The sequence below is a fragment of the Schistocerca serialis genome, chromosome 2 (assembly GCF_023864345.2).
Source record: "Schistocerca serialis cubense isolate TAMUIC-IGC-003099 chromosome 2, iqSchSeri2.2, whole genome shotgun sequence".
NCBI classification, from domain to species: domain Eukaryota; kingdom Metazoa; phylum Arthropoda; class Insecta; order Orthoptera; family Acrididae; genus Schistocerca; species Schistocerca serialis.
Window position 1 is genome coordinate 1,083,214,872 of NC_064639.1, and position 72,089 is coordinate 1,083,286,960.

Consider the following 72,089-nt stretch of genomic DNA (forward strand, 5'->3'; position numbering starts at 1 on the left):
AGTATTAGTGGCAGAGGCTCAGGTGTCTCTGGCATTAAGACTCGGTACAAAAGGTGGCCGCCCTCTCCCACAACGCGGCGACCTTGCGGGAGAAAACGGCTGACGGAGGCGTCTCGTCTTGTCTCTCCGGAAGGATGCGACCTAACAGGGGAAGAGGAAGTGTGCTGCCACTCGTCTGCAGCCAACTGTCGTCGAGGTCTACCATTATAGACGTGGTAGAGGCCGCCATACACAAAATGACGGAAAGAACCGCAAGAAGCGCTTGTGGGACATAAACGAACGTTAGCAGGGATGTTTCTACATCTTGTAATGTTCCCTCTCTCGTCCGAGGAACAAATATTAAATATCATCAATTATTTTACATCAAATTATGACACGTGTTTAAAAAAATGCGTGGTCTTCCTGGTTTCAATAGTGGACCACAGGTCCCCGTCAGTCTGTTCACTCTATTAACAGAGCATAAGAGAAGGTAACTTTACAGTACGAACACGGAATAATGTAATTACCTTACCTTGAATATTCGTTGTTGCTTGCTCGTTGTCTAGGGGTAACTTCTGGATTTGCTGTAATTGTTAATGAAATGAAATGTCGTGTGGCTAGGGCCTCCCGTCGGGTAGACAGTTCGCCTGGTGCAGGTCTTTCGATTTGACGCCACTTCGGCGACCTGCGCGTCGATGGGGATGAAATGATGATGATTAGGACAACACAACACCCAGTCCCTGAGCGGAGAAAATCTCCGACCCAGCCGGGAATCGAACCCGGGCCCTTAGGATTGACAGTCTGTCACGCTGACCACTCAGCTACCGGGGGCGGACTGTAATTGTTAGTACAATGGGTCCTTAGGTTTGTAATATGCTTCGTAAGAACTGATACTGTTTAAACCTTTCCATATTATATGTTGTTGTTGTTTTTGTTGTGGTCTTCAGTCCTGAGACTGGTTTGATGCAGCTCTCCATGCTATCTATCCTGTGCAAGCTTCTTGATCTCCCAGTACCTACTGGAACCTACATCCTTCTGAATCTGTTTAGTGTGTTCATCTCTTGGTCTCCCTCTACGATTTTTACCCTCCAGTACTAAATTGGTGATCCCTTGATGCCTCAGAACATGTCCTACTAACCGATCATTCTTCTAGTCAAGTTGTGCCACAAACTTCTCTTCTCCCCAATTCTATTCCATACCTCCTCATTAGTTATATGGTCTACCCATCTCATCTTCAGCATTCTTCTGTAACACCACATTTCGATAGCTTCTATTCTCTTCTTGTCCAAACTAGTTATTGTCCATGTTTCACTTCCATACATGGCTACGCTCCATACAAATACTTTCAGAAACGACTTCCTGACACTTAAATCTATACTCGATGTTAACAAATTTCTCTTCTTCAGAAACGCTTTTCTTGCCATTACCAGTCTACATTTGATATCCTCTCTACTTCGAGCATCATGAGTTGTTTTGCTCCCCAAATAGCAAAACTTCTTTACTACTTTAAGCGTCTCATTTCCTAATCTAATGCCCTCAGCACCACCCGATTTAATTCGATTACATTCCACTATCCTCGTTTTGCTTTTGTTGAAGTTCATCTTGTATCCTCCTTTCAAGACACTGTCCATTCCGTTCAACTGCTCTTCCAAGTCCTTTGTTGTCTCTGACAGAATTACAATGTCATCGGCGAACCTCAAAGTTTTTATTTCTTCTCCATGGATTTTAATACCTACTCCGAATATTTCTTTTGCTTCCTTCACTGCTTGCTCAATATACAGATTGAATAACATCGGGGATAGGCTACAACCTTGTTTCACTCCCTTCCCAATCACTGCTTCCCTTTCATGCCTCTCGACTCTTACAACTGCCATCTGCTTTCTGTACAAATGGTAAATAGCCTTTCGCTCCCTGTGTTTTACCCCTGCCACCTTCAGAATTTGAAAGAGAGTATTCCAGTCAACATTGTCAAAAGCTCTCTCTAAGTCTAGAAATTCTAGAAACGTAGGTTTGCCTTTCCTGAATCTAGCTTCTAAGATGAGTCGTAGGGTTAGTATTGCCTCACGTGTTCCAATATTTCTATATTATTTTCGTAATATTATCTTCATAACAATCAGTATTTCACCAACATGAGCTTTTCCAACTTAAGTCGTTGTCTCAAAACCGACAGTTTCTCACGACTTCTCAAGACTCACTGTCTCTTAGATTCACCAGAACGCGACTGTCCCTTAGCCTCGCCCGGCAAAACTGTTTCTGCATTAACAATCGAAGACCTTACAAAGTACACAGGTTTGCCAACATGAATTCAGCATAGATATTTTATACATCACAAGTATACACTTATTAAAACAGTACGAAAATTGAATAGAGTTCTCAAATAGTTCTGCAGCAATACATAATACGATTGTCCTGCAAATTATTCGTTTTCATAATAAAATGATAATGGTCCAGTTTATGTTAAGTTCACTGTAATTTTATATTAATATAATTGTTGTTACATGTCGATTCACGACACCGCATAGCTCGCCGGCCGATGGTATCGATAGTTTCAGTAATCCGGTACATCACAATCTGAAAGATGGTTTCTGCTAACATATGGCACCAGACGCGTAACAGCGGCGCTAGTAGCGGCACTATGAGGATGGAAATCAAGCTTCATCTAAACACACACTGTAACGGTGACGAGCGTTAGTTACCTTGGAAAGATTGCACGTGGTCTACTTCTACATCTACATGACTACTCTGCAATTCACATTTAAGTGCTTGGCAGAGGGTTCATCGAACCACAATCATACTATCTCTCTACCATTCCACTCCCGAACAGCGCGCGGGAAAAACGAACACCTAAACCTTTCTGTTCGAGCTCTGATTTCTCTTATTTTACTTTGATGATCATTCCTACCTATGTAGGTTGGGCTCAACAAAATATTTTCGCATTCGGAAGAGAAAGTTGGTGACTGAAATTTCGTAAATAGATCTCGCTGCGACGAAAAAGTCTTTGCTTTGATGACTTCCATCCCATCTCGCGTATCATATCTGCCACACTCTCTCCCGTATTACGTGATAATACAAAACGGGCTGCCCTTTTTTGCACCCTTTCGATGTCCTCCGTCAATCCCACCTGGTAAGGGTCCCACACCGCGCAGCAATATTCTAACAGAGGACGAACGAGTGTAGTGTAAGCTGTCTCTTTAGTGGACCTGTTGCATCTTCAAAGTGTCCTGCCAATGAAACGCAATCTTGGGCTCGCCTTCCCCACGATATTACCTATGTGGTCTTTCCAACTGAAGTTGTCCCTAATTTTAACAACCAGGTACTTAGTTGAATTGACAGCCTTGAGAATTATGCTATTTATCGAGTAATCGAATTCCAACGGATTTCTTTTGGAACTCATGTGGATCACCCCACACTTTTCGTTATTTAGCGTCAACTGCCACCTGCCACACCATACAGCAATCTTTTCCAAATCACTTTGGAACTGATACTGGTCTTCGGATGACCTTACTAGACGGTAAATTACAGCATCATCTGCGAACAACCTAAGAGAACTGCTCAGATTGTCACCCGGGTCATTTATATAGATCAGGAACAGCAGAGGTCCCAGGACGCTTCCCTGGGGAACACCTGATATCACTTCAGTTTCACTCGATGATTTGCCGTCTATTACTACGAACTGCGATCTTCCTGACAGGAAATCACGAATTCAGTCGCACAACTGAGACGATATCTCATAGGCCCGCAGCTTGATTAGAAGTCGCTTGTGAGGAACTGTGTCAAAAGCTTTCCGGAAATCCAGAAATACGGAATCAACCTGAGATCCCCTGTCGATAGCGGCCATTACTTCATGCGAATAAAGAGCTAGCTGCGTTGCACAAGATCGATGTTTTCTGAAACCATGCTGATTACGTATCAATAGATCGTTCCCTTCGAGGTGATTCATAATGTCTGAATACAGTATATGCTCCAAAACCCTACTGCAAATCGACGTCAATGATATACGTCTGTAGTTCGGTGGATTACTCCTACTACCCTTCTTAAACAGTGGTGCGACCTCCGCTAAGCAGGGAGCTAGTGTATCAGCGTAATCTGAAAGGAACCTAATCGGTAAACAATCTGGACCTGAAGACTTGCCCGTATCAAGCGATTTGAGCTGCTTCGCAACCCCTAAGGTATCTACTTCTAAGAAACTCGTGCTATCAGCTGTTCGTGTTTCAAATTCTGGAATGTTGACGTAAGTCAACAATGCTTCAAAAATGCCATTATTAACAGCGCACTTAGTTTGAAAGAGGTCGTGTAATAGTGCTACGAAAAGCTGGAAGTTTCTTCTTCAACACTGCAGAAAGACTGGGAACGAATGCGGCCAGTGTACATGACTCCTGGCAGTGGTGGTCACGAGAACGTACGGTCACAGGAAGACCGCGGTCCGAACGGCCGCACGGCACCGCCGAGAGGAAAGACCGTTCATTGTGTTCTGCGTCCGGCCCTGTAGCATACCGCATCTGCAGCAGTACTTCAGCAGCAGTTGGCAGCACAGCGACTCAATGAACCGTTATAAATCGGTCACTTCAAGGACAGCTCGCAGCCAGATGCCCTATAGCGTACGTTCCAATGATCCCAAACGACCACCATTTGCGACTTCAGTGGTTTCAAGCGAGTGGTTGTTGGAGGGCAGGTCTGTTGTGTTTTCTGATAAAAGCTGGTTTTTTCTTCGGGGCCAGTGATGGCCATGTCTGCTTGGAAGACATACAGGACCCCAGCATGGAGTCTGAGGTTCGATCTCTTATGGCAGCAGGAGCACTCCCGTGCTTATCCCACGCATCCTGACTGCAAATTTGTAAGTCACCTGGTGTTTCCATGTATTGTGTTCTACCATTCATGAACAGCTTTCCAGGGAGCGTTTTCCAACAGGATAACGATCGCCCACCTACCGCTGTTGTAAACCGACATGTTCTACAGAGTGTCGACATTTTGCTTTGGCCTGCTCTGTCTCCAATCGAGAATATGCGGGAAATCATTGGACGACAACTCCAGCGTCATCCATAAACAGCGTTAACCGTCCCTGTATTGACCGACCAAGTGCAGCAGGCTTGGAAGTCCACCCCACAAACTGATATCCGGCACTGGTACAGCACAGTGTGTGTTTGCATGCTTGCATTCAACATTCTGTGGGTAGCTTATGCCGCTCTTACATTAATCTGTGATCTTGCAGTCGCTTAATTATATTACCTAGACAAAAGTATTTCATTTTTCTACAGTAATTAGTTTTTGGAGCTGTGATTTTTTTACGTCAGTCTATCTGTAGAGTGTAACCTTGATTGAGCACAAAGTCGTATGGCGTTGTTCCGGAAAGCATAAATTCCTCAGTCGCTTTGTGTGGTGCGTGAGAAATAAGTTTGGGGCATTCTAAAACCATCCCAATTGTAGCTAATCGTTTTTAGAGGAAAGTTTTGTGACTTAATTGGAAGAATATTTGGCTAATAGAAGGCACTGCCGGCACATTATACTCGAGGGCGATTATTCCACAGAATGGAAAGTAACATCGGGTCAGCCCCAAGGAAGTCTAATAGGATCTGTAATATTCTCAGTATACATAAATGTGCAACAAGATTAGTGCATTCTCACAAAAGAGTACATGTTCAGAGTTTCTTACAGATATAGTTCTGTTGCAGTACAAAAAATTGTTCAAATGGCTCTGAGCACTATGGGACTTAACGTCTGAGGTCATCAGTCCCCTAGAATTTAGAACGACTTAAACTTATCTAACCTAAGGACATCACACCCATACCCGAGGCATGATTCGAACCTGCGACCGTAGCAGTCGCGCGGTTCCGGACTGAAGCGCACAGAACCGCTCGGCCACGGCGGCCGGTTGCTGCGGTACAGATAACGGTACATTATAGTGCGCTATTGAAAAGGCATGGTAGCTTGAACCGTTCTCCAAAATTGAGGTACTCGGGACAGTAAAACTCTTGCAGCGAAACGTGTAAATTGGAGACAAATTCGCAATGAAATGCTGTCGGTGCACGCAATGTCGCGTCTAGCCGTGGTAAACCGGTGCCACCTGTTTCACTAGGGCCACAGAGACGGGGGTCATGCTGATCTGCTATACAGTACAGGCGGTAAAGCTGAAATGGCATCTTGGGCAGGGTTTCCCAAACTGTGTTCCCCGCAACATTTGTATTGCGCGGGAAGTGGATCAGTTCTTCGCAAAAAACTATTAAGAATATGGCGATCTTGTCGGCATTTTGGTGATAGTAATTACTTTTTAAATTTTTTTCATGATTTCTACGTCATTATTCATGATTTGAAACACTATTTTTCTTTTTACTAAAGAAGTCTGTTCTCCAAGATCACATAAAAATACACAACGATTTCTAATTTTTTGAAAGACATCATGTTTACTCCACTGACTGTTAAAGTTTTTATTTCCACTGTTGCAATTAGACCCATACCAAGTGCAGATGAAACACAAAGTGTTTATACACATACATTCTGTTGTCTTTAGTAGTTTTATCTTCGTTCGTTGGTAAATCAGCAAAATCTCGTATGCCTTGCTAGGCAAGCAATTAATTAACTTTTTATAACTGGGATTCACACTCATGTAAAATTTTTTCAAAGACATCATGTTTACGCCAGTGATTGTTAAGCTTTTTACTTCCACTATTGCAATTTCGGCAATCTTACTTATGAAAAATTAAAGAACGATTACTAGTTTTAGCGAAATCAAATCACCATCTACAGATCATTTCTATGGAAAAATTTTTACAGGATCAATCTGTTTCGCCGACTGTTCACATTAATTGGATGACATTCCATAGCACCGTCTCTTGTCATACAGTAAGAGAATAGCTGTACGAACAGCACGCAGTAACTACATATAAAATACATAAGACGTCTTATGAATTTTATTTGTAACTATTGTGTACTGTTTCCACAGCTGTTCTCTTACTGTATTACGAGAGACGAGACAGTGGACTGTCGTCTCTATAATTTGTGTCTATTTTATGCTATCTGGGCGAAGAAACTTCTGTAATAAGAATGACCGTGTTTAGATTCTGAGATCGCATCTAATACAACTGACAATCTGAGGTAATAATGATAATGAAAGTGAAGTAATCACTGAATAAAATAAGTTTTTCCAATTTTCTAAAATTTAATTAACCTTCAAAACGAATGAAGTGTTCATTCAAAGTAAAGTACCAGGACTCACAAAGTATTCTGTCCTAGGAAAAGTTTGGGAAGCACTGATTTAGACGGAAAAGATTTTCCAGCAATGTAGCGGCTCCTGAATGGCCCCGTGACCAACGTGCGGATTTCTAACGTCGAGGAATTTAAAAATTGATAAAACATTGTGACTGTTGTTCACAGACACCTGGTAACAATGCTGAAAAATAACTTGATGTATCTGTGTGACTTTGAAGTGTAATACAGATTTCAATAAAATATACTTTGCCTTCCATAATAACTTATAATTTATTTTTTGAAGTCCTTTCGTATATTCGTTTGACTCTGCGTACTGTATTCTAACCTTGGTCTCTGTTGTGAATTCGCAAGAGCCAATTCACGGGGTTTAAGGTCACGCAGGCTGGCGTGAGGTCTGGAACATTACAAGGAAATGAGAACTTAGAAAAACGGACGCAGTTGCTGTAATACTTAACTTTAATCCATAATTGTAGAACATCTCTCTTGACTGTACATGCTTCAGAAGATAAATATCAATTGAATACGGCGCCTTGCTAGGTCGTAGCAAATGACGTAGCTGAAGGCTATGCTAACTATCGTCTCGGCAAATGAGAGCGTATTGGTCAGTGTAGCATCGCTAGCAAAGTCGGCTGTACAACTGGGGCGAGTGCTAGGACGTCTCTCTAAACCCGCCGTGTGGTGGCGCTCGGTCTGCAATCACTGACAGTGGCGACACGCGGGTCCGACGTATACTACCGGACCGCGGCCGATTTAAAGGCTACCACCTAGCAAGTGTCGTGTCTGGCGGCGACACCACAGTCTCTGTCTTCAGTGCTTTGATTGCTTAGCGGTCCTACTGTCATAGGTTACTTTCATTAGACTTTGTATACTGTCAGCACATTCCTGTCAGCCCAGTGTTTATTTTCACGCTTTATAAATATTATCGTCTTTGGTTACAAGACTCTGTTCACTAGGGGATATTTTTGTAAGCACAATAACGGTTCCCCGCATTGCTAAGTCGAAATATAATGTTAATAATTTTGCGTTTTCCTTCTTCAGTAAGAAATTAGCCTATCAAGAAAAGAATGGTGAATAATTTGATTTCTTAGAAGAATAAGAACTACTTAGCTGAGATCGCTATAAAAACTTTATTTTTGGAAACTGGTTTCGACAAAACTAAGTTTTCATCTTCAGATCTCAATGGGTTATTATAATCATCTTGTGCCAGTTAAACACAAAAATTTTCATTGAATTTCCAAGTACATAAAATATGAAACTGTCTATGCGTTGGCACGTTAAAATTAAATTACTATGCACATCAAAATTCGCCTAAACATGTTTCCAAAACATACATGTCTACCAGGGCGCCACAAGACTGATGTGGCGAATTGGATTTGGTGTGTATCTGGCACAAGATGTTTGTAATAACCTTTAGGGAGATCGGAAGATTGCAACTCAGTTTTGCCGAAATAAAGGTTTTACAGACATCTCGGCTAAGAAATTCTTCTTCTCCTAAGTAATCACTACGGATCTTCCCTTCAAGCTCAATAAGAGTAAGCTTATTTGATTTCTGCAGCGAATACACTGAGATTTGTCGCTTATTTTGGCTTAGCCATTCTAAGAGACCAAGATACTTATGAAAGGGCATATGACTGATGTTAAGCTATTATTCGTAAATTCTAAATAATTTCGGTCTTGCGAGTGCGCTATCTATCGATCAACTAAGTATGACGTCTGAGTTAGGGAATGTTTCATACATCATCTGATATTGTTAGGGTGAAGTGGTTCCCAAAGAACAGTCCAACTAACTCAATTAGATTTTATGTGGTTCCGCAGACTCACTAAGTCTAAAGCTCCCAATTTCTTAGCCGAGATGTCTGTAAAACGTTTATTTCGGCAAAACTGAGTTGCAATCTTGCAGTCTAACGTAAGATACAAGACGTTTTGTGAAATATGAATAGCTGTAACAGTCGTTAGTATTAACGCATTTCTGAGGAGTAATCTAGAACTAAGACTTTGAATGTCACGTTGAAACTGCTTTTTAGTTATAACAATTCATACAGAAAACACATGGAGCGAGAAACGTATGCAACCTTAGCATACTGCAGGAAAAATGTGACCTTTGCCATACAGCTTGCACCGACTTTGTGACTAACCAGTATTTTTCGTCATATGAGTGTGGCAACCACTGGTGACATTCAGGCAGTCTCGGATTTCTTTGCCAACTGCAAAAGAGCTGCACATTTTCCTTCTATTTTTTATTTATGTATTTACCTAGTTAAGATAGTATCACAGTTCCGATAGGAGAAGGAATTATTCGTGGGAGTGTTGCAAATATCGCCTCAAATATTTCACCAGTGATTTGGAGATGTAGCGAAACACCGCACTGCGTGTATCTTGCTTAAATAGTCTTAGTGTGGCGTGACCTCGATCGACATACTTCATTAATTAAGTACATTGTCTTGGTGAATGAGGAATTGCTAGATGAAGTGTTTTAATTCAATATACTTGTCCTAAAGATGTTTTCGTGTATCTTGATGCTAACGAATAGTGGGAAATTTGAAACTTTGTGCACGGTGTTATTAGTTGATTATGAATGAATTGTTTATGAATATTATTTCGTGTTGTGTGAAGCAACATAGTTCGTACAAACGTAATTCGACTTATCGCAACGAAAATGTGATTCTTCTAAGCTGACTATATGGACCGGAAAAGTTTTGAAAGTACGTGTGCATCCCAGATTTAAATGAAAGTCTTTGCGTTCAGGAACGTCTGAGGGTCATTGCCGAAACCTAATAGGTGATGAAGTTCTTATAATGTCCTGGTGTAATAACGATTATTACAACAACCGATTTTTTTTTTTTTTTTTTTTTTTTTTTTTTTTTTTTTTTTGCATCCGCTGTTTTACATGTTTTCGGTCGCCGTTTTACGTGGATCTTCAACATTTCAGCTGAAGCTGAAGTTGAAGCAAATGAAAATGGGGAAAAAATTAAAAGCAATGAAAAACTTATGAAGCCAAGTAATATAAACAGTTGTTATATAGATGCTGTGAGTGACTATTCTTTCTACTAGCTATAGAAGTTTTGGTTCGAGTTATCTATATCGACTTTTTTGCAGTCTGTACTGCCACTAAGAAAAACGTTATCTTTTGGATTTTGTGGTTGTGTAGTAGAATTTATGTTACGGTGCAAGGTTCCGGTAAGTCTTATGGACGTCCAGGTCAATAAGTCCAGCAATGACAAAAATTTTAACTTATAGAAGTTTTCTGATATGCTCTAGTATGCTGTTGAGCAAATGATGCGAGGGTTATTTCGGACGATGTGCATCATTTATTTGCAACGTTGTGATCACCAGGCGGTGCACCTTACAGAACACCTTCTTTTCCTGTCAACTACTGGTACAGGCTTAAGATTTTCTCTGCTACCACACAAAAACAATGCGATGGGTAAATATTTTATCGTTCCATCCCAAAGGCGGCAATATTAATCTGTGGTTCTTATTTCAGTTTCTGGTCTCCTTAACCCATAAAAAATAATTTATCGTGACAATATTTTGTCTTCCTGTGTTCTAGGATTGATCGACGCCAGTGTATATGGCACTTTGCTTGTATCACAGTGATCGAATCAGACTTTTAGTTGAATGTGTTAGATAGCATAAGCACGGCACATACCAAGTTGTGGACTTCATGTGGCGTTTCTTGCCACAGTCAGACCATTTGTTTTTTAATTATTTTCGTGTGCTGACTAAATCTTGAAGATCAGTAATTACCTTAAAGAACTGTTTCGGTCCAAACGTGTTATCTCTTTTGGTTGCATCTGAGCTCTGTGTCTCGCCTTCAGTGTAAAGAAAACGTTTTACTTTGTGTGCACAGTAATTACTATTTACCGATGCTGTAGTGATAAGACCACAACAACCTTCATATTCATTTTGTTTTCATTTACGTGGACATTACAAGGTTCTCGTGGCCGCAGCCTTACAAAGAGAATTGTACTTAAAGTTGATTCTTGAAGAACGTGTACATTGGTTGCAGTGCCTCATCACAACGAAACAGTGCCGTATGGCTTCTATTATCGATCCCAGTTTAGCGATGTGTAACGGAAAGGAAACTTAAGCAAACACTTGTGTAGAGACTATTTCTTGTCTTGGAGGACCATTGTTTTTCTTTTTCTTCTTCTTTTTCTAAAGACGGATCTACCTTCACCTTTTTGCATTTAGGATAAAAAAAATCTATTTTTATTTTATTTAAGACTTCACTAAGTAGAATATGTAAGTTGTCGACATATGTCGCACCAATAAATGTCTTTCATTATTTTTATTGCTATTGTGAGATCATAAAAACTCAGCTTGGGAAGGAGCAGCAAAAGAATGATCCACATCCGTGCAAGCAAAATTAATGCGGCATTCGTGTAAAATAATTCACAATAATTACAGAAAGTCTAATAGGCTACAAATTGCTAATACCAACGTCCTGGTCTAAAGTAGTTTTAGGAAATTTATTATCTGATTACTTGTGTTGGAAAACATTATATGAATACAGATAATAGTGATATTTGCGTAATTTTTCTTGCGTACTGGGCGCAATAAAAAACGCATGTACAAATAAAGTAAGCCACCGGATAGATCGCGCCGCAAAATCAGTAACTATGAGTCAATGTCACTCCGACGCCGAATGACGTTGCATGAAAAAAATGCACATTACTGAAAGTTCCGTACCGAAAAAACTAATTGTAAGTTGTCTACATAGCTCTTCGTCCGTTTATCAGGAGTTGCTTTATTAGTTACCATCCCTTCCGCTCAGTATGTTCGCTTCCATTTCCTTTGTCTATTTTTTTTAAGAGTGAAGGAATTATGTTTACCTAGCTTATTGGACGTCTTACGCATTCCCCTGTGACGATGCTCAGCTCATAATCTAACTGCTAGTTGAGTGGAGTATTATTGGTTACATTTTTACAGTCCATCCTATTATCCTCAGATCTCCGTGAGATCATACATTGTCGTTGCGGTTCTTTTCATTATTCACATACTTCATTAACATATATCCATACGTCACAATATTTAATTATTAGATGTCTCCACGAAAATTAAAAACTGGTGAAATTATATTCCACAAATGTGGCAAAATATCTCATGTCGACCCTGTAGCTGTCTTTCTTTCTTTCTTTTTTTTCTTTTTTAATTGACTGTAGCAAAATCGGGGCGGTCGTAAAAGCTTTAAAATATGCGGTACTTTGAACCATCGTCTAAAGCTGTAGGGTACTTTTTTCATAGACAGAAAACAGAATATAGTTTCGAGATCACACTAACGTAAATATGTACAAAAAAGGAAGAGCTTCCACGTCGCCAGTGAACTGTACTTAGCAGCGGTAGCAAGTACCACTTAGTTCGCTTAGAATCGCTGCTTTATGTTAAATCTATTTTATTCAGTCCTTCAAGTACAGTGAATATAAAATTCTAGATGAGGGCAGAAATTTTCTTAGATGTCCGTAGGTATGGTTCAGAATACAATTATTCACCGTTAATCAGATTATTCATCCAACTTCCTTTGACGTTACTGTAGTGGTAGTAATTTTACAAAGCATACAAAAAGTTATCAGTGCGACCTGCTGAGACTAAAATATTTATCTTTTGCTTTGGTGTTTTCTTTTTAATACTTTCCTAAAATTCCTTGCTATTCATTATAGGAACAAAGTCGGTGCAGTTGATGAAGTCTTGCGAAACATGCACCGGTAGTGAAATGTCACAGAATTATTCACAACAAGGGAAACTTATCGCAGTTTTACGGACGGCGCATGATCTTCATTGCGCCAGTGATGTTACATTAAGCAGAGTTCATAATCAGGAGGAAGTGAGATGTCAGACTTCGTAATATTTGCGGTAAGCTCATTTAACGTAAGAAACGTTTGATTAAACGACGTGATGTTTATTTTTAAGTGTTCAGGGCCTATTTAGAGTTAGCTGTTAATAATTTAGTCTCTTATTTACTGTATCATTTCCAAGTTAACTGTATGGTTGAATGTGTACAGCAGTTACACATAATTTTTTAACTACATTGATAATTTTTTAACTACACAGTCTTCATTTATAGGTACATATCTAATAACGTCATGCAGTTCAGGTATGAAACATGAGTGATAGCAAAAATTATCAATGTGAAACAGCTTTAGCCTGCATCACACTCTTTTTCAGTTGTCTGTAATACAATTTCTGTCTTTACTTAAGAATATCACAGTTGTTCACAAACTGGAATAGAATATAGGGAACAAACTGCGTTCTAGTATTTGTTTGCACTGATAAATGAAAAAATTGCTGAAGGAAAGAGTTACTGTGTTATATTACCGCATAATACTTTGCGGAACGAAAATAAGCTGGTAATTTTTATTTCAGAGAACCTATCAATTATTCCAAAAAAATTGCTATATGAACTTTTGTCAGTTGATGAAAAGCGAATGCTGTTTACTGTTTCTCGTTGGTATACCACATTTATATTTAACGTTTTACTTCCTGCTGTACGAAACTAGACGAGTCATGTCTTTTCATGCTCTCAAACATGCCCTTTATGTAAAGCCAGCTAATGGCTTTACACATAAAAATGAACTGCGTAAAGTGTTGAAACCTAGATTTAAAAATAATTGTTCTTGTGATTTATGTATAAGAATGGATTGATATCGGGTTTACATTGGAATGTAGTTGATTCAACACATTCGATTCGAATTTCATGCATCGGAAGCTACGTAAATTAACGGTAAATTTTAAAGAAAGAAACACGTTGTTTACAGTTACAACAATGTGTAGTTCAAAAGAACAGTACTGATATCTGTTAGGCTGCTGATGTTAGTAAATATTTCCCTAATTTTACTAGGAATTAGGAAACCCTATGACTGAACCGTACTTGTATAAACCCATAATTGTTGCTTCATATAAAGTAGTAGTAAAGTCAACAATCGGTAACAATCAATCGTACACACGCCAATCCGACCCTGTTCAGGACAACAGCGCCCAGCACCAGCAAAAAAAAAAAAAAGAAAAAAAAAGGGTCCAATTGGCTCTGAGCACCATAGCACCATGGGACTTAACTTTTGGGGTCATCAATCCCCTATAGCTTGGAACTACTTAAACCTAACTAACCTAAGGCCATCACACACATCCATGCCCGAGGCAGGATTCGAACCTGCGACCGTAGCGGTCACGTGGTTCCAGACTGTAGCGAATAGAACCGCTCGGCCACTCCGGGCGGCCTAACATGTTAGCAGATAGGATAGGTCAACAGTACTTAAAAGTGATGTCTCTTCGTGATGTTAAGGCGCTTGTTGATTTGGAGAATATTTATACTCAGTGACTGGAGCAGTGTTAACAATGGGCGCTAAAAACTGACGGATTGGGAGAGCAGTTGGTTATTACGATTTTACAGACCTAAGTATTGTTGATGGTCACGATGTTCGCTGGTTTACAGCAGCTTTCAAATTTGGTAACTTAATTACGCTGAGGCGACGAAAATCATGGGATAGCGATGCGATCATATGCAGATGACGATAGTGTCGTGTACACGTGGTACTAAAGGGTAGTGCATTGGTGGAGTTGTCATTTGTATTTAGATGATTCATGTGAAAAGGTTTAAAGCGTGATTACGTCAGCACGACTTGAATCAACAGAATTGAACGAGAAATTGTAGTTGGATCTAGAAGCTTGGCAAGTGACATTTCGGAAAGCGTTAGGGACTTCGGTACTCCGAGATTCAAAGTGAAAAGAGTGTGCCGAGAACACCAAATTTCACGTATTACCCCTCACTACCAACGACGCAGTGGACAACGGTCTTCACTTAAGGATTGAGAGCAGCAGCGTTTGCGTAGACTCGTCAGTGCTAACAGACAAGTACCACTGCGTGAAATAACCGCAGAAATCAATGTGGGACGTACGACGAACGTATCCGTTAGGATGGTGCGGCGAAATTTGGCGTTAATGTGCTATGGCAGCAGACGACCGACGCTAGTGCCTTTGCTAACACCGCTTCCCGAGCACGGGGTCCCGAGTTCCATTCCCGGCGGGGTGAGGGATTTTCACCTGCCTCGAGACGACTGAGTCTTTGTGTTGTCCTCATCATGGCGAAGTTGGACTGAGCAAAGGTTTGGAAAATTATACGGGCGCTGATAACCACGCAGTTGAGCGCCCCACAAACCAAAGATCATCACCATCATCATCATCATCATCTTTTGCTAAGACCACGACATCGTCTGTAACGCCTCCCCAGGGCTCGTCAGCATGTCAATAGCAGCCGAGAGGACCGGAAACTGTGGTCTGGTCAGATGAGGCCCGCTTTCAGTTGGCAAGAGATCGAGTGAGGCGCAGAGTCCACGAGGGTATGGACCCAACAAGGCACTGTGGAAGCTGGTGATGACTCCAAATGTTTTGGGCAGTGTTTACATGGAATACACTGCCGCCTGTGGATGTTAGGTTTCTTGGAGGCCATTCCCAAACAACGAGGGATGACAATGCACGATAGGGCCACAATTGTTCGCGGTTTATTTGAAGAGCATTCTAGACAATTCGAGCGAATTATTTAGCCACCCAGACCGATCGACGTGAATCCCTTACATTTACGGGACGCAATCAAGAGGTCAGTTCGTTCACAAAAATCCTACACCGGTAATACTTTCGCAACTATGGACCGCTAGAGAGGCAGTAAGGTTCACATTTCTGCAGGGGCGGTTCCAACGACTTACCACATCGAGTTGTTCCACTACACGATATCAGCAGGTATCGCTTGACTTTTGTCACCTCAGCATATAGGTGTATACGTTAGTGCTTTGAATAGCGGGTGACCAAAAAGTCAGTATAAATTTGAAAACTGAATAAATCACGGAATAATGTAGATAGGGAGGTACGATTAGACACACATGCTTGGAATGACATGGGGTCTTATTAGAACCAAAAATATACAAAAGTTCAGAAAATGTCCGACAGATGGCGCTTCATCTGATCAGAATAGCAATAATTAGCATAGCAAAGTAAGACATAGCAAAGATGATGTTCTTTACAGGAAATGCTCAATATGTCCACCATCCTTCCCCCAACAATAGCTGTAGTCAAGGAATAATGTTGCGAACAGCACTGTAAAGCATGTCCGGAGTTATGGTGAGGCATTGGCGTCGGATGTTGTCTTTCAGCATCCCTAGAGATGTCGGTCGATCACGATACACTTGCGACTTCAGGTAACCCCAAAGCCAATAATCGAACGGACTGAGGTCTGGGGACTTGGGAGGCCAAGCATGACGAAAGTGGTGGCTGAGCACACGATCATCACCAAACGACGCGCGCAAGAGATCTTTCACGCGTCTGGTAATATGGGGTGGTGCGCTATCCTGCATAAACATCGTACGTTCCAGCAGGTGTTTATCAGCCAGGCTGGGGATGATGCGATTCTGTAACATATCGGCGTACCTCTCACCCATCACAGTAGCAGTTGAAAAACCAGAATCACGCATTTCCTCGAAGAAAAAAGGCCCGATAACGGTAGATGTGGTAAATCCACCCCATAGCGTGACTTTCTCGTCGTGCAGTGGAGTTTCCACGACAGTTCTAGGATTTTCGCTTGCCCAAATTCTGCAGTTGTGGGCGTTTACAGACCCTCGGAGCGTGAAATGAGCTTCGTCGGTCCACGACACGTTAGTCAACCAATCGTCATCTTCCGCCATCTTTTGAAACGCCCACACCGCAAATGCCCTCCGCTTCACTAAATCGCCAGGTAACAGTTCACGATGACGATGGATTTTGTACGGATAGCATTGGAGGGTACGCCTAAGTGCCAACCAAACAGTAGTGTATGAAATGCCGGTGCGACTGCACGAGCGCTGACTTCCCCGTGCATAGACGAACCCGCTACAGTCTCCATTTCTCCCTGAACTGTCTCAGCAGCATTGCGCCTTGTGCTCGGTCGGCCACTACGGGGTCTATCGTCTAAACAACCCGTGGCTTCTAACTTCGAAATCATTCTCGCCACAGCTGCATTTGTCAACGGACCTTCACCCGTTCGAATCGCCTTCCTCTGGCGATAGGATCGTAAAGCTGAACTAGCACATTCCCCATTCTGATAATACAGCTTCACTAAAAGCGCCTTCTCAGGTAACGCCAACATGCTGCGACTGCTGACGCATCTGATTCTCTCTCTCATTACAGCTCCTTTTATACACGATTGTCATGCGCGGTCACTGACGTATTGCTGTCCAACGCCATCTGTCTACCATTTTGTGAATTTTTTTTGTTTTTTGTTTTTTTTTGTTCTAGTAAAACCCCATGTCATTCCAAGAATGTGTGTCAATTTTTACCTCTCTATCTACATTATTCCGTGGTTTATTATGTTTTCAAATTTATACTGACTTCTTGATCACCCTGTGCTTAAATTTGGTGCCTCCCGCCGATGCGAAAAGTCACTCATTACTCGGCAAATGAGACACTTCTTAACGAGAAATCGTAGGTCATTCATGCCTTAGTGTTTCCGTGAGAACCGTAGCAGAAGCACCTCGAATTATAAGCAGCTGTGGCGACGTGATCGTTTCGAAACGAGCGGCGCATCGCACAGCCAGCCACTCGAGCGCCGAGAGCCGGAGCCGTTGCGTTGTTCGCGGTGCGGCCGCGCTTGGCGCTGTCGTCGCGGCGCGGCGCGGCCGTAAGACATGTATTTTTAAAGGCAGGCGACGCGACTCGAAAGCGTTTATGTATTGACTTTAGCCGTCCAGCCGAAAAGAGCTCGGCGTGTGGAGCGTCTATGTATATTTGAAATGGCTGCGAGTTTGGCGTCTGCTGCACAGAACTCCGCACCTACTCCAACCAGAAAAAAAAGGACGCTTCGAATTGTTGGAAATTTGAAAGTAAAGTGTACCAGTTTTGGTTTACCACATAATTTCCGTACTCGAAAAGTTACCACGAAGAGCTGTCTTGCATAAAAATGAAAGTCGAACTTGTGAAAACGTTTCCATCCTGTGGGCAATGAAGCTCTTCAGTTTAACTGTCCAAACTGTACGAAGCAATACCACTGTGTTATATTTTTTTTTATTAAATAACGAAATGGGGAAAACATTTCCATCTCATCAGACGTGGAGCAGTTAACACAGCAGTGGTTTTAGATGACATGCTTCCATTGGTCTTCCAGTGGATGGTGAGCTGACTTGTGATGTCTGTCTGATGGGGATCAACGGTTTATCGTGTACTCCGAATCATAGTGTAAACTGGAGTTTTTAGCGATTACAAACACAACTGATAAATACCTGATGAAATCGTATGGTCAAGTGACGACTGACCACCATGGAATTTCGATTTCTAGTACGTAACGCACTCAGCTAACCGCCAAGTCGCAGTACAAGCCATAAAACTTGACTACAAGCTGCCCTCTATCTGCGTCATTCCATACGTGGATTAGTAATACAGGTCGAGTACGGGACCTGTGGCGGCGCGGGTGGTAGGTCATAAGTGTCGTACAATAAGATTAGCGATTTGTAAAGATAACGCCATAAAATATTAGTAGAACTGTAATTGCATCATAAAGTTATGCTCTACTGAATATGTCAACTTACGAGCGCAGTTGTCCTCATTCGCGGAAAATTTTAAAATGAAGAAATCTGCTGCTAAGGCTCATAAAACGCTGGGTAAGACCTGTGGTGAGACACCTGTCAGTGAAAGAACGTACAGAAAATGATTTGAATGTTTCAAGAACGGTGATTTATGACGTCGAAGACAGGCGTGACGGTGGGAGAGAGTAGGTTTCGAAGGTAGTGAAACCGATGGAAACACCCTCAGGGGCTCGTTATGGAAAGCAACTGATGTGTTTGAGCCGAGCACTGAAAGACAAACGGCCACAGTACAGCGACAGATACGAAAAGATGAAACACAACATGACAATGCTAGGCCCTATGTCACGAAACCCATCAGAACATGTCTGGAAACGTTGAAATTGGAAGTCCTACCCCAGCAGTCGTATTCTCCAGACATTGCTCCTTCTGGGTACCATTTTTTTCGATTAATGGCACGCGGCTCGGCTGGTCAGTATTTCCAGTCATATGAAAAAGTGTAAGACTGCTTCGATTCCCGGATCTTGTCAAAAGACGCCCAGTTCTTCCAACGTACGCTGCTTGAAAGATAAGACGAAATAGCAGCCAGCGACGATCAATAATGTGAATCGTAATTTTTTGTAAGTAAATTTTTTGTAAGTTTTTCACGTTAAAGCCTCGAATTTCGAGAAAAAAACAACTGAAACAAAATTGTCGACCTAATATTTGACGGTCGTAGATCATCAACGATGTAAAAAAGTCTTGTGGGCGTGGAATAAAAAGTATCGGTTGAATAATTTCTCAAGGAACACACAGGTAAAATAGCATTGCCTTCTAAAAACTGAAGGTTTTCATTATTTTCAATAAAACTTGAAAAATACAGGGTTTTGTTTTATCATATTATCACATAATTACTGTTTGTTAAACAAAATAAAACAGCTTTTATTTCTTGTATTACGAGGATGTCTTAATAATGATACAGGAATATGCTGTTGATGGATTTTTTTCCCTTTCTTCTTTTCAATATTGCTTGTGGTTGCTGGTCTACACTGGGTGGTTTTCTAAACGGGTACAAACTGCGTGAAAGTATCACTGGGAGTATAAGGAGAAGAAAAGGTCACTTGGGCATGCGGCCAGAAATGCGTTCCGAGGGAGCTACACCGACTTCATGGTGAGGGTAAAGGCTCTTTGACACTGTATGTTTCAATAATTGACAGCATACGTGAGAACACATTAGGTAAGCGGGAGTGCCCTGTCTGTAGTACTGTCTTCATTCCACACTTGGCGGTTGAAAATCACCGTTCACACACTGAGGCTGAACCGGCGCAGATGGTTCGCTGCCACCATATCATGGTATTCTCCTTAACCCACAGGTGGGTGTTGTGAACGTTGACGAAACCGCCACCCAAAAAGGTAGCCTCATCTGTGAACAGGATGTATGACAGAAATCACAGCAACTCGGTGACCAATTCTACCAACAAGCAGAAAAAGCCGTCGTCATGGAGACAAATCTTCCTGCACACATTGTAAGTGATTCGGACAGTGGCAGTCGTGCAGAACATTCCACACCGCCGCCTGCCTTACGCCATGATGGCACGCCACCTGCCTCGTGCTGATACTAGGGTACCTGACAAAGATCTTTTGTCTCCACCTTCAAACTGGTGTAACTTCCTCAAAATGCATTTCTTGTCAAATGTCGATATATGACCTTTTTTTTGCCCCTTATCCTCTTGGAAATCTATTCATGCAGTTCATGGCCATTAGCCGCGCGTGGTAGCCGCGCGATCTGAGGTACCTTGTCACAGTCCGTGAGGCTCTCCCCGTTGGAGGTTCGAGTCCTCCCTCGGGCACGGGTGTGTGTTTTGTCCAAAGCGTAAGTTAGTTTAAGTTAGACTAAGTAGTGTGTAGGCTTAGGGACCGATGACCTCAGCAGTTTGGTCCCATAAGACCTCACCACAAATTTCCAAATTTCATGGCCATTTGCCGCCCGGCATTAGCCGTGCGGTCTAAGGCGCTGCAGTTATGGAATGTGTTGCTGGTCCCGGCGGAGGTTCGAGTCCTCCTTCGGGCATGGGTGTGTGTGTTTTTGTCCTTAGGATAATTTAGTTTAAGTAGTGTGTAAGCTTAGGGACTGATGACAAAAGCAGTTGAGTTCCATAAGATTTCACGCACATTTGAACATCTTTTTTCGTGGCCATTTAGCTGAATCATCCATATAGTGTCTATAACTTTTCATTCCGCTACAGACTTTAGATACACTAACTAAAAAAAATTGTATTTACTCATGAAAACGTATATTTTTTATGTACATACGAGTATGTATTTAACATTTCACTTGAAGTTCGAAGCCAGCGAAGATTATGGTATTTTTCCCTTTTTTTAATTTTGGTGGATATATATGATATCCATAATGAGATGTCGCACTCACGCCTGAGAAGGAATGCAGACACTTCTTCGTTTTCTTCTTCTTCTTCTTCTTCCTGGCTATATAGCCCTCGATGGGTCTTGGGCTGCTCTATTACATCATTCCATTCGTCCCTGTGCAGAGTCTTTCGTTTCCATCCCCTGACACCAATAATTTCTAATTCTTCATGTACGTCATCCAGACATTGGTTTTGGACTTCCTCTGCTTCTACATCCCACTGGATTTTGTAACAGTGCTCTTTTTGTTGGGTTTTCATGTTTCACGTGAAAAGCATGGCTGACAGACTTCAGGTGTTTTATTTTAATGAACTTTATGATCTCAAGATCTGTAAATTTCAAAATTATATCGTCTGCGACATGCTCCATATTCATTTGTCTCTCCATTGATCTTGCATAGCATTTTCCGTTCAAAACATTCTATTAGTTCTTCACAGTTGTTTCAGTGCCCAGGTTTGTAAGTTATATTCTAGGATTATCCGGGATGTAAGGAAAGATCGGTCGCGAAATGGAAAGTACTGTGAAAATCTGATGAAGCTTTGCACAGATTCGTTAGGCACTGTGTCTAGTACGCCCATCGATCGCATCATGTCGCTCTATTCAGTAAAGAGGACTAGAAATTAGCGCCTTCCGCCAAGTATGAGAGCCTAGCGATAGATTTCGCCTGAAGCTATGCAATCCACATAACGTAACTGTAATGCTGTTCGTTCTACTCGACAATTCTCGGCCGTACTCTGCAGGGACAATAAAGATGCTCCTGCAGCGTTTTCGATGGGAAGTGTTTGATCACCCACAATACGTCCTATAATTGGCTACCCCTGAGGTTCATCTCTGCTCAAGTGAACCGCTGGTTATGAAGGCAACATTCTGACACAGACAACGAGCTGCAGTCCAGAGTAGTAAATTGTCGAAAAGCACTGGCGGCTGTCTTCTATAACGAGGGAATTGAAAAATTGGTACAACGCTACGACAGATGTCCAAGTCTGAGCGACGGCTGTATAGAGAAGTAGCTGTAAGGTGTAGCTAGCCGTTGCAAATAAAACAGTTTTGATTTTCACTGTGTTTTCCATTTCGCGACCTATCGTTCCTTACTTTCCGAATGGTCGTCGTATTAATACTGAACGTATTAAAGTGATATATAATTGACGCTTTGTGCTTCAGGATACATTTCTACATCTACATCTACATTTATACTCCGCAAGCCACCCAACGGTGTGTGGCGGAGGGCACTTCACGTGCCACTGTCATTACCTCCCTTTCCTGCTCCAGTCGCGTATGGTTCGCGGGAAGAACGACTGTCTGAAAGCCTCCGTGCGCGCTCTAATCTCTCTAATTTTACATTCGTGATCTCCTCGGGAGGTATAAGTAGGGGGAAGCAATATATTCGATTCTCATCCAGAAACGCACCCTCTCGAAACCTGGCGAGCAAGCTACACCGCGATGCAGAGCGCCTCTCTTGCAGAGTCTGCCACTTGAGTTTGTTAAACATCACCGTAACGCTATCACGGTTACCAAATAACCCTGTGACGAAACGCGCCGCTCTTCTTTGGATCTTCTCTATCTCCTCCGTCAACCCGATCTGGTACGGATCCCACACTGATGAGCAATACCCAAGTATAGGTCGAACGAGTGTTTTGTAAGCCACCTCCTTTGTTGATGGACTACATTTTCTAAGGACTCTCCCAATGAATCTCAACCTGGTACCCGCCTTACCAACAATTAATTTTATATGATCATTCCATTTCAAATCGTTCCGCACTTAAGTGGTGGGGCCTGCCCATAATAGCGTTTATTAGCTGGGTGAATGCGCCGCGTTATTTCCGTACTAATATCATTCTGTGATGATACCAGCGTTGCCATTTAGTGAATTTGTGTAACACATTCTGAGCCTAGTCAATTTTGTTCTGGTCGTGTTCCTCGTATGAATTTGCTTTTATTGATGTTCACGTCCAGACCCATTTCTGTTGCTGCTGCGACCAGTGTCGAGTATGTTTCTTTAGTAGCTACTTATGTTCCTTCAATAATATCCACGTTGTCTGGATAGGTGAGACGGTGGGCCATTATAATGTGTATTATGCCTGTTGTGTTGATCTGAGCTGTCCTTATTAGCTTCTCTAGTGCTATGTTAAAAAGCATATATGAGAGAGCATCCTCTTGCCTCAGTCCCCAGTTAGTTTCAAAACTTGCTGTTAAATTTCCTTGTATCCGTACTTTACATACTTTTCCCATGGACAAATTTAAGAGGTGTATTAAATGTTGTGGTATGCCCATTCATGGCTGCAATAAGCTTATTTATTTTTATGGTGTCATATGCTGCTTTAAAATCAACAAATATATGAATGCAGATACACTAACTCCATTTTACTAAATACTCTAACAATCCACAAACCATCTCACAGGATGTGGCGGAGGGTGTTTCTGCTACCATTCTCATTTACCACCTCAGTTCTTACGTTCGTGAGTGGCGCTTGGGAAGGATGATGATAAGTTTTCTGGAAGGTAAAAAGGTAAAACTTCCAATAAGCCGAAGACTGACTTCAATAATTCAGTGCTTCAGTAGGCATGGTCCTATTGGACTTGCCTTCCTACGGCCTTTAGGACTTAGTCAGCCAGCTACAGGGGACCTACAGTTTAATGTGGACCCCGAATCATGGGCCAACCTGGCGTATTTCATATTAACGAACATAGATCGAAACACCAGAAATATGGAAAAAGATGGAAGTGACACAGTTTATGTGGAGAATAAAAGTCTTCAGTGGACTGGGCATGTTAAAAGAATGTGCAATGACAAGTGCTCCAAGAGGCTGTTAATGTGGGTTCCAAGAAGAACAAAACGGAGAGGCAATTTTTGTGATAGGAATTATATATTGAACGAGCAATGGATGAGAAGGGCTTAACGGCTTTCGACAGGAGTAACCGAGACTAATGGAAAGAGAAAACGACTACCTCTACATGTAAAAGTCAAAAAAAGAAGAAAATTGCCAGAGGTGCAACAGATGATAAGTGACCCTTACGAAATTCTAGCCAATAATGTGTTGTCTGGTTCTTCTTGAAACGTCTGGTCTGACTTTTTTTATTTTTTGTAAAGTAAACCCCTCCGTGATGCACAAGGCCTCTCTTGTTAAGTCTTCTACTGGAGTTGGATGAGCATCTTCAAAATGTTCTACAGCTTACTAAACGAACCCGCAACGAAGCGCGCCACTGTTCTTTGGACCGTGTGTCCTATGTTCGGAGGCAAAGGCTCTGCAAGGGAGGCTTTCTCTCCCCCACTCCTCTCGCCCTAGGAGAATACTGCTGAAGAATAATTCGAAAAGTAAGTTCTGATACAGTGAAACACACCGTTTTTCAGAGATCTGTGGTCATCGTGTCAGAGAAATTTGGCACGCTCAATGAAAACATTTCTTCGTTTAACATCGTCATTATCATGACAAACCTTAACTACTTATTTGTAAAACGACTGTTGCTTATGAAGTTAGTATCAATGGTGTCTTTTACTTAGCCACACTTGAAGGCGGTTTCTTTTGGTTTTTATCGTGGATTCTCACACTTCTTCCTATTTGCTCACGAAGAGTTGATCATCTAAATGTGTGGTCTACGTTGCCAACGCTCTATTGAAAGCAACTGTATACTTTTGTCAGTTTTCACGAAGTCAAAAACGAACGACGGCCCTCATCGCACATGTATCTGTCCTGTTTATTTTTAGAGCAGAAAAGAAAATTGCAGCCACACATAGCAGTTAAATAGTGTATAAACCTACCAAAACATCGTACATTACTTGGTACATATGATGGGGAAATAATAACCGATCCGCAGCATTTTTGAGAATACACAGTTGGAGAAAGATTTTCAAATGAGAAGTACTACTTGCGATTTTTGATTCATGTCCTTGGAAGAGATGATAATATTGTCAAACGAGTATCGTCTTGCTGCGTATGTGCTTAACAATTATGGAAACCTGCAACTCACTGTAAGTCATCCAGACAAATACACAGATATACGCCGGCAGGAGTGGGCGAGCGGTTCTAGGCGCTACAGTCTGGAACCGCGCGACCGCTACGGTCGCAGGTTCGAATCCTACCTCGGGCATGGATGTGTGTGATGTCCTTAGGTTAGGTAGGTTTAAGTAGTTCTAAGTTCTGGGGGACTGATGACCTCAGAAGTTAAGTCCCATAGTGCTCAGAGCCATTTGCGCCACGGATATACTTTTGTTACTGCCATGTTGATCCAACGTACGGTGCAATAATTTTCATACAATAAAAATGTTTATTTTCGAGTTGAAGCATATTTTGGACCTCTTTTGTTTTAATTTGATCCCTACTGTTATTTCATCACTTCCTATACCTTAATATGACATTTCTTGGACTCTCCGGAATAGTTACATGAACTGTATACGATCTTCCTGCACTTCGTGCGTACTATTTACTCGGCAAAATGTGCTAATATCTTATTTCTTCTGTTCCAACAGGTACACCTGCGTGTTCTGAAGGTACATGTTTTCTTCGACCATGAGTGTAGGAAAACATTTCGAAAACTGGAGCAGGAAATTTACCTTTTACTACGTAACTGTCATAGTGTTGCCATACAAGGCACTTGTACATACTTCACAATGTATATACTTATACAGCTGTTACTTTCTGCTTTTATGATGTGATGCGACTTGATCTATTCCCTCTTTCGTGTGCTGCTTGATGGAGAAATACTTAGAACGAATTCTGTCATGTTAAGCGCTGATATTAACCTAAACTGTCAGGCAAATCCAATACATGTTTGTGTAAATATGTTACTCTGTTATGACATACGTGCTGTCTGACACACTAAAACATGTGCTTTCTATTTTATTTATTTTTTCTTTGTTTAAGAATAATCGTCACCAGATCGAAGAATTCCAGACAAAGAGCGTTTTCATACAAACAGAATAATGGTGCATTGAGACTGGAGATGGGAAAGAAAAGGAAAGGAAATTTCTCTTGAACTAAGCCCCTTGAAGATCAAACTCTCGCTTTTCACATTGTAAACAATAGTGTAATTACTTCGCCTCCTCGCCTCAATACTGTAAGTCGATGCCGTTTAATTTCCTTGCTGGTATACGCTTGGTGCTTTTAATTTACAGGTAGCAATACGTTAGGTGTTAGGAAGTATCTTCCTTCGTGATGCGCCATTCCTTTTATCGGAATATGGCGGAATACAGACGCTTGTTTTTCGTAATCTTTGTATGTTCCTGACTGCACTACTATCGTCCTAGATACCTCGAAGTATTTCATGTAAATTATATACGAGGGGCGTTCAGAAAGTAAGCTCCGATCGGTCGCGAAATGGAAACGACTATGAAAATCCGATAAAGCTTTGCACAGATGTGTTGGGTAGTGTCTCTAGTATATCCCCAGTCAGCATCACGTCGCTCTTCTTATTTCTGAGCTCGCAGTGAGTGCGTAAAGATGTCTAGAAAATAGTGTCTGCCGCCAAGTACGAGGGCCTGGTGAGAAATTTCGCCTGAAGCTATGCAGCTAACATTACATAACTGTCGTGCTGTTTCTTCTTCAAGACAATTCTCAGCCGCATTCTGCAGGGGCAATGAAGATGCTCCTGCATCGTTTTCAAATGGAAATGTTAGATTACCCACAATACAGTCCGCAATTGTCTCCCCCTGAGTTTCATCTCTGGTCACGTGAACCGCTGTCTTTGAAGACAACATTTTGACACAGACAACGAGGTGTAGGCCAGCGTGGAGAATTGGCGGAAAGCACTGGCGGCTGCCTTCTATGATGAGGCTATTGAAAAGTTGGTACAACGCTATGACAAAAGTCTAAGTCAGAACGGCGACTACGTAGAGAAGTAGCTGAAAGGTGTAGCTAATTGTTAGAAGTAAAACATTTCTGATGTTCACTGTGGTTTCAATTTGGCAATCAATCGGAGCTTACTTTCTGAACAGGCCTCGTAGATCGAATATTTCGATTTCTAGCAATGGAATATTGCCCATTTATTGTAGCAAAACCTTAGCCGTTTATCATATTTCGTGCAGACTAAGAATCGCGTTAACAGAGCCGGCAGAAGGACTGTATCCTCAGGTAGAACTCTGCCGGAAAATAAAAAAATAAAAAAATCAACATCCCCAAGGATTCTGTTCTGTGTCACGAAGGTGTAATACGTGCATACTGAGAGGCTGTCGTGTTAGTGATTCATTTGTCACCGTCAACGGCGATCAGGTGCCGCTTTCAAGTTGCCTGTGTGGCCTATTTTTTGACGACTTTATAGGCGGGAAATGTGTTGAGTTTAGAGGTGAACAGCGTGTGCAACATTCATTCTAGGGCACAACCATTCTCCGCCTGTAACTACCTACTGCTGTTGAAGAACGTGAGCCATTTGAACAGGGTCGGATTACGGGCCTGTGTGAAACTAAATGGACGTGTCCACGTGTTGCGGCATATGGTGAGTACAACGTGGTGGTCGTGAGTCGTTGCTTTCAGCAATGGCCTGCTGAACTTCTCACACGCGTGGACCACGATCTGGACGTGCAGGTAGTACAGACTCACTTCAAGGTCGACGTATTGTGAGAACAGCAGCAGCCGATCGAACATCATCCAGAGAGGAAACGTGTGCACATGCTACACCACCAAGGACCTCAGAGAACCGTCTGCTTGCAGTAAGAGTAAGATAGCGTGTGCATCTGGGCAGGCTACCAATGACACCACGTCATCGCCAAGCACGAGTACTCTGGCGTCGTGTAAGAGTCGACTAAAGAGTGGATTGGAACTCTGTTGTCTTCCCTGATGAGAGTAAGATCTGTGATAGATGTACATTGTACAGCACGAACTTGGTGAGCGGCGTATTTTGGATTGTATTCGTCAGCGACACGCAAGTCCCAAACAAGTCCCACCCAAGGCTTGTTGGTGTGGGGGCCATCATATACAGCTCGCGGTCACATTTGGTGTGGCTGCAAGGTAAAGTAACCAGTGTCCGCTACATTGCACATATTGTCATCCTCGTGCTGCTGCTGTTTCTTCGACAGGAAGGTGATGTGCTTTGCAGCAGGACAACGCCCGTCCACATACGGATGCTGTGACAAAAAAAAAAACTGCCAAATGATCATGTATGGTACGTGGTGAAGCGGGCATTTACTCGTTCTCGAGAGCCTGTGAGGACCAGTGCAAGTTGCTTCCGACAAGCTGTCTAGATATGGCATTCGGCACCTTTACGATATCTTAAAAGACATCATAGTCACCGTTGATTGTGTGAAATATTTATTGTTTCAATTTCGAATTCGGCCTTAGGGTCATTTTCAAGTAACACTGCAAAAGTTACATTCTGTCAGAATATAAGACTATCTGACATGAGCGCATGTCGTCGTCAGAATGCAGCCTTTTGTGGGACTCTCGCAATCAAAAGGCTGCATTTTGATGACGACATGCATTCATGTCACATAGGCTTATATTGTGACAGAATGTAACTTTTGCAGTGTTACTTGATAATGGCCCTAAGGCCGAAATTGCAATCGTAATTACAAATATTTCATACAGTCAACGGCGACTATGATGTCTTTTAAGAAACAATGTATGACTGTGAATCCCAACCATGAGAAATTAACCTTTACAATTGTTTGCTTGTGAGAATATATCCGCCTGCCTTGCTGCCTTGTCGCCAGAGGGTGCGAAGGGGGGGGGGGGGGGGGAAGGGGAGGGGCACACTTAGTACTGATGCGACTGTTTGGTCAATGTATACTGTATCATGTGTGTTTAATTTGGTCTGAATTTGTCGTTATATATTTCTTCAATGTTGAACTATCTGCCACATCACTTCTCAATACGGCAGTTAATCGCTGTAGGAAATTCAAGCAGTCACATATACAAACGACACTGGGTCTGACTGAGACAATTACAACGACGTGAACGCAGTACGAGAAATGGGGAATGGACCTGTTCTATGGGAACAGTGTACTAAAACTTGCGATTATTTTCTTTTAATCATCAGCAGTGATAAACGAGAAAGAATAAGTGTGTAAGTGAACAGCTCAGATGTAGCACATGTGGAAAGCACACATTTCCAGCTTGTAAATTATTAAAATTATTAACCAAACAGCGCTGTGTGCTGAACAGGTGTTTAGAATGTGCGATCTCCAACCGTAACCACTACTTAACAACCTTGAGGATTTCTGATTTAAAAGTGCTAGTGGTTCATTGGTGGTCAAAATCAGTTGTGAAGTCGATACTAATTAGCACTTCGGATGATTACCATATTTATTATGTCTGTCAATTTCTAGTAATTTAGGCGAAATAAAACCCAAAAGTATATGTTCTTGCTTCTGTAGTCATATACTCGCCAGAATTCGTTCTCAAACAGTAAAAGGAGGAAAAATAACACTTGAACACGAGATCGCTAGACGCAATGCTCATGTTCACTAAGATTTCTACGAGGTAATAATGTGGCATGGTATTGTTGAAGGAGTATTCCCGTACTCATCTAAACTAATCTGTGGAATCAGTTATCCTATTCTGCATGAAAGGACTTTTATTTCAGATTCCCCGGTTTCTGGTGAGAGTTTAGTAACGCAAACGCTGCACCGAACACCTTAAATTCAAGAAATTTGTGTGAAAGACATAAGATTTACACTTCAGTACACACCTCAGCCTCTTTAATTACACATTTATATCCTTTCTTTCAGGAGTGCTAGTTCTGCAAAGTTCGCAGGAGAGCTTCTGTAAAGTTTGGAAGGTAGGAGACGAGGTACTGGCAGAAGTAAAGCTGTGAGTACCGGGCGTGAGTCGTGCTTCGGTAGCTCAGTTGGTAGAGCAGTTGCCCGCGAAAGGCAAAGGTCCCGAGTTCGAGTCTCGGTCGGGCACACAGTTTTAATCTGCCAGGAAGTTTCACATTTATAGTGTCACGCCAGAATACATTAAGGGCGTTTTGTGACGATAGTAATATACCATCCGTCTTTCTGCCCTTTTCTAGCTTATACAGTATTAAAAGAAAATTTGCATCTCTAAAATTTCTCTTTCAAAAACACTTTTATTGCTCTTGCCAGTTTACATTTTATATCCTCTATACTTTGACCATCGTCACTTACTTTACTGTCCAAGCAGCAAAACACACTTAGCCTACTACTTCTAGTGTTTCTTTTCTAATTTCTTCGTCATCGCCTGATTAGATTCGGTTTCATTCCATTATCCTTGTTTTAACCTTGTTTGTCCGTTGTTGATAGTCAAGCTATTACCACGTTTTAAGACGCTATTCATTCCGTTAAACTGATATTCCAAGTCTTTTGGCTTTTCTCGTAGGATTACAATGTCATCGGCAAAGTTCACATTTCGTCCACGCACTGAAACTCAATTGCGACTTTTGTGTCGGTGGTGTTCTGATAATTTGGAGTTCTATTGTGTAACACGTGCTGTATCGTATACTTCGCTTACCAGAGTTAATCCTCGAAAGACGAATACTGTCATCAGAATCTGTCGAAAAGATTCACAGTACAAACTTTCCCCTCAAAGTCTCATTTTCAGCGACGCTTTTTTAAAAATGTAGACTTAGGAGGTCCGTTTCAGACTGTACTTGCGGAAGCAACGAATTTGTTTTCTACGACGCTGCTTTCATTCACGTAGTACGTGCAGTTGACGTTCCTGAACCCGAGCTTTGTGTGTGTTTACGTTAATAACTTACAATTATTCATTAATTATGAAATAATGTGAGCTTTTACGGCCGATATTGACATCACTTAAAACTTTCGAGCTAACTGGCCCTGATCGATGCAAGAATCTTTCTCCTAACGTTTTTCTCTCCTACTGCGGGATGCCTTCCTAATACGTCTCAACAGTATCAGTTCGAAAATACAGTTTACTGTGGATACGGAGAATAATGGCCAACTGAATTTCTTGGATGTGTCTGTCATTAAGCGATGAGACTGGACGTTGGGCCATAGGATGTGGAGAGAAGCTAAGCATAATGGCCGTAACCTGGATAAAGATTCTAACCACAATCCCATAAAAAAGAGGTGGCGTTAAAACCATGGTAGACAGGGCGCACTGAACTTTTGAACCGACTTATTTAGAAGATGTGCTTGAACATCTACGGTCGACATTCAAGGAGAAAGGTTATTTTAACAACGATATAGATGGAACACTTTTCCCTATGGTGAGCACCAGGATCGACAAGAAACGACGTCCGCCCAAAGAGAAAGTTCCGTTCAATACGATGACAGATCGTATTGGGAAAGTGGTGAGCAAGTATTGTATGGAAACTACCTCCAGATCCTCCAGGAAGGTAAAAGAATGTTTAAGATCTTCAAAATATTTACGACAGCCTCTGGCTACACCGGGTGTGTATAAAATTGGTTGTAGTTGTCAAGTGGTCTACACTCATACCATAAAAAAGAAATGTAACATCCGTCTGGTTGAACAAAAGAGAAACTGCCGCGTGGGATATACGAGCAAATCGGCCGTAACGGGACATCTTTACCAAGAGTGTGATCATGAAATAAAATTCACTGAGACTAGTATCATATCGAAAACATCATACTGTCATACGCTTATGTGTACGAGAGGCTACTGAGATTTATAAACATAGTAATAATTTTAACAGAAAAGAGGAAAGTATTAAAGTAGATAAAATTTCGATGTCAACATTGCAGCATAAGAATGAGGATCGATTATTTTCAATCGAGAATGTTTGCATTACCAGAGATTATCTCGTAGCCCATGTCACATGATGGACTATGGTGCCCTCTACACTGCCCATATATTTGGCGCCAACTCGAGGCCTATTAGCCCGGACGTTTGAAGTGATATTCAGTAATTATGTTCTTTCTGACATGTCTCCTGTACAAATTCAAATGAGCTGAACAGTATAGAGACATTTACTTCTCAGAACTAATTGGACAGCTGCCTTGTCCCAGACTTGATAAAAGAAGAATTGTCTGCTCATAGCAAAGATATCGTTTCTTAACAACAGAGGGTAATATTAAAAATTTCTTAACACGATTAGCGTTAAAAACTATTGATATCCATCTTGATATTTGTCTCTTGCTATTCTACTGGATTCAGTCTACTTTTTTCCTTCGTTCTTTTTCTTTCTCTTTCTCTTTGTTCTTTTACCTCCGGTTTAACATAGCGGTAGCGCCAGTGAAATCATTAGAATAACAAGTTCAGGCCCTGACACCTCCTTTGAGGCATCGAATGTCCTTCGGACTGTCTCTCTGCCATAGTGTTCTTTCGATAATGGTAAACAACTCCTTTCACCTTGAGTTCTATTATTTCGTTCGTTAAGCACAAAGGAGAATCACCTCCAAAAGATATTCCACAAACCGAAGAATTATTACAAATGCAGACATGCAAGTATAATCGTTGCTTTAATTAACTATGATTATTCCTATTTAGTTCTCAGCTCGTGGTCTCGCGCTAGCGTTCTCGCTTCCCGAGTACAGGGTCCCGGGTTCGATTCCCAGCTGGGTCAGGGATTTTCACCTGCCCCGAGATGAGTGGGTGTTGTTCTGTCGTCTTCATCATCATCATTCATCCTCATTATGGTCGGAGGAAGGCAACGGCAAACCACATCCATTACGTCCTCGCCTAGTACGGCGGTGCGGGTCTCCCGCATCGTTCCCTTACTCTCTCTCAGGAAGCATGTGATTTCATTTCCATTTCCATTCCTATTTACAATAAACGTAAATAAATTATATGCGTTAAATAAACAATAGTTGCACACTCTACCTACAAAGCAATGCCATTCGTTTATTATGGTTTGATCGTCCGAGATATGGAAATCCGATGAAGCTTTGCGCAGATGTGTTGGGCAGTGTTTCTACTATGAGCATAGATCGCGCCATGTTGCTTTTTTCAGTTCTGGGCTCACAGTGGACACGTAAAGACGCCTAGAAAATAGTGTCTCCCGCCAAGTACGAAGGCTTGCTGACAGATTTCGTCTGAACTCTTGCAGCCCACATGATGTAACTCTTATGCATTTTCTTCTTAATGACAATTCTCGGCCGCTCGCTGCAAGGGCAATGAAGGCGCTCCTATAGTGCTTTTGATGGGAAATGTTTGATGTCCCACCACATAGTCTGCACTTGGCTCCTTCCGACTTTCATCTTCGCCCACATGATGCGTTGGCTATGAAGACAACATTTTGGCGCAGACAGCGAGCTGCAGACGAGGGTAGAGAATTGGCGGCTGCTTTCTATGACAGGGGTTTTGGAAAGTTGGTACAACACCACGACAGACATCTTAATCGGTGCGGCGACTATGTAGGGAGGTAGCTGGAAGGTGTAGCCAACTACTGCAAATAAAATATTTTTGATTTTCTCTGTGGTTTCCATTCCGCGACCGATCAAACTTTAATGTGAATAGCCCTCGTAAATTAGGTATATGATGTCCATTGAAACGATAGTAATCGAATACAGAACCATATTTTTTATGCATAAATAAGGGATCAATGAGCTACGCTTTTAAAGGTAATGTACACCATCTGATCAAAAGTATGTGGACAGTCCTGTATAATGCGGACTGACCACCAGATGTCACGAATGGCGACCCAGCCAGTACAAAAGGAAGCGGGAGGTACTGTATTGTCAGTGGAGGAACAGTAAGAGCAGAATTGGTGGGTCAGGATAGCTTATTGGTTTCGGATGTGGACTAGTCACTGGATGTCACCTAGCAAACCAAGCAGGCACATTTCAACATTTCTGAAGTGTTTTTAGAAGTTTTTAATAGATCTTTTTTCAAAAAATTAACATATTTCTGCCATTGGTAGTGGCCGTTGTCGACTGCTGGCGACGTGATTGTGAAGTGCAAACGTGAAGGAACAAAAACAAGGCGAGCCTCATGTACTGCTGCACAGGGAACACCAACCACTGCGGAGGATGATAGTAAAAAATTCTCTGAAATCGGGTGAATGATCCACTCGCTTGTTCGAAGTGCTACCAGTAGTTCAGCTAGCACAGTAATTATGCATAGTGGGTTAAAAAGGAATGGAATACAATGATCTTGTAGCTCCTCATAAGCTACACATTTGTCTAGAGATGGTGTGAAGAGCTTCGCCACTGGACAGTGGATGGTTGGAAACGAGTGGTCTGGAGGACTGAATCACGCTGTATCCTGTGGCATTCCGAAGGAATTGACTGGGTCTGGCGAATGCATGGAGAATGTTAGGGGGGTGTTGTCCTTGTTTACGGTGTGGTTCCCTTCTTGCACTCAAGAAATCGCTAAATGCGATAGAATGTGAACACGTTACACAGCAGTCTGTGCTGTGTACAGGAGACGATAACTCCTTACATTTGCATGATAACGCAGAGACCTCAGTGTTCAGTTCCACTACCTATTCTGGTTTCAACTCTTGAGGAAGCTGCCACTCCTCCACATACATTCAACTACCTAACTGAAAGTATCTCCAGAAGAATTCAAAGAGTCATAAAATCAGTGGGTGGACACACCCCATGTTCATGTCTACTAATAGGTGCTCGGATAGTTTTAGTCAGATTGGGCTCTACGTGTAGAAAAATTTCCGCTACCTGTCACAATAAAGGATTATTTATTCGTCACACGACCGGTTTCGGGCTTATGCCCATCTTCAGGTGTTTATACATTCGTGTACATGTTCCCATTGCTAGATGTCACTGTATAAATAAATAAACAATATTTGCTGGTGACTAAACAGTCACCTCCTGCCGGAGGTTTGAGTCTTCCATCGAGCATGGGTGTGTGTGTGTTCTTAGTATAAGTTACTTTAAGTAGTGTGTAAGTCTAGGGACCGATGATCTAAGCAGATGAACATTTGTGGTGGGGGTTTTTCCATTTAGTTGGATATTTGTTATCATTTTCACGTTCATATTTCGATTTTATAAAGTTTAGCTGCTATTACGATAATGTTTACATACAAAAATGTAGGCTATGGTCAAATAACTTACCATTGATCCATTTGTATCTGTTCAGTTACCAGCAAACAATTTTTATATTTACACAGTGATCTCCAGCAATACAAACATGTACATAACTTATAAACACCTGAGGATGGGCACAAGCCCGAAACCGCTCGTGTGACTAATAAATAATCTTTTGTTGTGACTGCTAGCGGAAATTTTTCTACACTCTATAAAGGAACAGTCACGGAGATCAACAGCACCCACTATCGATAAAATTCACTTTGTGTACTATGTAATTGGATAGAAATCATTATCTCGTCTCACCCACTAAATCAGTTCGCTCATAATTCATAAATGAGTCGTATAAACTGTAGAATGAGCAAGTATTTTTATAGTAGGGAGACCTGAGCAGCAAACTTTATTTTCAGCAACGTGCCTATTGTCTGCGAAAGCTAAATCTTATAATTATCTATCTTCGAATTAGTTGTGAGAAAAACGTTACACTTGCAAGTCATGTCACTAACGAGATTTTTATAGTTCATCGTTCCATACAGTTCATGGTTCTATACAGTCTCGTATAATAATTATATCCAGTTTTGTTCTTTCCTGCTTTTGTTTAAGATCTTCTCGTATTAATTATAGTCCGTAAGAACGTAAATGACATCTTTATCCGCACATACTCACATATACATATACATTGTGAGAAAGATGTAGTAAGATAAAGTCTGCCGTCTTTCTTTATTTTATTTCTTTCATTTATTTATTTATTTATTTTTAATTTTCAGTCTTCTAACTGGTTTTATGCGACCTGCTACGAAATTCTATCCTGTCCCACCCTTTTCACCTGACAGAAACAATTGCGACCTACCTTCCTCAGTTATTTGTTGTTGTTTGTATTCCAATTGTCTTCCCCGGAAGTTAATGCCTGATGTCTTAACACATCTTCTATCATCCTGCACCCTCGTCTTGTCAGTGTTTCCCATATATAGAATTCCTTACTAATCTTGAGGAGAACTTCCTCACACCTTACCTTACCAGTACACATAATTTTCAACATTTGTCCGTAGCACATCTCAAGTGCTTCTATTTCTTCTTTTCCTGTTTTCACAAAGTCCGTGTTTCACTACCATATAATGCTGTGTTCCAAACGTACTTTCTCAGAAATTCCTTCCTCAAATTAAGGTCTATGTTTGATATTAACAGACTTCTCTCGGCTAGGAATGCCCTTTTTGCCATTTCGTGTCTGCTTTTTATGTCCTCCTTGCTCGGTCCGACATGGCTTATTTTGCTGCACCTATGAGTCATAGAATTGTGAATAGAGTGATCGCATATCTCAATTCTGTGTCCGAAATTCCTTCATTACGAGTATCGTATTATTAACAGCCATGCACATGTAAGGTGAAGGACGAGAAACAACTACATCTGCCACCACACGTAAATTTATACTGCACGAGCTACTCTAGAGAGGACAGCGTAGAATACGTAGCGCTATTCCGTATTATTGATTATCTGTCGCATTCACGCATTGAGCGAAGGAAAGAATGCTGTTTGTTCCTCGGAACGCATCTCAATGTCTCTTATTCTCACGATCCCGATAGAGATATGAGATACCTACAGCAAAATAGCTGCACTATCTTCCTAGAATAGTAGTTATCTAAATTTTCCCAATAAGTCGTCGCGATAACAAATTTGCCTTAATTCCGAATATTCGCGTTTTGGTTCCCTGGACAGCTCTGTTACACTTTCATTTGTTACGATTCTAGAATCGCGTGTTTGATTTTATCCGATGTTTTGTATAAAGTCTCCTTGATAAGTATTTGAAACAACAAAAAAATGTAAGCGGTTACGATAACGTATCGTGCGCAATTTCCTATGTGCAATTTCCTACGCAGATGAATCGAACCCTCCCAGCATCCCCACAACTTTAAGTGTTCCTCTCAACTGTCTGTGTCACGGGAAAGCAACCTGAAAACACGCAACCAGAGTTATTTTCTGCCGTTCTGGGTATGCAGGAGGGCTATTTTCATATATACGACAGCCACACCTAATATCTCTGTAACTGCGAGGCTCACTCGTCACAGGAAAAGATTGTAAGACGCTCCTGTTTTCCAGGAATCTCAGGCATAAGACTGTATCCTTATGAAGTTAATGTCATTGCTGCAGGATTCTGGAGAGTGTTCGAGATTGTTTATGATGATTTGTGATTAACTGCTCTAAAGCAACATGAATTTCAGGACTGAAGGATATTTGATATCAAAGGTCTCTTTCTTTGTTTGCGCTCTACGATGTATACAAAAACGTTGCAAAAACATAAGATTTTTTTAACCCTTGGAAAACTTATTTCAGTTCCATTTACATTATATCCATTAAGCCAGGTAGTGGACGGTATCGCGTTACACTTAATGAATTAATTTGTTTTTATACTGCGAATAGATATTCATTCATTTAGTCATCGTGATCTGAATAACCCACTTCAGGGATATGGAACGAGTCGAGGTGTAAAGTATAATCAACTGTTGTAAAGCTGTTATAAACTACATACACGTAATTCTTGAAATGAAGTATGAGGTAGTAAAACTAAAAGGAAAAGCGAGAGAGACGGCTGCAGATTCCTCCTCAATTACATTAAACAGCTAATGTTTTTCTCCTGTTTCTAGCTTAGCACCTATTAGATCTTTGCTTCTATTTGTATGGCTGCTTGAGCGTTTTCCCATCTTTACTTTCCATTGTGAATGTTAACGACATTTGAAGTTTGCATAAAATGTATCTTCGAAGAAACTGACATACAAGACACCCCTGCGACGAAGGTTTGATTTCTGCGCTCCTCGAACGATTTTCTACTATTACACTGACTTCTTCCTCGGAAGTGTATCGGAGTGCTTCAGGCTGTTTGATGCCTTCCCTGTGGAGCTTCTACCTACTGCCTCGCCATTCTTCCTATTTTGGAATTTTCGCTTCATTTTTGGATGTCATTGTCGTTGTGATCTTCAGTTCAAAGATTAGTTTGACGCAACTCTTCATGCTACTCTATCCTGTGCAAGCCTCTTCATCTCCCAGTACCTACTGCAACCCACATCCTTCTGAATCTGCTTAGTGTATTCATCTCAAGGTCTCCGTCTACGATTTTCACCCCCCACGCTTCCCTCCAGTACTAAATTGGTGATCCCTTGATGCCTCAGAATGTGTCCTACCAACATATCCCTTCTTCTAGCCAGGGTGTGCCACAGATTTCCTTTCTTCCCAGTTCTGTTCAGTACCTCCTCGTTAGTTACGTGATCTAAGCTTCTAACCTTCAGCGTTCTTCTGTAGCACCATATTTCCAATACTTTTATTGTCTTCTTGTCTAAACTGTTTATCATCCATGTTTCACTTCCATATAGGCTACACTCCGTACAAATAATTTCGGAAAGCACTTCCTGACATTTAAATCTATACTCGATGTTAAAAAATTCCTCTTCTTCAGAAGCGGTTTTTCTTGTCATTTTTGCCAGTCGGAGTGGCCGTGTGGTTCTAGGCGCTACAGTCTGGAACCGATCGACCGCTACTTTCGCCGGTTCGAATCCTGCCTCGGGCATGGATGTGTGTGAGTCCTTAGTTAGGTTTAATTAGTTCTAAGTTCTAGGCGACTGATGACTTCACAAGTTAAGGCGCATAGTGCTCAGAGCCATTTGAACCATTTTTTTTGTCAGTTTTGGGTACGTAGTGGAAAAGACGAACTACAGTCGTGCACTTCAAAGAATAGCTACGTAATTTGGAGCATGTACATTTGATCGATAACAAGAGCATAGGCGATCTCTGAGAAGTTTCCAATCGAAAACCTGCTAAGAGTTGTCGTACTTAGCGCGAATCTCTAACACTTCCTGGTAGTGACACACCGCCGTCTGCAATCTTCCGCAGGGTAATCTTGCAGGAGTTTCGCTGGAGATCCATTGTATTCTTGTATATTATTTCGTGATACGATAATGTTTTGGAAAATCAGATTTTCTTTGTCGTAATTAGGAAGCCACATTAATTTCCCTATCTGTTTGGTTACTGCTTTTTTTCTCGACTGATCTTGGTTCTTATATCGTGAATATGCAATGCAGTGACTTTAAGTTCACCCAAATTTTCTACGGGAAATAATAAAAATGTTGTTCCTTCTTTTTCTTTCCCATTTAAATACCATGCAAGAATAAATTGAAATAATTTGAAAGATTTAGGAAGATGTAGCAAGCAATGCGCAAAATACATAATCAGAAAATTTTCGAAAGCTCCAGTGTCTGTAGAGATGAATTTTATCGCGACTAGACTACTGCCACATTTGCCTCTGTAATGATTATCGGTTTCGTTCAAATTAGTGACTTACGAAGGCTGTGCACAGCACATTAAACTGACAGATTTCTCCGTAACTACAACGAGTTCGAAGAAGTTCTAATTTTGAACAAAAGCGGTAATCATTTCAAAGATAAATGCGGCAGTAGGAGAGCAATAAAAATCGCTACAGCTGTGTTTGTCTCTGAGCAGACCAACGGGGATAAAAGCGGATACAGAGATGTTTCTAGCTGAAGTTCAAAGTGCAGTCATTATCTACCATATTGACGATAAATACTAAATTCTTCACAGACACCTAGGGCGAAGCTGTTGTAAGGTTTTCATAGTTATTTTGGGGGAGAAAATTCCTTTTGGGATGACGAGAATAAGATTTCTCTCCGGTCTTCGTTAGACCCTTTGGAGTGCTTTATTTTAAAACAATTATATGTCATACGTGCGCCACATACCGTCGAACCCTGGGAGGCTTCAAGTTCCTCCCCCCCACCTCCGCGCCGAGATCCTCCTGTCCGTCTTCCAAGGAGCTGACCGGTTTGCACTTGTTCCTTCCACAGCGACCTTGGCGGGGTGCAGGAGGCGGAGCGACCACGATTTCCGGTTTTCTCAAGGTCACTTGTTCCTCATTACGGAACTAACAAGAAGCCAAGGCAAATTCCGGAATAATAAGTACAATTTTTTTTGTTCTGTATTATATTTTGTATGAAGAGATACGCATTTGTGAAACAATGATTAGTTTGGGACTCTCTATTTTCTCTAAATACGTTTCAGTACGCTTACGTCATTGTCAGTGGCTACTCTTTACTTACCGATCTTCTTTTTTTACGGGCTCTAGAAACTGGTTTTCATCATATTGGCTGATATTACACTATATTCTGCAAAGGTTCTTTGATGACAGTTTTTTTTATTAGAAATTGAATTCTTAGAAAAGAATTAGAGTTAAGCAGCTCTGTAATCCCACTATTGATTTTGACTTCGTTTGTTTTATTTGGTGTCATAGCAGAAATACTCAAAGTTACGAGATTTTTCGATAGTTGGAATGTTGCTGACGATACTAATCCCCACGTCACTCTTGGCCCTCGAGCTTGCATCCAGTATTGAACGGTGATATCTTGTGTTTGTTTTTGCAATAGCGTTAGTTAGTACATTAAGAGTGGTGAATGCAGTTGCTGACAACCGCCGGACACCACAGACCCCTTTTAATAAAGGAATCATACAATATCCCATAGCAGCCTCCTACATGTTGTCAGTAATGTTTGGATGCACCCTATGCTAAACAGTTGTTAAAAACACGATTTTGGTTCATTTAGTTTTAAAAAGAGTTTTCTGTGGTCGTTCTGAAATGTTGCAAATAGTTTGGTTTCTGTGTAAACTGAACTGTTAAATTTTCAGCATATCCTTTCACTTTCAACATTATTGTTTCATTTCAGTCTAGGTTTAATTTGTCTGTTTCTCCACTTTCGAGCGTTTAGCATACATTTAATTGTACATACTGCTTATCACAGGAAAAACAATTTTTTAGCAGCACTGTATCAAATAATACTTTTACTATTGGTTTAACTCTGGACACCACTATTTTACTGGAACTGTACTTACTATAATCTGATATATTCTTGGGTATTTCACAGCTTTGCAGTTGTCTGTTATTCACATAATATATTTTTGTTTCTTGTGAAAAATATAGTTGATATAACGCTACTACATTTTAGTGGATTTTTGTGACTAATGAAATCACTTGCAAAATCTACACAATATCTAACAGTTCAACTTTTTTTCAATTTGGATTGTGGCAGTATTCTTCTGTGAAATTATCCTCTTCATCTGTCAAAAAAATTTCTTTATTTTCATACATGGAAAGGATTCAGTCTTTTTTATTTTCATGTACTTTGGGCTCTAGACGACTGAAGGTCTTGCTTCTTTGGCTGTACTGTGGTTCACATCAATGACGTTACTTATGTTGATAGGCATTTATTAATTTGTCTTAAGTTCCTCCCCTTTCTATTGCTTCCTGAAAATACTGTAGCGCCCTGTTACTTTTCTTCCACTCTGCTTAGTATTTTGAGAAATATGTTTATTTTTAAATTCTTTAACACACTTTCATTGAGTCTGTTGAGTTTCATCTTGCTCTGTATAGTAATTTATTACAGAAAATTTGAATATTATTGCAGTGACATAATTTGACTTAGGATCTCTGTCCAAAGTTTCAGTATTATAGAAATGTAAAATGCCTTCAAATTTTCTTTCATTTATGATACTTATATATTATATTCAGTATTATAAGTTATAATTACTTCTCATGATAATTTTTATTCACATTTGACAGTTATCTGTAGAAATTAAATAGTCATACATTTTACTTATTCTATGAATGGTTCAACTTTTGGTAAATAAATACATGGAACATCAAATTTGTAATCTCTGTGATGTAGTGACAGGGCTTAAAATGGAAGTTTTGTGTTATAGAATTCAGCACATAACTATTCGAGTCTAAATTATATAAGAAGTAAATGTTTGTATCCTCAGTCTGCAGTTATTTTCTAAAACATTTTTCATTAGTACCCATTGCGATGTGTTTATTTTTGAAACAACACAGGATAACATAAAAATACTTCTTATTTCTATTACAATAATTTACTATAAATGGATAACTGCAATGTGGTGACATGTTATCACAAGACAAAAAGCTCTTATGTAAATGAATGATAATATTATTACTTTCACTGAAGACCATATGGTCGAAATGGACAGAAAAAATATTAAAAACCTAGAATTCCTACAGCAAACAAACCATTAAAGAGGTAAAGTGTATTGTGACTATCAGTCATCCCACTGACAATGAAGGAGAATGGTAAAAACAGCAAACATGTCATGTCAGTGACATTGAGACTGCTTTATTGCACATATAAAGAACTATTGACAGGAAATTACTTAAAAAATATAAATTTTAATGTGTCAGAGATATTTAAAGTAAAGATAAAAAAGGGCAGTGAAAGGAAAATCTGAAGTAACTTATTGTATGGCGCAAATGCAGAAAAATTGAAAGCGAAAGACTCAGATACTCGACAGTAAGACAGTGTATGTAAAAGAGAATTAACAGAACCACTAAAATGCTTAAAAGTTTCAAAAATGCCAAAATGTAAAAGCATCAGGTTTATGTATATAAATGCAGAAAAATAATAATGTGGAAGCCTCCTGCAGTACACAAGATTATCAAACTAGTTCAGTATATATTGGAAAGATAAATCGTTTTCAAGACTGAAAAAAATCAAATGTAATATCAATAATTAACTATGCAACAACTACCTAAAATGGAACCACCGAACAATGAAGTACAATGTGTTCTTATAAACAGTAGCTAAACTGCTGTCTTCTTAAGCCAATAGATTGAGAAATACACAGAATGTAGCAGGGAAACACAAATTTCATCATTGGTCTTTGAAAAAGCCTTTGCTAGGGTGAAAATGAACAAATAAAAATGAGTAAACTGTATAATATCGCGGAAAACATAAGCTGTTCGTTTTATCTGATAGAAGCAAGTTTGCGTGAAAATGAAAGCAGAGCATTTGATTTTGCAGAGAAACCTAGATAAAACGTATTTACTAACAGAAGAGTAAGCCGAAAATATAGTGTGTCCATTAATAGTCTTGAACACTTTCATAGACACAATTTTATGAGAACAGCAAACATGTAGAGGAATCTTGGTGTACAACCTTTATTTGCAGGTGCCATAGTCTTTTCATTGTCAGTGAAATCAATATGTAATCAAGTATCTGTATCCCGTGCAAAGAACGCAAAAAATACAGCATGAAACTTTCTCCCAAGAAAACAAAGGTACTGACCTTGAAATTGTCAAAGATTATAGTTAACAATGAATCAGTACAAGTACAAAGTTTTTCATACATGTGACGCTCAGTAACGAAGACTACAGTGCAGACAATAAAAGAAATGTCGGTTATATTCAGCGTCATATATTGTACAATAACGGGAATGAAAAAAGACAACAAAGTACAGAAGGAGATACGGTGAATACAGGCAAAATAAATGAGAACTGCATTAGTGAAAGGCTTTATACGAAATGATAAGATTCGAAACGAAGCGGTAAAGGTGTGGCTAAAAAATCTAGCTCAGTTCACGAATAAACCAGAATCCTTTGAAGTCGAATGGCCATCTGGAAAGAATCGGCAATGACTAGTTAGTACTAAAAGTTAAAATTTATGTGATAACCCATAAGAAGAGTGAGCAAATAAGGTAACGGACGTATACTGTGCCAGGCTATATTTCCTAATATTTGAATGGAAGAAGAAGACTATAAAAACCAGGTGTAAAATCTTTCAAGGACGCAACTGGTTTCATTTTACACCATCTGCACACAACCTTAAAGGAAATACGTGTAATTTCCTTAGTTTTTCTTCTTTGTAACATTTACAAAAGATTTACTTTTATTGTCTTTCGTGCCAGGTCTCTGGAAGACTACAGCTACCACCATTTTTTCCTTTCAGGCCGTTTTACCTTCAACATATCTCTTTCATTCTCTTCATTAAGATGTACTGGAATTTATGAATATTTTAATGTCACGCAACGGAATGCTCAGTTGGAACTGACTGGAGAGCTGAGAGATGAATATTCTGTTTATTGTTTACACGGAAGCAGATATAGGCTTACACGGAATATACGGAGATCGCACAAAAAATAGTGTCCCTATTATTCAGTATCTTGATTCGGCAGCCGAAAGTAAGCTGTACTCGCCTGCAATCTCTGGGAGATGTACGCATTTGCTTGTTTTGAAAACCATAGCAAACGGAATACTTGAAATTCCACAAGAAACTGCTGATACTAGTAAGGCGCGAACGTAAACGTATAGCATTTATTTTTAAAATAATATTGAAAATCTACGAAATTGGTGACATACGTACTATAAAACTAAAAGTTTGTGAAATATCCTTTTTCGGACTTTGTCGCTCAGAGCTGCAATAAAATGAGTCCTTTTTTCGACTAGCAAGAAATAGCATAGAGAACTAACATTTCCAGGGCTCAAACTTTTCCTTGGACATACCATTAATCAGTAAGCCAATTATTCGAAATAGTTACATTTAGCTTCTTAGGCTCCTTCAAAGGGAAGTCTGAATGACTGACAGTTCCCGCTCGTCATTACATGAGGTCTGCTTGCTTTTGGTTTAGCTGTGAATTCCACATCACAATAAGAACACCAACAGTCGACTTGCGCAGCTTTTGAAGGATTGAAATGTCCCTGATATATCTGGTAGTCACAAGGGGAGTCGTCCCTCACACACACTGTCAATATGAATCATTTCGATGAGGCGAAGTTCGTACGGTTCCCTTGTCAGGTGACACCCAGTGACTAGAAACTCAACTCTCCTCAATTGACAATTATGATGTTATTACTTTTTTACTGACAATACTCTCCGGTTTTTTTACACTATTGGGCGCGCCTCTTGTGACAACTGTTGGTCTTCTGTTTTTATTTGTAGTAATTATTGGTGTTATTCTCATTACCGGTACGATGTCTTTAAATCAGAGGAAGTGTAGCTCATACGGAGGTTTAACGATCTTGTTCCCACATGCTAAACGCGAATGGAACAGGGTAAGGTAAAACTATGCAGAGTGATCAGAAACAGAGTGAAGAGCTTGTAAGGGTGTTACAGAGTAGATAGCGCTGAGAAGTAATTGTTAAGAAAAAACTTCGATACGTTACACGGTTTCCGATTTAATAAGCATTTTATGGAGTGTAGCCATGTATGGAAGTGAAACATGGATGATAAATAGTTTGGACAAGAAGAGAATAGAAGCTTTCAAAATGTGGTGCTACAGAAGAATGCTGAAGATTAGATGGGTAGATCACATAACTAATGAGGAGGTATGGAATAGGATTGGGGAGAAGAGAAGTTAGTGGCACAACTTGACCAGAAGAAGGGATCGGTTGGTAGGACATGTTCTGAGGCATCGAGGGATCACCGATTTAGTATTGGAGGGCAGCGTGGAGGGTAAAAATCGTAGAGGGAGACCAAGAGATGAATACACTAAGCAGATTCAGAAGGATGTAGGTTGCAGAAGGTACTGGGAGATGAAGAGGCTTGCACAGGATAGAGTAGCATGGAGAGCTGCATCAAACCAGTCTCAGGACTGAAGACCACAACAACAACAACAAGCATTGACGTTAGAAAATCACGTCACTGAGCGCGCAGATTCCGCCCAACATGCGCTAATCCACAGACATCTTTCGGTCCATGAGTTGGCACTTGTTGAAATTCTCATTAGCATCTGAAATTTGCTTTTTTCTGAAGTGATAAATTTAAGCTACAAGAGCAAAAGATACGTTAGTTCGGTTCGAGGAAACCAAACGAAGCACACGCTTGACGATTGTCGTCTCTGGCAGGTTGCTTGTACTTCGTAGTTACAATTAAACTGCAGCTACTCATATAGGTCCAGAGTGGACTGTGATTATCTTATGGCAGCAAAATATGGTAGGTATTCTAATGCGTTCATGCGGGACTGATTTATAGGGCACACAAATTAGTTGCTATGTAGGCCATCAGGTACTGATCTGACACTGTACAGCATCTCATCGATGTCTTCGGTGCTGATATTGAATAAACTCTGTAACCGGCAGTTAGTTATATCAACATTATGCCTTTTCCATTTGTTAGACCTTGCCCTTTAATTATAACCACTCGTTATCTGCTTGCAGAACGACCTGACGGCTTCAATGCTAATTAAATCGGAAACGGTGTATCGTATAGATTTTTTTTCTTAATAATTATTTCTCAGTACAAACTACCCTGCAATATCCACACAAGTATTTCAGACTTTCAGACCACCATGTAGAAATAATAGAAATACGCTTACCCCACGCTGCAGTACAATGAGGTGTCAAAAGTCATGGGATACCTGCTAATGTCGCGTCGGATCTCCTTATGCCCGGTAGTGCAGCAACTCGGTGAAGCATGGACTCTACAAGTAGTTGGAAGTCCCGTGCAGAAATATTGAGGCATGCCGTCCATAATTGCGAAAATGTTGACGTTGCACGGTTTTCTGCACGAAGTGACCTCTCGCTTATGTCCCACAGATGTTCGATGAGATTTATGTCGGGCGACCTGGGAGGCGAAATCATCCTCTCGAATTGTCCAGAATGTTCTTCAAACCCGTCGCAAGCAATTGCGGGCCGGTGACTAAGACTGATTATTGTTTTACTATTCAAGCAAATAAATATATTCTTCATAAATCAAATCTATTCAGCAAGAAACATAAAAGCTGTGGCGCATTGTCATCCATTAAAAGTCCTTTGTTTTTGAGAAGACGGAATTCGTTAACGCCTGGAAATGGTCTCCAACTAGCCGAACAAATCCATTTACAGTCAATGATAGGATCGGCTGGACTACAGGAAGGGTCCATTCCACATAAACACAGGCCACACCATTATGGAAACACCATCAGCTTGCACAGTGCCTTGTTGACATCTTGGTTCAAAATGGTTCAAATGGCTCTGAGCACTATGGGACTTAACTTCTGAGGTCATCAGTCCCCTAGAACTTAGAACTACTTAAACCTAACTAATCTAAGGACATCACACACATCCATGCCCGAGGCAGGATTCGAACCTGCGACCATAGCGGTCGCGCCACATGCCACAGTTACTAGCACTCATCAAATGCGGTTCTTCGTTAATGTGTGGGTCGGTGTTGTTGGGACTGTTTAATTGGGCCGTATCTGCTACCTAGGTCGTTAAATGGCAGGCACTATTACAATTTTCTCGCCAGAGCATTGCCAGAATTGCTGGAAGACGTCCCGCTCCCTATAAGATAACGAACGCATGCACATTTCAGTCGTCGTGTGCGTCGATTCCTGGACCGACGGTTCCCAGAAAAGTGGACTGGCAGAGGTGGTCCTGTACTATGGCCTGCTCGATCCCCAGATATGTCCCCTCTGGACTTTTTTGTGTGGGGAGAGATGCACAACCTTGTTTACGCAACTCCCGTTGCATCAGAAGAGGATCTGGTTGCTCGGATAGTACCAGCAGCAGGAATAATTCAGGATACTCCTGGGGTTTTTGCCCGTGTCAGACAGAACATGATCCGACGGTGTAACCTTTGTTTACGTGTCAATGGAGGCATTTTCGAAAATCTACTGTAATTGAAATTGTGCTAATGTGTTGTCTCTTGGCCATAAAAAAATGGAAAAGTGTTTGTTGGTTTAATTAATTTGCCGCCAGAGAAATCTTCCTCTACCGGTTTAAATACTCCTCATAGGAAGAAATGACATCAGGGAAAAATATTTGTTTTGATATCCCCTACAAATTCACAGAGTTTGTCGGTTTAAATGCTCTCCACCCTGTACATGTTCATATCGCTATCCTATGACATCTCAGTGTATAGGTTGAAGAGTAGCGATGTAGATTCAGATTTTGAATACTATCTCCAGGATTTTATTAATAATCATTGTTTTTCGTTGTTAGTGACATCGTTAGTACTGTATAACAAGGACCCATTACAACACGATTCTGTAGCAATTTAATGGAAGTCACTGCAGATCTAAGCTACGACATTAGGACTTGGCACTGAATGCAGTTGTCGCGTCCCGGCACAGCCTCACTATACCAGAATGAAGTAAGTGCGAACTGCATAGCGCAATCGGGACGTTAATGACAATGGGTTGGTTAGAAATTTCTGTCCACCTTTATATCGGAGATGAGAGGGAGAGAATCTCCTTGGTTAGAAGCAAATAAGATTCCTGAAAATAGGTTAAAGAATTGCAATTGGCAGAAAAGATTGGTTAGTTTCTATCAAGTTTATTCTCACATATACTTACGTGAGGTGTTGGACCATAAACTCCTTAGTAAGATTCAGTCTATTTATTCGGACTTGCTACTTCAAAGCTAATTGCCGGTATATATAAGAAACAAGTACAAAGGAATCACTTGTTCTTGGTTTGCACTGAACTCTCTCTAAGTAATTGAGACAAAGACTGACAGCCTCTGTTCTACACTGTTCTAATGAAACTCTAAAAATCCTACTTGACCTGGAGTTCCTGAGTGTTCACCAGAGTCTATCACCGTCTTCTCGTAGTTGAAGTCTTTATCAGCTGTATCGGCTGATAAGGGCCTACTCGGCCCCGCTGGCGTCGCACTGTGGAATCTCCAACCTGCCGGCACTGGCTCTGAATCTGCATCTGAATCTCTGCTTCTAGCTATTCCGCTGCTTGGCCTTCTATTTCGTTTCTCACGTACTTGGGTGCACACGAGTTAATTTGTTTCACACGACCCTTTCATTTCTAAGTGATCGGATTGCACAAGAATGCCTATGGTTCCACATGACACTCTCGTTTCTAATTGGTCGGCTTGCGCAAGAATGCCTTCGGTTTCACACGACACTTTCGTTTCTAGCTGCACACAACTTCATTTGGTTCCACACGGGTCTTTTCCGCACGCGACTGACACTCTCTCTTGCTGTATTATCGCACTGGTATTTGCGCAAGTTTGATTCATGCTCCTTCCTCTGGCAGGAAGTCAAACACTAAGTTATTTGATCAACAAGCCATACATGACAGCCTCCGCCGCTTATTTATTTATTTATTGTTCCGAGGGACCAAATTAAGGAGAAGTCTCCATGGTCATGGAACGAGTCAATACATGAAATTATAACACGATATTAGAAACAGATAAAATGAAATATAAAAAAAAAACATATTCAGGAGAAAAGTCGTAAGTTTAAATAAAGAAAATCAACAATGTAACACTGGAATTTGCTTAATTTTTTAGCTCTTCCAGGAGCTCCTCGACAGAATAGAAGGTGAGCCATGAGGAAACTCTTCAGTTTAGACTTAAAAGAGTTTGGGCTACTGCTAAGATTTTTGAGTTCTTGTGGTAGCTTATTGAAAATGGATGCAGCAGAATACTGCACTCCTTTCTGCACAAGAGTCAAGGAAGTGCATTCCACATGCAGATTGGATTTCTGCCTAGTGTTAACTGGGTGAAAGCTGCTAACTCTTGGGCGTAGGCTAATAATGTTAACAACAAACGACATTAAAGAAAATATATACTGTGAGGGCAAAGTCAGAATTCCCAGACTATTGAATAGGGGTCGACAAGAGGTTCTCGAACTTACACCACATATAGCTCGAACAGCCCGTTTTTGAGCCAAAAATACCCTTTTTGAATCTGCAGAATTACCCCAAAAAATAATACCATACGACATAAGCGTATGAAAATATTCGAAGTAGACTAATTTTCGTGTTGAACTGTCACTTATTTCAGATACTGTTCTAATGGTAAGTAAAGCAGCATTTAGTTTCTGAACAAGATCCTGGACATGGGCTTTCCGCAACAGCTTACTATCTATCCGAACGCCTTGTGGACTATTTCTTAATGTCGGCTGGCTGTTTGCCTATGGAGCCTGGACTTCTATTATGGCCACAAAAGCAAGAATGAAAATTAAAATTTTCTACGGTCACAGCACAGTGTGTTGACAACCGCACCTACTGTGTGGGTCGCTGTGAAACAAGTAGGATACTGTAAAGAACCGCTTGCGGCAGCTGTAAGTGTTGCTACAAAAGGGCCCGACTTAAATGCTAAGGCCCGCGCCGGGTGCTCGGAGAAGTCTTGACCTCCGCTTCGTGAGCTGGATTGCCTGCCGCGGGCGGCGGCGTTACGGTGTTTACCGGCGTGGCTCATTACGGCGGGGCCGGTGGGGGGCGGCGGGGGCGGTGGGGGCGGTGTTGACGCGGCAATTAGCGGCCGTCCAGGCCCGGCAAGCGCGCCGCTAAGACGCCGCCGCACCAATTAAGGAGGCGGCGCGCTGACGTCACGCCCGGTGACGAGCTGTCGCAGCGGCCGCCGCATCGGGCACGGGCGGGCTGCGGGCTGCGAGCCGCTCGCTGCGCCGGCGGCGACTCGCCGGCTCAGCCGCCCGGCCGGTGAATGGGCGGAGCGCGCGCCATTGTGCGCCGCCGTTCGCCCCGCTGGATTCCGCATTTCTGCTCCCGGAAATCGACCGAGGCTTTTAATCACCAGCTACCTTCCCGCGAGCGCCCGAGTGCCAAATAAAACGGCAGCTTCTGGAATCGAAACGGGTTTTACGGCGTGCGAGCGCGTAGCTGCACCACTCCGCCGTAGCAGTGCTTTCTCCGGTATTCCTGTTCTTTTACCACGAAAGATATGTAAATGACTGCAACAATAATAATTTTTGTATAAATAAAAATGGATTCGCCATTTGATTTTTATTATTGTAGGGTTCCGTACACTAATACACAAAAATGGAACTACATTACTGGCCATTGCCTGGTGAAACGTTGTTGTGATGCCTCGTGTACGGAGGAGAAATGCGTACCATCACGTTTACGACTTTGATAAAGGTCGGATTGTAACCTATCGCGATTGCGATTCAAAATGTACTAAATTTTAGGTTAAAAATGGTTCAAATGGCTCTGAGCACTATGGGACTTAAGATCTGAGGTCATCAGTCCCCTAGAACTTAGAACTACTTAAACCTAACTAACCTAAGGACATCACACACATCCATGCCCGAGGCAGGATTCTAACCTGCGACCTTAGCGGTCGCGCGGTTCCAGACTGTAGCACCTAGAATCTCTCGGCCACTCCGACCGGCTATATACTGTCCCAGTGGTTTCGATAATACTTATAAAAACAGTAGTACTAACTAAAATTTATGTTACGTTGACATAGATATATTTACTTCCAATATCAATGGTCTCGTTAACATGGCCACTATATAAAATAAAAATAAAATCATTTCAGTCGGCCGCGGTGGTCTCGAGGTTCTAGGCGCGCAGTCCGGAACCTTGCGACTGCTACGGTCGCAGGTTCGATCCTGCCTCGGGCATGGATGTGTGTGATGTCCTTAGGTTAGTTAGGTTTAAGTAGTTATAAGTTCTAGGGGACTGATGACCACAGCTGTTAAGTCCCATAGTGCTCAGAGCCATTTTTGAACTCACTCATCAAAATCTATACGGCACTTGTGGTTGGAACAGAATAATGAAATTCGACAAGAAGGAATGTTTCACAGCACAAGTGAAGAAAAACTCAGAAAAATGTTAATATGTAATTACGTTACAAAAAATATCTTTTGCCATTTGTTGAGCATATGTGTGTCTGTCCGTCTGTTAAAACCCCTTTGTCTCACGAAAGGGTACAGGTATCATGTTAAAATTAAGTTCAGGTACCCAACGTCTACGGTCCTTTGGCGGTGTAAAGTGTTTACCTTTCTAAGTCATTGCATTCAAAAGATAGCGGCATTTATACCACATATTTCGATACTTGTTAACTCGCGCATCAAGATCTACTGTGTAATTCCCGTTGTCTTGCACTCATACAATTTGGCAAGTAGCAAGTCACAGTAAGAGTAAAGGAAAAAACCTTAAAATGTTAATTCGAGATTATAACAAATAAAATATACTTTGCCATTTATTGTCCCTCTGTCTGTCTGCTTGTCCTTCGTTAAGACCCTATGTGTCACATATTTTGATACAAACTCATTAGAAAAACCAACAGATGAAATATCTAGACCAGTGGTGGTCGGTCTGGTTCCTCCCGCCAACTAGGGCGTTATTCCAGTTTGCATGCTGGGCGGGAGGCAGCAGTGGTTTCAAAAACATTTTCATCAGGTTTTCATGAAATTTTGACGTAAGAGACCTGGTAAGTATCTATTATAAGCTTTAGCTTGCCTTAACTGTGCTTTATACATTTTATAAAGTAAAGCTGCGTCCCTTCTTTATAAATCACCATTACTATGAAACCACCGCGCGGTTCGAGGCTCCTTGCCACGGCTCGAGCGACTCCCCCCGTCGGAGGTTCGAGTCCTCCCTCGGACATGTGCGTGTGTGTTGTCCTTAGCGTAAGTTAGTTTAAGTTAGATTCAGTAGTGTGTAAGCCTACGGACCGATGACCTCTACAGTTTGGTCCCATAGGAACTTACCAGAAATTTCCAAATTTTACTGTGAAACCGGTGAGCAGTTAGAAAAGTTTGCTATTAACAGAGATACTAAAGTGGGCCGTGGGTGGAAAGGGTGACCACACCTGATCTAAACATATTATAGGGGTGGGCGTGGGGGGGGGGGGGGGTAGCGGTGGTGGTGGTTTTAGCGTTAGTCCAGAGGCGTTGGAATCGAATTTCGGCTGGAATACGGATTTATCAGTTTTCGTTTTAGCCTAGCCTCCACCTCTCGACGTTATAAAGAGTAGTCAGAAACAACGTGTGGTTCGGGTTCAACGTTGAGCTGTAGGTCCACTTTCCCCACTTCGATAAATGGTGTAGGTTAGGGGCACGGAAATCACCGAAGAGGCGTCAAATTGAGTCTTGTGCCTGGCTGTTGAGCCAAGCGAAACCATTCAGATGGTTCAAATGGCTCTGAGCACTATGGGACTTAACTTCTGAGGTCATCAGTCCCCTAGAACTTAGAACTATCTAAACCTAACTAACCTAAGGACATCACACACATCGATGCCCGAGGCAGGATTCGAATCTGCGATCGCGCACTTACAGACTGTAGCGCCTAGAACCGCTCGGCCAGTCCGGCCGGCCCGCGAATCCATTATTATTTTCTATACACAGAATTAAGAGTGCACCGAACACTCAGAGCGTGAGTCGTACTCGCGTTTGTTTGGTTTTTTCTTCTGGACGTACTATTGCCATTTCGGCTTAGTAGCATTTTCAAGTGATTGTACTCATTTTAGTTTTAATAAAGTATTACATCACAATTTATGACATGAAAAATGTATCGAGCCCTCCTCAATTAACGTTATAGAGGATAATAAGGCAAAAGGGTGGACGCTGTTAATTTTCAACACTTTACACCGTATAATAGGAGTATGTTCGCCATAGGAAAGAAAAAAATTAAAAAAATAAAAAGAAAGCAGCCAAGGGTTTACAAGTGATAGGCGTATCACGAAAGTCTTAACATGTTTGCCCTCTATCTACAAATGCCATTTAATAAAAGAATAAATAACTCGTTTCCTAGCCATAAACCCTTGGCAACCAGTAAAGTTCTCGTAACGCCTATACTGTTACCAATAACGCTACTGAAGACCTAACTACCAAGTATATACTTTCCTTGTGATGTCATACAGAATTATTTGGATCCTTGGGTAAAATATTGGCAGCCTACTAGATCATAATATCTCCATTTCGTCTAATAAAGTGCCATTAGTGTCATTAACACGACGATTCCTGTAAGATGAAATAATGAATACGATGTTGTTGAAGTGTACTACGACATATAATTCAACTAATTTGGAAAGGATATTGATGGTATGCCACCTACCGAAAGGTACGACCTTTCACTGTGTAGCCTGCTATGCTGTATTTATATATAATGCTGAAATATGTATGTTGCTTGCAAAATCACAAGACATTGCATTTTGCATTTAACGTGTCCTGAAGTGGATAAAATAACAGTTAAAAAGCGAAGGCATTAGACCATTGCCCATGAGCATATCTCCTAACAAATTAGGTTTTTTTTCTTAAATGTAAATACATATAAAAGATATTAGTTTAGACGTTGGGTACACCTTATACACATCACTGTTTTATATTTACCCAAACCTCTCTGCATCGTGAGGGTAATTGTAGTTGTAATTTACACATATACAGCGAACACGATTTCTTGATGTCACCTCTATTCCTAGCGCTGGTCTACATCTGTAACTATAATTATTTTTATGGTGCCTTCATTTTGCACATAAAGTGTATAAATATTCGTTTTATAAATTCAAACATATTTTTCCTTTTTTTTTCATTCTGGGCTAGAAGAAGTCTTGTCATAACTGCGGGACCACCGAGTCTTACGTCACTAGGTAGCTAACATTTTTCAAAACTAAAGATCTGTAGTTTACACAATTCTAATTTTATCGAAGTTTGGTCGGCGAAGAAATACTATGGAAACTTGCTAGAGAACAATAAAAAATAGAAAAATATTAGCAACTTCGTGCTGGTTTCATTTAAAAATGTCGTTTACGAAAGACGTGGAGTACAACCTAAAGACGATTTTACGAAGATCTCTTAAATGTATGGTGTCTCAGGCAACTTACAGATCACTCGTTTCCGAAAAAGATTTGTTTCATATTGCCCATTCTATATTACGAAATGATATTTAAGACCACCAGTGAGAAAACTACACGAAATACGAAATTTATGCCTCTGTTGCAAGAAGATCGAGACCAATAATATTAATCGTTGCCCCTGTGTCGAAGATCAGTGCTCGCGTTTTCCAAACCTAACGCCTGTTCTCACTCAGCCTATAACAGAAGTAAAATAACTGTTTCAGTCATAAATTCAGTACATACTGTTTGCCAATTCTAACTTTCTGTGCTACTACCTACGGCTTCTGCATACAGTAACAACCGGCTGTTGCATCATCTCCGTAGAGATCGTCTTTCAGTGCGAGAAAAGTAATGTGTAATGCCTCTGAGAGAATATTCAAAAAATAAATTAGTAAATAAGAAGTTGTCACTTGTTTATTCATCGTTAATAAGTAATACCGAATTCAAAACCCTGCAGTACAACATTTACAAATTTTAGTTATGCTTTGCCTGTTGGATATGAATTAGTTACTATCCAAAAAGCGTCTAAGACATGAAACGCATACTTTCGCTGATTTGTCATGTTCTGGCTGCGGTCCTCAGCTCGAAGACTGTAATAACGTATTTCTTCAAGCTAGTCTATCCTGTGCTATCCTCTTCATCTGTGCAAAATAACTGGTCGTTACAGCTACTTGAACCTGCGTACATTAGTCGAGTCTTGGTCTACCTATACAATTTTTAGTCCCCACACTCCTCTCTATTACCAAACTGACCTTCATTGGGCTTCTTGATGCTTCATATGAACCTATCCTTCCTTGTACTCAAGCTGTGCCACACTTCTTCTTTTCCCCAGTTTCAGTTTTACTCTATCTACCAATTTAATCTTCAGCATTCTTCCATAGCACCACAAAAGCAAAGCTTGTAGTTCTTTCTCTGTTCCGTTTGTCGTCCACGCTTCTCTTCCGTATAAAGTAAGTTTCCAGATGAATACCGTACACCCAGAATATAAGTTTTAAAACTTAAATTTACATTAACTGCTAAAATGTTTCTCCTTTCCAGATACACGTGTTTTACTGTTGACAGTCTGCATTTTATATCCTCTCTACTTGGGCCATCGTTAGTTTTGCTATCTACACAGTAAAATTTGTCTACAACTTTTAGTGTCTCATTCCCTAACTAGAGCCCATCGTCTTCTGTTCCAGTTGTTCAACAATTCTGTTATTCAATACGCTATCCATTTCGTTCAGCAGTTCTCTACCGTCACTGATAGAATTAATTGCAGCGGCAACGACAGACCTTAAAGTTTTTATTTCTTCTGCCTCAACATTATTTTCATTGCTGAATTTCTCTTTGATCTCCTTTGTTGTTTGTTCTATTTTCTGATTGAGTTTTAGATGAGACACGCTATAAGCCGGTCTCACTTCCTTCTCAACTAATGCCTCCCTTTCAGTTCCTAGATTCTTACAACTGATGTCTGGCTTTCGCTCCCTCTGCTCTACCCATGATTAATTGATAATTCCAAAGAGCGTAGCAATCTTAACTAAGTATCTTTTCGAATATTGTTCCTGAGAGAAAAGAGATCGATATTAAGCAGTGTTTATCAGCGCTGCATAGCGGGGCGCTCCTCGATGCGCTCTCTGCAGCCGTCATCATGGAATGGTGTGAAGATGATCTTACCACGATCGAAACCGGTCACCCAATTAATAAATTTTAAATTTTAACAACACTCATGCGATGTTAGACTGTTCTTTATTTAAAAAACGTTTACACTTAATTAAGTTAATGAAGACAATTCTCCCATAATTTGTTAAGTTTTAGGATGAACTAATGTAGCAGTCAACGGAGGTAATTCATTAATTGCACATTCAACTCTAGCAAATACAGTTTTTACATTAGTGTGCGTATTTTTCAGACGATAACTCTACTATGCGGACACCGGCTACGTTCCTGAGGAGACAGCAGGGTGTCAAAATATTCAGAAGCAGCGGTCTCCAGTCACTGCAAGCGCTCAATATGTCAAACAAAGGCAGCTTACCAGCGTCTGGGAGACTCACCAGCAACCCAGTACAATCATTCTTATTTAAAAAGGTGAGCTGAGATACGTCCACGGAAAAAAACGACCTATTTAAAAACTATTTTGTTGAGGTATAATTTTTCACAATATTGTGGCGTACATGCCGAGAATAATATGAGTGAGAAGTGAGAAGTTTGTGACACAGTGTATAACGACTATCGAACACTTTAAGAAGGTTAAATACGTAGGCTTCCACGGCCAGAGTCAGTTGACATAGAGATTGTCTGAGTATCGTACCGCGTCATAATGTAAAAAACCGTGGCCGAAACGTTGATTTCTCCAGAATAGTTTCTTTACATTATGGCGCGGTACTATACTAAGAAAAACTTTATGTCAACTTTAAGAAGTTCATGTGATATAATTACACAGCCTTGGTTGATTCTTTTTCAGAACGATCTATTTCACTCATTGTATAATCCCGACCATCTTCAGGTTATCTGAATTAATGAAAAACCAAAAAATCACAAAAATACATACTACAGCTTAAAGTATTTTAGTGTGTACGTAGGAAAAGGAATCGTATTTGCAAAGGGAACTATGTTAAATAATTATGATATAAATAAAGTGTACTGACGTTCCCGTAATGCCATCGTGTTGCGAAGAAAGGTGAGAAATGTTTCTACCTCGCAACGTTCTCTGAATCTTATCCAATAAGCTTTCATCTTAAACTGTAATACTTGCCATAAGGCTACGATGACACTGCCTCACTAAGGAAAGTAAATTTCCTTTCTTGTGAAAAAATGTCGTCTCTGTAAGGATTATCGAAACTGAGTGCATTATGCAATTATGAGGAACGTGCGACAATCCGATATATTTTCTTTTTTATTCGGTTAGTACTGTCGTCACAACTTTTGTTACTACTTTGTGCACTCATTACACTCGCCTCCATACATTTACTAAAACAATTTAGTTTGTTATATATTCTCACTTCACTTCTTTGTCACGTCATTCATCATATTGGTTCTCAGATTAGTAATAACTTTTGCATATTTCCGTCTTTTCTGAACGTACATCATAATGAATAAAATTCAACAGATCTACATCTGAAATTGTTCTTCTACTGGAATTATTAGCTTTCTTTGTCGCAAGAAACTAAATACGTTATTTGAATGAATTCACCGTATGTTAAGTATTGTATTATCTGTGTACATAACCCATACTGCAGAACGCCTGTACTTTATGTGCAGACTCTTTCGCCGGGCCCAACGCAAGAGATGCCCCAGACGGTGGAAAGATAGATTCATTTGCAAATGAAAGTGTTCTGCCCTATTTTGTTACCTCGAAGTGGATGCTACATTTCGATGTTTTTGTAGTAATGCCATTTCTACAATAAATAGTAATTCTCATGTGGATTCGATCAAAAGACGGCACGTGCAAACATAAGCATTCGACCATTTTTGTAATTTATGGCTATCGAGTGGCTGCATGGTCGTAATCTTATTCCACTGTCACTACGTTTACGTACAACACATCTTCTGAAAGACGAAAGCCGAATTTCAGTAACCATTTTTCGGTGCCGTGTTTACATGTTAAGAGCTGAAGCTAATGTGCTAGCCCAGTTAAATATGGCGTCTGTAAATCGGTTGTTCAAGTTTATTATTTAGTCACCACAATTGCTGTATCTGTTTGCTTAAATACTAGAGGTATATAGTTTCATTCTGAGTCTAATATTTCTGCTTTTCCTTCATTGCACAATGAGTCACTCCGTCCATATTAGCCGAATAGTTTGGAAACAAGACGCAATCCGACAGCCCAAGCACGTATCAAAAACGATTGTGTCGTATATGGGATCCAGAATCGACCGTGAATGTGGAAAACCCGCAGCTAGCAACGGATTTCCAGAATAGATTTTGGAGTGTTTACGTGACCAACCAGAAGCGGTATTGGCAATTCGGTTTACGAAATCCGGTTTTGGAAGCGCGTGTAAACATAGAGGATAATTCACTAAGTCTGTGTTTCGCCCTGCGTTTCCTTCCGCTTTCTGAAAGAAGCCTTTGAGGGGTTTAAGTAATTAGAGTTCATAAGCTCAGCATACAGTATTCACCAATAAATGTATATTATAACCGGTGTACAGAAAAAAGTAGTAATTACTGTCAACTTTCTCTGAACATTTTAGATCTAACAAATAAGAGGCCCGTGAATGAACACGAACATATTCTTAAGATGTGCAAGTTATGTGATTTCCATTTTAAGAAAGAACGCTTGTCGGAAATGTACGATAGCTGTGATGGCTTAAAATTGTTTTTGTTAAGAAATTTCGGAATTAATAATTTTTCCGGTGAGGTTTTAGAAGACGGAAAGTTAGTAAAGTCTCTACGGATCTGACTGTCAAATTCATACGTTTACCAGCTGCACAGTAGCTAGGTGCTGGCAGAAGTATACCGAATGAAAATATTTAAACACATAAAATGGTACAAAAATGTGTATCCAGACAGAAAATTTTTCGAGCAACATTTGGAAATACAAAATCCCTCAAATGCTTACTTAGTGGCCTGTTAAATAGAACAAGAATAAGGCTTTATTAGCTTTTCATTCAGCCTAAAAGGGCGATGAAAAGTAAGAAGCTACTGAAAGACGTCAATACTACCCGCCCTTTCACGCAGTAAAGATCGGGTCTTAGAGATTTAAAATGTTTGACTCCTCCTTCCGGTTTCGTACACATATTTTTCTTAAGACGGCTGCACAGTTGAGAGTTCCCTATGCGCAGACAACCCGCTTATCATTCTGCCGACAGCATCACACTATTTGTATCATGTGGAAAGAACCATTTCGAATTATGGTCGTGATAGATCTATTTCGTTTCTAAACACTCGCTACAGATTTTGATAGTAACAAATATCCTATAAGATTTTCTGAAAACAACGACGAAATCTCTTGGGGACACTTAGGAGCCACTTCACAATACAGTATTAAATGCTAGAGTCAGTGCTGGATACAAAATGGGCTCTACGAAATCTAGCAAGCTAACCACCTGGGGTGATAGGAAGGCGGTTAGTTTGTATTTTTAATCCTTCCGCTTACCGAAACGTGAAAGTTTTCATATTTATCACATATTTCTGAAATACGATTGTGAATAAATGGGGATGGGGGTATTGTAGATACAATACGGAATATGGGTTTCACCCATAGAAACATATTAGCCGTTAGCAGTTAACTTGTGGCTCATTGACCATCGGCACAAGTTTACAAAAATCTGCTTCTAATTTCAATAAAGGAATTAGGTATTATTTACTACGGTTCCTGAACGTATTTACCGATTTTTGATGAGCCGAATTGCTCATAATCCTCTTTTCTGAACACTCTTCCTTTGAAGCTCTTGCCATAATTCTACCGGAACGAACAGAAATGGGAATTTAAGGAGAGACTGAAATTTAAGTGTCACGCGTCAAGACAATTTCCTATGAATTCATGCTTATACATTTCCAGATTACATCAATAACAGTTGAACGAATTTAGGTGGAATGCTACACCTTGTAGATTAAATTTCAGTACTGCTAGTACTATTATGTCAAGTATTTTACTAATATTATTCCCGGAATTATTATCACTGATTGGGACTTTACAAGTCTTACAAATATGCACTTCCCGAGTTTCTTCATCCTGCATCGTTGCATTTAATAAAGTGCTCACGTATCACTGTTCCATAACATTGATTTTCAGTAAAGCCAAACACAAGACTTTTTCACAGTGCGGCATTGAATGTTTGCAGAATATGAGAAGAAAGAAGAGTTTCGTTTGTCATGCAGTTGGGTGAAATGTGTACTGTAGCTATCACAATTTGTGTATTGCGTCATGAAGCGCCAGTGAAAAGTTCCGTTGACCCGCGGTCACTGCACCAGACATGAATTTCCAGAGGACAGCGTTTAATGATTAACTGTTTAGTCAAGGACAGATACGTTGGTACCACTACAACGAAATTCGCGTATTGACCCCAAAGTAGCTTTTTTATCAGCGTTCGTAAATCCATTATTTCTAGTAAAATGTTCAGCTATTTGGAAACTATCATTTCGCTGGTACCGTATTTTCTTTTTGTAGTTTCTGTGCATGTAACATAGCCTGCAATTATTGTCGTTCCAGTTACTATAGGCTAAGAACGAAGTTATGGACGTATTATAGATAAAGAGACATTGGCTTAATTCACTTACACCTCTTATCCGTGTAGTTTCTTGGTTGCTCATAGGAAGATATACTAATAAGAGACACAGAATTATAATAATATCTTTACAAACAATCAAAACTGTAAAAAGAATGTACAAGGAAAAAATTGGAAAAATTTACCAATTTGAATAGATAACAATATTCTCATCTTGTATTATAATTTTGGACTGCTGTCTTCGATACGGAATATTATGACTTGGCTATTGTAGAGTAATATTCATCCAGACGTCTACAGGAAGCAATTCTCTTATTAGAAGATCAATGTCAAAACAAGTATTATTTCTGAGAATGGAAAATGGTTATAGCATCGAATAGGAAACGTTAATTTCTCATTGTATTCGATGAATTGTTACTGAGAATATGTAATACAATATTCAAGAGTTATGTTAAATTGTCACAACTAAGCACTGATGCTATTAACTAGTAGTTTTGTGTTATTCGTCATATGATGTAAGATTCAGATGGACGTAAAACTGTAATTGTTCTTATACGAATTATCTAACAAAAAAAGAATGCGATACAGTGAAATGATAGTATACCTTTCACGAGAATCGCGGGCAGTAAGCGTCAGTACTAAAGTAAAATAATCTGTTTTCCCTGTGTTACGATGAAATTTCAGCTATTCTCTTTAATTGTGTTACATTGCAGTCTAGGTAATAGCTAAACAATGGATATCCTGTTTGTTTTCATGAAAATCGCCTGTGTTTGAACCTAAATTTATGTTCAAACAAAGCGATAAATATCTTACTTTTTATTTAGAGAGTTTTCCATTGAAGACGTTTTATAGACTAATACCTCGCAAAAAAGTGTACGTGTTAACTTTAAATTCAGTGCTTTTGAGAAAAGTGAAGAATGGAGAAGCACACATCGTTGGTTTCCGAGGAGCAATGCACCTGAGCTAAATCCGGACCCGGTGGGGAAGCTTAAGCCTGTGGAAAGCGTTGTAGATAAAAAGAAACCTTTCAAATTTAGTGACTGCTTACTTCGAGTATTTATTTATATTATAAACAGACTGTGACAGTACCCAACATAAGTATGTGTAAAGTTAAATGCTTATGCTTGCTTTTGAGGCGGACATTTTAATGTAGAAACGGCGGCTTCTAGGTTTTTTGTCGCAAAATTTAAAAATATTGGAAATTTATAGAAGTATTTTGGCAAGTCGAGTACTGGTGTCAAAGCGGTAGCTCATCTTGTGCACTTGTTGGTCTCTTAGCTGTAGCTCGCCTTGTGCACGTGTTGGTTGCACAGGTTGCAGCCTGCTGGGGACGCTTTAAAGAGGCACTGTCGGCGGCTGGCAGGCGTCTTGAAGCGAGCAGCAAACAGCGGCGCCTGCAGGGTGGGGGTGGGTGGGACGAGAGGAGAGGCTAATGGATAATCGATAGCCTCAAGACACAGTTACACGCCGAGCGGCGGCCGGGCGTTCGCCCCTACTGTTCGCCGATGGGTCACCCGTATCCTCCGGCAGGCCTACTCGTAAACACGCCGCCCTCCATAAAGTGTTTACTCTCGGATTCATGTACGCTGCATAAATGTTATTTATTAATCCGAAGCGATCGTGGAAACTGAATAGTGCCAATCGAAACAAATGCTGACATTTAATATTTAAACGGTGTTGGAAAGGTTAGCCGTTCTGCTGGTAACTCGAATGTTGCGGTTCTACTCCCTTCTCGGTCATCGACGCATACGTTCATCCTGAGGGCTGCTATATGATGCCGAACGTTTACCCATGGCGGCATCAGCACTTTGTTGTTGTTGTGGTCTTCAGTCCAGAGACTGGTTTGATGCAGCTCTCCATGCTACTCTATCCTGTGCAAGCTTCTTCATCTCCCAGTAACTACTGCAACCTACATCCTTCTGAATCTGCTTAGTGTATTCATCTCTTGGTCTCCCTCTACGTTTTTTACCTTCTACGCTGCCCTCTAATACTAAATTGGTGATCTCTTGATGCCGCAGAACATGTCCTATCAACCGAGCCCTTCTTCTAGTCAAGTTGGGCCACAAACTTTTCTTCTCCCCAATTCTATTCAATACCTCCTCATTAGTTATGTGATCTACCCATCCAATCTTCAGCATTCTTCTGTAGCACCACATTTAGAAAGCTTCTATTCTCTTCTTGTCTAAACTATTTATCACCCACGTTTCACTTCCATACATGGCTACACTCCATACAAATCCTCAATGTTAACAAATTTCTCTTCTTCAGAAACGCTTTCCTTGCCATTGCCAGTCTACATTTTATATCCTCTCTACTTTGACCATCATCAGTTATTTTGCTCCCAAAATAGCGAAACTCCTTTACTACTTTAAGTGTCTCATTTCCTAATCTAATTCCCTCAGCATCACCCGACTTAATTCGACTACAATCAGCACATTATGTAAACCAATTGCAGTGGAACCGTGCTGTTAAGCCTGTTTTTCACTACTGCACTGTTGTAGTTTATTTTCATCAGTCTTCTGACTGGTTTGATACAGCATGCCATGATTTCTTTTCCTGCATCAATCTCTACATCTGATAACATTACCTAGATAGAACGCCCTCAGTTATTTGTCGTATATACTCTGTGTCTTACCATCCAATTTGTCCATTCTGCAACTACAGTTCGTACTACGAAAGTTATTAATGTTCTGTCATCCTGTCCTCTCTTATAACTTGTATTTTCCATTACTGCTTTTGTCGGCGATCATGGAGAGATCCACATGCATTCTCTTATCAGCCCACTCCATTTCTTACATCCTTCTATAACAACACACCTCAAGTTCTTTTATTCACTTCTTTTCCGGTTTTCTCACAGTCCGTTATTCACCGGCATATAGTTCTAGGCTCCAGATGTGTATTATGCGAAGTCTATATCGCAAGTAAATATTCTCCAGTAAATTTCTTTTTGGGCGGGATCCTTTCCTCACATGTTCCAGTCTATTTCGTGGATTATCAGTGTTTCGTACTTCATGTGTTACGTTAATTTCGAGGTAAAAAATTTCCTTCACCTGTACCTCGTACTTTTACGATGTTGAAGCTATGTTTGTCACTAATCTCATTTCTATACTTTATTTGTAATTCAATTATGTGACAATTATTACAGTTTCTTTTGAATTTTTTGGCACAAAACACGTTAAACGAAACGTCAAAGACTGCCCTGACATTGGTTTTTCCCGGCTTCTTGTGCAACGCTTGGAAGCTGTGTGCAGCTTCCACAACCCCTATAAATCAGGGTAATGAGAAACAGAAAATTGAAAGAGATATCAGGCAAGAATATTCTTTACCACGGAAGCTATTCTCAGGAGTCCTAAATGTTTCAGGATTCCTAAAATGACGAAACGAAGACTAGACACATGCAAATGGAGCGAATCTGAACCGTAATCTTATTTCAAATGACACTCCACTATTCCCTCTATTGTAGATTAACGCCATCAACAAACTGATGAACGACGTATGCCAAATTAAAAATACCCCTGAAAATCAGTCAAAGTAAGACTTAAATAATGTAGTACGAATGATTTAAAAAATTCTCCGTGTGGTTATCTGCTGAAGTAGCTGTTTTATATAAGCTGTTTTTGTTTGCATTTTTCTGTGTTAAGTGTACTACAAATAAAGGTTTTTTTTTAAATTACCGCTACTAGTCACAAACTTTGTCGACTATTGTATTACTTATTTACTTTGCAGCATGTTTCGAGGGAATACCTCATATTCTGGCTAAATGGCATTTCAAAAACAATTTTACAATAAGATCATACTGATGTTACATAGTCTTTTCGCAAATGCTGTGGTTATCCACACCAACGACAATGCCTTGTAAATAAACATTAAACGTGTTTGGTATTACAGTCCCTCAAATTGAAGTACGTTTAAGAGAGAGACAGAAAAAAAATAACAATTGAAAATAGTAGAGGTTTAGAATGAAGTCGTAGTAGCAGTCGATGAGTTTTGTGTTTACACGGCAGATGAGGACTGCGGCTGAACGGACATTAAAAAAGAAAAGAAAGGCCACTTACAAGAATAAAAATGGTATGGAACGGTTTTAGTAAACTTGATAGGGTTTTGACGACTAAGCATACGAAGCTTCTAAAGCATACGATTAATGTGTGTATAAGTTCTGACATACAGCATTGAGACACAGACTGGTAATGTGAAAACTGTCCCTCGTTTAGCAAGGCAACTTAGATCACTTAATAAACGCAAGTCTTGCTGTTTGTATACCAATTGCGTAGGTTCCTTTCGGACATGCTGATGAAACCTCATTTTCAGCAATGATATACAACCGCTCACTCTATGAATGATCCGTACCTAAAGACTGAAAGTTGCACGTGTCACACCAATCCACAAGAAAGGAAATAGAAGCAACTTACTCAGTTATCAAGCAGTAAGACTGAGAGCGATTTTTATAGGATTTTGGAACACGTAATAGAACTAGCGCGGATTCAGAAAATAACGTTACTGTGGAACACAGTCAGCACTTTATCCGCAAAAAGCGGTGACTGCAACCGGCAGGGGAGCTCAAGTACATTTCACATTTCTAGATTTCCAAGACACTTTTGAAACGATATTTCACACGCGCCTTCTAATCAGATTACATGGCTAAGGAGTATCGTTTCAGTTGTGCGACTGGATTCGTGATTTACTGTCAGATATGTCACAGTTAATAGTAGGTGGCGGGTGGTCATTTAGTGAGAAATAAGTGATAAACGTCGTGAAAGAAATGTTTCCAGAGCCGGCGATTATTTATTTCCGTTTTACTTTTATTTTGCTTACTTCGTTGTTTCGGGTGTGCACCCATTCTCAAGAAAAATGTTGAATGCGTTAACTATTATATTTTGGGTTACAGTCATTTTCATTGGCACTCCATTTTTGGCCGGACCTGAAAGCATTAACCAACCACGAACTGCCCATGAAAATGACTGAAATCCAAAACATATGTAATTATTAGGGGTTAAATTTACTTGAGAATGGGTACACAGCGGAAACAACATAGTACACAAAAGAAAAATGCAATGGAGGTATATTATAGTCATTGCAGAAAACTTTCTTCTTAATGAAATGGAGCTATATTACAGTCATTGCAGAACACTTTCTTCTTTAAGACGTTTGTCACGTGACAGGTGAAACAAGTGATATGTGGGGATTCCCAAGCAAGCGTTTTAGGCCCTCTGCTGCTCTTACTGTTTAATATGAGTACTACAAAAATCCGATAACTTTGGTTACACGAACATCACTCAGATTTAAAGATTGTCGATTCAACTAAACACCTCTAAAAACCTAGGGATTACAATTACCATATAAAACAAATGAGGAAGGAACAGACCAATTTGGAGGAGGTAGCGATGACTGTGATGGAAATGAAATAGAGGTGTGCGGGACGTATATTCAGTTGCATAGATGGTGGATTGCTGGTATCCAAGAGGTAAGGGCACGGGGGGGACGGACTGAGGGGTGCCTGGTAGAATTATTCTACGTTGTAGCAAAAAGAAAGGAATAACTACTGCTTACCACGAGAAATGCCTGTTTCTCTTTCTCATTTTGCTACCGATATAGGAAATGGAAAATTCGTTTACCTTTCAGCTTTACTGGAATTATTCGTTATGACATTTAATTTTCTGATATTTTCTATGCTGCAGATCTGACCGGAAAGAAAATATTTCACATTGGAGCAACATTTTTTAGACTGTGTTCCAAAATTATTTTTAATTCATTTGAAATGTTTCTGCTGAGAGATCACTTTCAGTGCACCAATAGTGAATATAGATATGATGCTGTTACAGTCTAGAAAATGTTATTTAATTATTTACATCATGTACCAAAGGTAAGAGGTGAAATATAATATTTATAAGTAGTTTTTGGGGTCAAAACGTTCAACAGGAATTGTATCTAAGACACTTGCTGGAAATACATATTTACAATCAAGGTTGTCTTATAAGACTTTAAAAAAAATAGTATTATTGTGCAGTAACGTAATACTGAAATGTAGATGAGCCTCGTTACTATTGTACAAAACGTGCTTGGGGGATAAGACTAGAAGATACGTAAACATCTTCTAATAAACTATTTCTTGAGAGCCCATACAATGTTGCTCAGCTTCAAGAGTTTCCGGCAGTTTATGTGCTACGCACCAGCATTCTTTGCAGGAAATTGTAAATTATTGCCTTTTGTGCCTTACCTATAAGTAACATTTTGCGAATATAGTCTGATGTCTCTAGTTGCCATCTATTACTACGATTCGGTATCTGGTACAAACATACAGCTCGGTGTAATAAGAAGCAACAGCCCTCGGTATTTTATTTTATTTGTAAAAAATTTAGCCTTATGCCGAGAAAGCAGATTCTATTTTGGAGTAATTATTCCCTAAATATTGACAGGAAAGTCAACTGTTCCTACAGTACTAGCGTAGATAGCAATTACTAGCGAGGAGTTGATGTACGAAGATTTACAGGCTTTTAGTCAAAAGGATGTTGATTTTAGTGTTAATTTTACATCCTATGTGCATCTACGCAAAATACAGTTCACGTGGCGTAGAACCCCATCGTTGCTGCTCTCCTGTGAAGCCTGAAAAAATAGGTATATTCGGTATCTCCATTACAAGGGAAAGGTATTAACTATGTCATTTGGCCTATCTGACAACAATTTGCCAGATTAAAAACGAAATGTACTATAATATCATCTACATATAGTCTGTTGGTCAGACAACTGAAATTTGACGGTGAACTAGAGTAGGATATAGTCAGAGACAGTTACCTGGGATGTTTGAGAGAGAAGCAAACGTCACAGCACTCATACAAGTTGTAAACTATTTATGGTCTTGAAAAATTATAATCATATCCTAAAAGCTGCTTTCTGTATGCCAATACTCTGAACAGTAACATCGAAAACCCTCATTCTGTGATAATGATCTGAAAGCACGCTTCAGTCTCACTCACTCTCTCTTTTTCTTCCTTCTTGTTTTGTTCATCTTTTTCCCCCTCCTTGCTCTACTAAGCGCTTTCCTAGGCTCCCTCTTTCTGTTCGTTCTTTGCTGCTTATTTGCTTACTCCGTCTTTATTCTACTGACAACCCTCGTCCTCGTTTTCTTTCTATGTGCGTTTCGTTCCTCTTCGGTGTGCATGAATGCATATGCACTTGGCTGTGTCCCTTTGTTGAAACAAAACAGGTTGTAATTAATTACTTTTTCTGTTAGGCAAGCAAGAGAGATATCTAATTAGATGAAACCATTGATAACGACTTTTAATAGAACCCAATATGGAACACTAGAATGAACCGATATAAAACTACTCTCATTTCGATGGTGCAATTTTTATTACTTTTTACGGTACCTCAAAAATTTCCTATGAACGATGTTTCATTAGTATAAATTCCCGGCTTTATTATCCATTACTGTCGCATTAATTTGTACAACGACTGCTTGGACTCTCACGAACAAGTGCAATACGAGACGTTAGACACAGGTATATTGAGAAGACTTCTAAAGCAATGATAACATACACCAGGACGAATTTATCTTTCTTTAATATTTTCTGTAACTTTAATTTCCAGTACGATTCACGTGTCTTAATCATTTTGTAAAACTGCTTGGAACTACATTGTTTTATTAGACAAAATATTTAATTTAGCCATGAAAACTTTTGACTAAATAAACTACTCTCCAAAAAGCAAATATTTGTGCGTTTCCATTACATTTTAGGCCACGTTGAAAAATAAAATAAGGGTGCGAAGGCATTTCTTTCAGATATTTTGTCCTTGTAGATTTTATTAACTCTTTTAAAATTGTAAGATAATTGTACTTACAATATGTCCGAAGTAAGGCACGAATCACAAGCATGGATGCGAAAATTCCACCTTTGATAGCTTTTCCTGTTTCTCGAAAAGTAGTCTCACATTCGTATCTTTTACGAACCAGGTTCTTTCAGCGCTACTTGGTTAGGAAGGCAAAGGTGAATGAAGGGGAATTGATTTTTACGCTGTCAATCGCAAAATTAATTTGTGTTTCGTATTATCATACACAGCCCAAAATTTAATCTACATTATAATTTATAGTATTTTCCACCTTTTGACAAAAAATTCTGTAACTGAGGCGAAGGAGGGTATAATTACTGCAGACAGAAAGGAATTCTTTGTCAGCGCTAAGTAAAATACTTCGGGTATTACAGTCTAATCACAGAATATGTTTTTATGTGCACTTGACTGCATATTAATGTGTCATTTGTAGCACAGTAACAGTAATAACTACTACTTACCACGAGATCTGTCTGTTTCCCTTTCTCATTTGGTTACTGATATGGAAAATGTGTAGCAAAATAGTTAAAATTTTAGTGACTGCTGATTTTTTTAGCTGCTAACCACCATAATAGTTTCTTATCAGTTTTAATGTGAATCTTAAAAAACTTATTAATGAAGTTTATAGGCCTATACCTTGTTTTCAACAGCAGTTTTATTCCACCAGTGTACAACACAGTTCGAAGACCAATTTCATCATCAGGGCTTCAGTTGCATAGCGAAAAACCTTCACTCGCAGGTCAAGACACCAGAAACACATATCTGGAATTTTTTCTGATGTTTTTTGCGTATGACAAAATGTAGTAGCTTTTACATTATTATATGAATATATACAGTATGTTCATCTAACAGTGTTCATAAATTTGTGTAAAGAACACATGCACTGTAATCACTAATGCCACTCACAACAGAACTCAGTAAAATTCCCAGATACGCGTATCTGACATTTGAGTGCATCCTTCGATAGCAAACTGAAACCCTGATGACGAAGCTGTGTTTCGAAATGTACGATGGAAATGTAAAACTGGTATTGGAAAGAAAGTACACCGACTTTATTATCAGAGAAAATGAAACATTTGTAAAATACCTTTAAGTCATTCTATTAAAACTAACAGATTCGGTCAAACAGTAGACTATCCTCTGGTAAAAAAAGGATATAAATTACAGAATATGCGCATAATCACGATCATGGCAAGGTTCTTCCTTTGGTTCCCTTGTTAACATGTCGCCGAATGTATAAATCAGGCAGTTTCCTGCATTCTACAGTTTTGGTACCGTTAATGTATATGTTGATCTGGATACAAATGATCATTTTTTTTTTTAGAGTGGAAAAGAAAGGTCCAATCAGTCTGAGTTCTGTTTATTATCCGTACAGCTGGCCACTTTCAACCGTCACTCATTTTGAAGCACATATTTTAAGCTTCGCGCTTCATTTTATGTGCTTGAAAATGACCAACGGCTGAAATTGCCTAACTGCGTGGATAAGAAACAGAGTACAGGCTGCTTGGACGCCGTTTTCATTCTGAAAACACGTTAAGACAATGGACCCCCAAAAAATTTAAAACATGATCATTGTACTTAACCCTATGTCGTTTTTTATACCTGAGGATGGCCTGTTGTTAACTGAAAGTGAGGGTTTTAATAAAGATATTTACGACTCTTGTGCATATCACGACTTTACAAAAATATTTACAAGCTGTGAACCATAACCTATTTCAAATAATGTTTCGTTATTAAATTTTCCACACATTTAACTGCTTCGGTTTTCCCAGAAAAAGTTGCTATGGTTACTCTGAAATCTATCCGTTGTAAACCATAGTACAACTGTATCACAATATCACTACGGAGCTTATTATGCCCTCGTTGCCCAGAAGTGTAATTTATTCGATTTCAGAACACATCGACTTGATCACATTATCAAGTTAAAATTATTATGCTACTGGGCACAGTGAAAAATATTTGCTTGCTTCTTGTTTTTCAACGTGTTTAAAGGCACAATAATCTTAATAACTTAGTAATGGGATCATGGCTTCCTGAAACATCTTTTGTTTTAAATTAGATGAATCTCACATTTAGACAAGGGTGTGTTATATTCTGCATACTGATACTTAAAATGTGTATTTTTTATTTTTCTGTTGAGGGAATTGTATCATAACGAAGTAGTTAATACTCAGTTTTCACGTTATAGTCAGTAGCTACTGCACATACAACGATACTGAAGGTCTAGTTTATCCAGAAACTGCCTTTTCTTATTTGTGACAACGTTCTCTGCTTCCTCGTTTTACCGTTGTGCTGGAGGGCAATTTTCTGCCAAACGATATTTTAGCCGACAGAAACATCGCTGAATTTCTCAAAAAAAAAATACAAATATTTTTACAATCGGAAGAGAGGAAAGACAACAGAATTCTCAGTGGCAGTCGTACCCAATCGCGTCTTCGGCGATGGGTATCACATTCCACATCGCCCTGGCGCCCGGTATTAATATTCATCATCGACTGGCGTACAGTAACAAAATTCCGGACGTTCTGAAGGGTAACAGGTCACGGTGATCGGGAAAGACTGCGTCGAGAGGAGTGGCGGACTCCACAGGAAGCCGGAATAACAAAAAGTTCTCTCTCTAAATTTAAAAAAACGCAAAAAGTATTCTTAAGTCAACCAGTGAAATGATATGAATTAATGACGAACGGTGGATGTTTCCCGTAACAGCGTACTGATTAGAATACTGAAAGAGGGAGTGGAAATTCCAGATAGCCGCGCTCGGGCCCGCCCTCGGACCCCCGCCCCCCCCCCCCCCCCCCCGCGTCTCTTTCGCCGCCGCGCTTCCATCGACTGCCCCCAAAAATGGCCGGCCCCGAATTGACGTGGATTTGCTTTGAAATGTTTATGTTACATGTGAGTGTTTGGGAGCGAGCAAGGACGCCGACGCTGCGGCTGTGCGCCGGCCAGCGGCCCGAAGGGAGCGAGCAGCAAGGGGGAGGGAGGGAGGGAGCGGGTGGTAACAACGTGTGGGGGAAGGAGAGGGGGTGGGGGTGGTTGTGGGGTGGCAGAGGGCCGGCCGGTCTCGTGGAAGGGCCCTGCCTCGCCTCGCCTCGCCTCGCCTCGCGTCCAGATTTTATTGATCAGTGATTGACTTGAGAGGTTGGCAGCCCTCACCGTCTCGACCCGAGGGATGCAAAGACGCGCCCCCTATACAGTAATTATCGACTAGCTTAGATATCAGGGTCTTTCTACACCATTTCGGGAAAGGTAGTGAACCAGGAGCGTTTCAGAATTGCGAAGTAACAGTATCGAATATTCATATTTTGAATTTCAAAAGATCCATCTATTAAGACGTCATTAATCGTCCTGGTGGACATCACGACACGCTTCATCTCCTTTTGATCCAGAGTCTTTTCTTCAACTAGTTTCGTCCAGCCTGGCGTTCCGCCCATTAATTTAACGCCAGCTTGTTGTTCGTAGTGTCAGAAAGTTTCCAAAGATCATTCTGAAGGAGCGTCATAGTTGTCCTTATTCTCACATTTCTTACATGACGCACTGAAAGCCATCTACATCTACATCTACGTGGATACTCTGCAAATCACATTCAAGTGCCTGGCAGAGGGTTCACCGAACCACCTTCACAATTCTCTATTATTCCAATCTCATATAGCGCGCGGAAAGAACGAACTCCTATATCTTTCCGTACGAGCTCTCATTTCCCTAATTTTATCTTGGTGATCGTTCCTCCCTATGAAATTCGGTGTAAACAAAATATTTTCGCATTCGGAGCAGAAAGTTGGTGACTGGAA

At 40.4% G+C, this 72,089-nt stretch overlaps 1 non-coding gene across 1 annotated transcript; it reads left to right on the forward strand.

The window, feature by feature from the left end:
* Positions 1 to 29,878: 29,878 nt before the first annotated feature.
* On the forward strand, positions 29,879 to 29,953 carry Trnas-cga (transfer RNA serine (anticodon CGA)). The gene has a single exon. It is a non-coding gene; the product is annotated as a tRNA-Ser (tRNA).
* Positions 29,954 to 72,089: the final 42,136 nt, after the last annotated feature.